The sequence below is a fragment of the Miniopterus natalensis genome, chromosome 9 (assembly GCF_054644295.1).
Source record: "Miniopterus natalensis isolate mMinNat1 chromosome 9, mMinNat1.hap1, whole genome shotgun sequence".
Classification (NCBI taxonomy): domain Eukaryota; kingdom Metazoa; phylum Chordata; class Mammalia; order Chiroptera; family Miniopteridae; genus Miniopterus; species Miniopterus natalensis.
The window spans coordinates 4,805,151-4,874,645 of record NC_142089.1 but is presented as its reverse complement, the minus strand read 5'-3'; the positions used below and the strand labels follow the sequence as shown (position 1 = coordinate 4,874,645).

At 56.6% G+C, this 69,495-nt stretch overlaps 1 protein-coding gene across 1 annotated transcript; it reads left to right on the top strand.

Moving 5' to 3' along the window:
• The first annotated feature begins 16,086 nt into the window (after window positions 1-16,086).
• Window positions 16,087-57,041, top strand: DISP3 (dispatched RND transporter family member 3). Its single transcript, XM_087820110.1, has 21 exons — window positions 16,087-16,216; window positions 34,345-35,431; window positions 36,402-36,621; window positions 39,617-39,753; window positions 40,617-40,751; window positions 41,284-41,444; window positions 42,722-42,861; window positions 44,208-44,356; window positions 44,587-44,748; window positions 45,596-45,757; window positions 47,474-47,587; window positions 48,294-48,430; window positions 49,517-49,701; window positions 50,548-50,678; window positions 50,753-50,925; window positions 51,360-51,486; window positions 51,990-52,135; window positions 54,219-54,378; window positions 54,941-55,054; window positions 55,311-55,477; window positions 56,317-57,041. Exons 2-21 carry the CDS (start codon window positions 34,348-34,350, stop codon window positions 56,677-56,679), a joined length of 4,167 nt encoding a protein of 1,388 aa, XP_087676236.1. The 5' UTR covers window positions 16,087-16,216; window positions 34,345-34,347; the 3' UTR covers window positions 56,680-57,041.
• The last annotated feature ends 12,454 nt before the right edge of the window (window positions 57,042-69,495 follow it).

Sequence of the window (69,495 nt, the reverse complement as noted above, 5' to 3'; positions counted from 1 at the left end):
CCCACGGACAGCGCTGAAAGCCAGGCCTTTGCAGGGTAATGGATGGGCCGGAACCGCTCTTGGTGCCTCTGCCCCCTCCGGGCCCGGCAAACCTCTGAAGGGCCCAAGAAGCTGGCACACAGCGCGCTGTCCAGCTGAGGCGCAAAGATAAACCTCAGCAGAGCCCCGCGCCCTCGGTCCGGGGGCACATCAGGGGATTAACGGGTCCTCCTCTGTCCGCGGGCAGCGCTCCTGGCTGGCCCCGCTCCCGGCGCCTGCCCATCTCCCCCTTCCAGGCTTTGTTCCCTTCTTCCCTTTGTTCCCTGTTTGCAATCGGCGTGATTCACGCCAGCCCGCCGGCCCTGTCACTGCACCCAAGGCCGGCTGTATATCTCAGCGATGAGCCGAAGTGGCTGCAGCCAGGGCCTGACAGGAGGGGCCCTGTGGGCGAAAGCAGAGCTGATGTGGGGGCGCCAGGCAGGTAGCAGAGCGCCAGGTCTCTGTGAGGTGCCCCTGAGCACAGGGCACCAAGGGGGACTCAGGGAAGTGATCGTGGCCAGGCACACTGCGATTAACCCCGTCTACCCTGAGAGTGCAAGTAGCCCTCCTCCTGAGTTAGTTTCCCAGGCTGCCATAACAAGCCGGGGAACTGAAAAAAACACAGAAATTTATGGCATCTCAGTTCTGGACACCGGAAGTCCAACATCAAGAGATCAGCAGGGCCATGATCTCCCTGAAGTCTCAAGGGAAGGGCCCATCCTGGCCTCTTCCAGCTTCTGGTGGTGGCTGGCAATCCTTGGCACCCCTCGGCCGTGTCACTCCAGTCAGCCTCCGGCTTCACGTGGCCTCCTCCGCTCACGCGTCTGTCTCCACGTGGCCTTCTACTACCTGGGTCTGTCTCCTCTTCTTGTAAGGACACAGTCAGATTAGATTAAGGGCCACCCTACTCCGATGTGACCTCATTTTAACAAATTTCATTTGCTACGATCCCATTTCCAAATAAGGTCACAGTCATCGGTACTGGGAGTTAGGGCTTCAACATATCTTTTTGGGGCACAGATTCAACCCATAGCAGCTCCCGTGGCTCCCAGCAGACAGGTCCCTGCCCCCCCCACTTAAACTCTTCTCTCATCACTGCCCCTCACACGCCTGGCGTCCTGCCGTCCTGGGCCACACCTCCATGTGTGCTGTTCCTTCCCCCTGGATGCCTGACCCGTGCCTAGCCGCTCGCCTGCCATCACCCCCCCATCGCCCAGCTGGTGAATAAGCACCGCCCCTCACCCGCTGTCACCTCTCCCGGAAGCCCTCCCTGCCCTCTGCCTCTGGGCTCCCCTAGTGTCCGTGCTGACCGGTCCTGCAGCTCCTGGCCCACGGCTGGTCTTTACCCGTTTGCCGCCCCTCAAGCCCTCAGCTCATGGGCTCCCAGTGGGCAGGATGTGTGTCTCACCCCTGCACCCCTGGCACAGAGGTGCCCAGGAAATGAATTATTGAATGAAGGAGGCTATCAAGCAGCATCTATTGAGCACTTACCAGGTCCTAATGCCAGGCACTGTCCTAGGCCCTTTACTTATGTTAACCCATTTAATCCCTGCAGTGACCCTGCGAGGGAGGTACGCTGTTATCCCCATTTCACAGATGAACCAAGTGAGCTCAGAGCGGTTAAGCAACTGGTCCAAGGTCTAACGATTGGTAAACTGCAGAGGTAGAGATTTGAATCCGGCAGCGTGAACAAAGACCCCGCCCCTGCCTTGAAGGGCCATGCAGCTGAGCAGCAGCAGGGCTGGACTTCAGGGTCCCAGGAGAGGCCAAGGCCCAGAGGTGTGTCCCTGGCCTGGGGAGGCGCTGCTCTTGCACATTGCCGGGGCCTCTTCATCTTTTCCTGAGCCTGGGAACTCCCCGGGGGCAGGACTGCGAGTCCCCCTGCATCTCCGCCCCCCTCCCACCAGTTGTGACAGCACCGCCCACAGCGGGCAGAGCCTGGCTCTCCAGATGTGTGTCCTAACCAGCCGGGCCCCACACCCCCTCCATCACTCAGAGCTGCCATTCAGTGAGGCTCAGGGACAGGCCGCTGAGCTGTGCTCCCACTGGCCATGGGAAGGCGGAGCTTTGGGGTCAGACCAACTGCTGTTTTGATCTCTGAGCTGCCACTCATCAGCTGTGTGACCCTGGCCCAGTCGCTTGAGCTCTCTGGGCTCTTGCTTCCTCATGTGGATGGGGGGGGAGACAACAAGGAAAGCTGTGACAGACAAGTAGGGAGCAGGTCCAGAAAGCCAGCAAGCAGTTGATGGCAACCATTATGCTCAACACCGTCCTCCATGGAGTGATGGATGCAGCTTCCATTTCCTTTGCATTTAACTCACTTACTTAAATTTTAACAATTCTTTTAAAGAAATGAAGCAAAACACAGATAAACAGCCATTTAGAATCATGACTCCATAATGGAGGAATTCTCTTTGCGATGCAATCTGTTCAGTAATTGTTTATGAGGTGGGAGGGAGAACATTACTCGGTATGCAAGCTCCCGGGAGGGGGTGAAAGCCCGACTTCTCCAGGTTGGTCTCTCCCCAGAAATGTCAGCATGAGTCAGTTTGGGACTACAACATCCCAAGTCTTGGTGACCCCTGGGGGGCGGTCTCTGTGGGCAGGTGCTAGTGCGGAGCGTGGGGAGGGGCAGCCGGGTCAGGATCAAGGCTTCAGTTGACTGTTGTTAAAATGGCCAGTGGACTTCCTTTGGGGATGGCCAAGCCCAGGGGTTCAGCTTTGGGCTGGGTCATTAACCCAATGGCCTTGGAGACAGCTGAGCTTAGGGTTAAGCTCTGCTTCTGCAGGCTCTGCGGCTGCAGGCAAGTCCCTCGACCTCTCAGGACCTCAGCTTCCTCAGCTGTGAAATGGGTACAGGAGTGCTTACCTAGTAACTGGGTGGCGAGGACTGAGAGAGACAACTGGCTGCCCTGTGTGCGTTCAGCCCTTCCCACAGGCCAGAAATGAAGCTGAGCACAACCGTGCATTCTCTCTCAGTCCTCACCATATGCTAGACGTTAAAAAGTCCTGCTTGCAAAGGAAAAGTATTTATGTGACTCGGCGGAGGTGTTAGTGATGCTACAGTGGTAACCTTTCTGCAACATATAAACATATCAAATCAACACATTTTGCACCTTAAACTCACACAGTGGTATATGTCAGTGACATCTCAGTGAAGTCCTGCTACCCAGGCCACTGCCCAGACCAATTAACTCAGAATCTTTGGGGTAGATCCGAGGTATCGGTGTTTTCCATACCTCCCAGCGTGATTCTAATGTGCAGCCAACCTTGAGAGACAGTGGGGGACCTTGAGAGACAGTGGGGGACCTTGTGGAAAATGCAGATTCACATTCAGTAGGTCCCAGAAGGGACCGAGAGTCTGCCTTTCAAACAAATGCCCAGGTGGTGCCGATGCTACTGGTCCATGGACCACACATTGAGAAACAAGATCCAGATGAGAGAGAACCTGCTGGTGTGACCTCCAAGTCCGGTCACCCGTCACGATACTTTAAGCAGGCAGGTAAAGGCTCACCCCCAGGTTGCCAAGACCCTCCTCCCCGTTACCAGGGTTGGCAGGGGGCCTCCTGACTGCACTGTTTCCACCCTCTCTCCAGCCCTGGCGGGGGGGGGGGGGGGGGGGAGCGGGACCCACTCCAGAGCTCCTCGCCCAAGAGCAGCCCCTGCAGGCCCCAAGCGGCCTTGTCAAGCGGAGCCGAGCACGCCAGCCGCCAGCGCTCATTTCCTTCATCTCCATTCTGGTCTTTAGCAAACAGCGTCAGATATGATAGATTTTTCTGTTTGCAAACCCAGCCTGGAGGCTGGAAATTGACATCTCCCTCTCTCCTGTTGCATCCTTTCTATTCCACTGTCTTTTTGCCCACGATTCCTCCTTGCCAGCTGCCCACAAGGTTTTGCAGCCAATTCATGCACCAATTAAACACCTACTGTGTGCAAAGGGGATGGTGGTTTGTTTTATGACCTTGAGCAAGTCTTTCACTTACCCTGACTGAGCAGCTTGTGGTTTGGGACCTTCCTTTAGTCACCTTAGTGTCTTTGGGGCCTAGTACAGTACCTATCAAGCAGACAGCGCTCAACCAGTATTTGTTAAATAAATGCCGTTGAAGGGATGGAGTCGGGACCTCTCAGAGCCTTTGTTTCTTTGTCTGTAGAAGGCATATTTCATAAGAGTGTAATGGGGCTTATTATTATGGGGAGGCCTCCAGTTTACAGGTGGATAAACTGAGGACAAGATATACAAGTAGCAAGTCACTGGAGAAAGTCAAACTAGAACCCAAGTCTAGTACACTCAGGCACCCCCATTCAGGGCAAAAGAGCCATTTGCCTTCCAAGGAAGAGTGGCCAGAGCAGAGGCGAAGCTGGGTCCAGGAGCTGTGGACAGGCAGAAGGCCCTGTGCCTGGAGGGGAACAAAGCCAGTGGCAGCCCCAGCCCTGGCAGAGAGAAGTGACCCAGGAGCCAGGTCAGCGTTGGCACCTTTGAGGATTGTCTCAGCAGGTGGAGAAGCCAGGGGGAAGCACGAGCCTTCCTCTCCTTTTCTGAAATATCTGTTCAGAAAGGTCAGCCAGCAAAAGTGGGCACTGAGGCCAAGCTGGGAGTTGGCACATTGGGCCAGGCGCCTGTCTCAGAGGAGTCCAATCTGGGGCAGCTTCCTCTGTCAGCCAAGTGCAGCCCTTTTAAGGGGCATCTTCGCTGTCAACTTCTTCCTCTGAGCATCCCTTGTGCTTTCCAGACCCTTGTTTGCAGCAGCCTCTCCTAGCAACAGTGCTTGCACTGGCCCAGGCCAGCTCAGACCCCATCTCCTCCTCGGATGAAGATATGAGAAGGTGCCATGTAGAAACACAAACGTGAAGGGCTATAGGGTGGTGCTACTGCGGAGCCCAGGAAGCTGGGAATGTCTCTCATTGTACCCAGATCGCCCAGGCCAACCTACAGTCTGGCGTCTGGTCCCACAGGAGCTCCTGGTAGAGAACAAATGTGCAGGCTCCAGAGGGGGTGCGTGAAGGCACCTTGGTCCCTCCCCTTCTCTGCATCCATAGCTTTGGGCCCCTCCCCATGAGATTCAACAAATTTACAATTCTATACCTCCTTGGCTGTTGGTGGCCAACATTCTATGATTATAGGATTCCAGTTTTATTTAATCAATACTCTTAGTTGCAAGTGACAGAAAGCCCGTTCCACCTGGTCTCAAAGCTGAAAAGTCCAAAAGTAGAATAGGACTTCAGGCATAGCTTGATCCAGGGGCCCAAGTCAAGTCTCTCTGTGTCCTTCAGTTCATGGTGAGGTTGGCACACTTTATTCTTAGAATAGACGTGATGGCACGATGGCTGCTGGTAACTTCTCTGTCCTCTCAGTTTCAAGTCCTTCAGGACTAATAGAGTCTCTCCCTAGCTCCCTCTAACTCCTCACACCAGGCCCAGCAATTTGACAAAAAGTCCAGGACTGAATTCTTACTGGTCTGCCTCTGCCACGAGCCTATCCCTGAACCCAGGGGACAATGGGACACACTGATTGGCTCAGGCCTGAGTCACATGTACACTCCCCCCATCCAGATCACACGGCCTGAGGGGAACGGTGGTTCTCTATTGAAAACCAGTGGGCTGCTATCAAGAGAATGGCGTGCAGATTCAGGAAGCAAAAACAAAAACTGTCCCCACACTGAGGTTCTGGGGCTGCCTGGATGAGCGATTCTATGAGACCTGACTCAAGGTTCTGAGAAATCCCTAAAGCCCCCCTCTCGAGTTTGGGGCAATGGGTGGTGCTGAGAGGTGGGGGTGCATGTGAGTCTCCCCCACTCTTCACCCTTCCAGAGATAAACTATGTCCCTTCACTTCCCGTTTACGTTGAACTCTTGGGGATCGACTATTCCCTTTACATTTCCTCTCTGTTGTTATTTTGCAATGAACGTGGCTAAGTTTCTGTCTTTCGTTTTTATTGATTGCAGAGAGAGGAAGGGAGAGGGGGAGAGAGAGAAACATCAATGATGAGAGTCATTGATTGGCTGCCTCCTGCACAGCCTCCACTGGGGATCGAGCCCGCAACCTGGGCATGTGCCCTTGGCTGGAATCGAACCCAAGACCCTTCAGCGTGCAGGCTGATGTTCCCCGCTGAGCCAACAGGCCAGGGCAATGGGGCTCTGTTTCTGACGGGGACTGTGGGGAGTGAGCTGAAGGCTCTCCGGGTAGTGGCTGCCGGGAAGGGAGCTGGGTGCCCGTCTCACGGCTTTGGGGGGCAGTCGGCTATCGGTTTGAATCTGTAAGAGGGAAGGTGGGGCATAAACACAGCACCGAAGATTGAATTATTGATCCCCTGGAGTGGTGCTTTATATTCAAACCCTCGCCGTGGCTGCCTGGCGAGCCGAGGCTACTTGACTTTGGGCTTGGCCAGGCGACTTGCTCTGGCCAACAGGCTGGTAGCAGATGCACTGAGAGCAGAGGCTTGGGGTGTGCTGTGGGTCGTGTCTGCCCTCGAGGGCTCCTGCCGTAGCCAGAGGAAGAACCTGACCAGGCAGCCACGGCCCCTTGCATTGACTCATGGAGCAGACGCTCGGGGTGGCTGGGAGAGTGTGGGATCAGCCCTAAAACTGGGACTTCGGGGACCCCACAAAGCTAGGAGCTGGGAGCCCAGGTTTTAGAGGCCTCCCACGAAGGGCCATAGGATCATGGGGAAGTCACCCATTTAAGGAGCCTCAGCTGTCCCACTTCTAAAATGGGAAGAAGGAATGTCTGACCCTGACTTCTGACCTCAGTAGCCAGGCCCCGGAGCAGAAGGTTCCAGAACTCCAGGCTCTGCTGCTGCTCCTGACCTGCCCCTTCCCTGCCCCCAGCCCTTGCCTGGGAAGTCTTCATGCCCCCCCACGCTCCACGCACCTTCTTCACAGACAGACTCCATATAGGAACCAAGTCAGACTGTGAACAGAGGCAGGAATAGATGCGTGAAGCTGTCCTAGGAGCAGGGAGGAGGCAGAGTTGAGGACTCCTTGGGGGAGAGCGGGGGTGGGGTGGGGGTGGCTTTGTCATAGAGGCGAGGATTGGGCCTTAAGGATGAGTAATGTTTCAGCTGGTGCAGAAGAAAAGAGCGTTTCAGGCAGACGGAGTGACGTGGGAAAGGTGGGGACATGAGGGAGCCTGGTGGGTCTGAGCCAGGTCGGGACAGCTTTCCAGCTAAGGGCTGAGTCAGGGCCGCTGGGGGTGGGGCGGGGGCTGCCGTTTGATGAGGGTGGAGAAAGGCCCTCGAGGAGGAAAGGGCCTTGAGTGCCACATTCGGTGTCGGGGCTGCGTCCTGTGGGCTCTGGGGAAGGGTGGGGGCGTGGAGCACTTGGAGCAGCAGAGCCTCCTGCAAGAAGCTGCAGAGTCATCGGGGCTCCCCAGGTGTCCCGGGAGCTCTGCTGGCTTCCCCCAGCCCCTTGTAGCATCCCCAGGAGAGAGCAAGGCCTGGATTCAAGGCCGCTATGGGCTCCCCGACCTGGGAGCCCTGCAAAGTGAGCAGGTTTGGGAGCAGAAAGATGCAGGGACTCTGTTGGGGTTGAAGAGGAGTCTTTTTGAAATAGGTGACTGAGTGGGAAAGGGACAGCTTCCAGCTAAGACAAGAGGAAAGAAGAGGGTGGGGGGTGAGCTCATCTGGGTCACAGCATCGAGGGGACTGACTGAGCCTCAGGTGTGGTCACAAGCCCCATCCTCTTATGTCAGAGACATGTGGCTGCATCAGGGATCCCTTAGGCCTGACCGTCAGTCAGACCTGGGTTCAAATCTTGGCCCTGCCGTTTTCTAGCTGTGTGACCTTAGGCTGGTGACTTAACCTCTCTCAGTTACCTTTTTTGTGAAACAGGGACTATAATATCCACTTTCTGGCGATTTCGAGGAGATGAAATAATATCTGGCACTTACTAAGAACTTATCATTTGTAGACACTGACCTCAGTACGTCCTATGCACCCCCAACTCCTCAGCACATCCTTAGGAAGCGGGAACCACGATGAGCCCCCTTTACAGGTGAGGAACCTGAAGCACAGAAAGGTTATGTGAATTGTCAAAGTCACACAGCTAGTAAGTGGCAGAGCTGGGATTTGAACCCAGGTTGCCTGGCTCCAGGGCTTGCGCTCTGAACCCACATGCTCTATCTGAGATGATATAAACAACTCACACATAGGACACGTACAAAACGCTGGCTGCGCCCTTGTTATCTAATCCTGCCAAAAATATTCCTGGAAATGAGTTTCAGGGAGCCCTCCACAGGCTAGGGAGAAGGCTCTCTGAATTCCCTCGACTGGACCCGAAAAACAAGACGGAGCAGGACAGTGACACTGCCCGGTGGCTGCTGCATGCCGGTCACACCGCACATGACATCCTTACAACCCCCCCCCCCCCCAGTCTTGTCTCCATTTGAAAGGTGAGAAAACGGAGTCTCAGAGAGCTGAGGCAACCTGGCCATCGCCACCCGCTCAGTGAGCGCCGCCGCAGTAAATGGACTCGAGACTGTCTGACTCCAAACTCCATTCTGTGAACCAGCTGCCCTGCAGGCCCCTTGGCTGTTCCCGGATTAAAATTACAACGATCACAAGCTCCTCAGGGGTGTGCGGGAGTCCTTGCTCTTGGTCCAGCGATGCCCGGCCCACGGTGCCGTCTGGTTCCCTCCCCTGATTTAGCGAATGTGCCGAGCGCCTGCTGGCTCGGGCGGCCCGGGCACGGAGCAGAGGGTGAGAAGCTACGGAGAGCAGGGCCGCCCGGGCGAGATCGGCTTAGAGTTTTAAAGGAAAACTGAAAGGGAGAGAGCACCCACCCAGCAACCCACCCAGGGCCAGAGGAGACTCGATCGCGCCGCCTCGGGCCCTGTGGCCCGCGCGCGAGGAGGTGCTGCGGTCCCCAGGTCCCCGGCAGAGCGCAGGGACCGGGGAGCGTGGGCTCGGAGGTCCCCTGGGCCTTACAAGCCCTGGCCTCTGAGCCACATTTTCCTCATTTGTAAAAGGGAGGTGGTTACCCTCCAAGAGCTGTTGTGAAGATGAAAGAGAAGACTGCGTGTAAAACGTTTATACGGGGCCTGTCACACAGTAAGTGCTCAGTAAATGTTTACTGTGGTCATCACCAAGGGAAGGAATAAGTGTCAGGGAGGGAAGGCGGGGAGCTTGGCAATGTGGGGATGGACACAGGAAAGAACACGGGGGCGGGGGGGGGCGGGAGAGGAGGAGGGGCAGCGGGAGGAAGGTAAGGGGACGGGCCACCAGCCCAGCTCCCCGGCCTGGCCCAGGCTGCTCCGCCACGTGCTCGCTACTCCTGCATTCCTCCTGCGTCCCGCTGCCACATCTGCCAGGCAGAGCCCTGGATGCCAGGGAGAACAGCTGTCCCTAGACGTGCCCGGCTACAAGACGAGGACCCAGAGGTGTCGTGAAGGACACGGGGGCCTTGGAGGGGTGGCTGAAAGGGCAGTGCTGTTAGGAGGCAACCACACACTGCGATCACCTGCCCTGGGCCTCAGTCTCCCTATTGGTAAATGAGAAGCCGGGAGATGGCCTGGCATTTTGTGTCAGGTAATGCCAGTCCTGTGCTGTGTCCGCAGTCAGAGGCCCTGGCCCCTTCGTCTTGTCCCGGAAGGCACGGGTGTGACCCTGGCCCCTTGGGTCCTGGGGACTGTCCTGCCATTTTCCAGTGTGGCCTTTCTCAGTTTCATGGGCGAGTTTCATCAGACAAACCAATTCTCAAGCTCTGTCTTAGACCATTTCCCTTGGCAGGTTGGGGCTCAGAGAGGAAGTGACTTCCCTGCGGATGGATCAGGAAATTAGTCTAGTTGCGTTTTAGACATAACACGAGACCTGGACCACAGCAGGGGGCTCTGAGAGTGGGCACCCAACAGGGACCTAGTTCAGCAAGAAACAGTACAGAGGAGCAGATAAATGCGGTATTTTTACATCAGGCACAACTTGGTTCAAATTCTTCCCATCGCTGACTCTCTCTGTAGCCCTAACAGTTCCTTAACCTCGCGGACCTTGTGTTTTTCCATCTGTGAAATGGGAGTAATAGTGCAACAAAGCACTTGGGCTGCAGACTCAAACGGCCTGGGGTGGAGTCCTCAGTATGTACCTGCTGTGTGAGCTGAAGCAGCTCACTCGGAGCCCCGGTTTCCTCACCTGGGAAAAACGGTGAGAGGACATCTCCTGGGTGGCTGTGAGTGTAAATGAAGCGACACATATATGCAGGGACTGGCACTCAATAAATGCTAGCCATTAATCACTATTGATGCCGATGTTGTCAGCAGCATCCCTGGCTGCCTGAAAGCTATTCTAACTGCCTGGGGCACTGAGGATCTGTCAACCAGCCCTTCATTCAGCTCAGAGGCCCTCGCCACAGAGTCCCCTGGCACTGTATCCCCACCCTGCCCACACTGAATGTGCCGGAATAGGAGCTGGCACTGGGGCTGCCCATCAGAGCTGCACAGATTCCGAACTGGGAAAATGCCAGGAAAGCTCTTTCTTGCCGTCACTGCCGAGGCCCAGATGGAACCTGGTGGTCAGGGTTAAAGCTGGCCTGGCTCTGGCGCCAGTGGGCCAGCCAGACTGACTGGGGCAGGGCGAGGTGCCGGCCAACTTGTGCCAGGAAGCTGAGGCCAGAGGGACAGCGGGCAGGGCGGGCTGGGAAGATGGGTGGGACTCTGCGCTGAGTCATGGATGAGCTCACACAATGGCAGGTTCACCGGGAGCCTTGGGTGTCCCTGAGGAGGGGCTGGGGGTCAGGCCCTCTGCATGACCCCGCCCTCGAATGCTTGGGCAGCCCCATCGGGCACTCAGAGACCCCCCACCAGATGCAACTGTTATTCTTGAGCCTCGGCATTACTCACACTGAGCATCACACCACCTCCAAGGATTCAACTCAGGGGCCAACTCCACGCTTCTCATTCCTTTGGCCTCCCTCAGCCGCTTTGGACACCAAAACCCACCATTGTCCGTGGTCCTGAAACATCCACAGACCCGGCTGCATGGGGACGTCTACCCAGCCTCTCCTGGGAGCCCTGACCCAGGTGATGATCTTTATTCCCGATCTCTGTGGTTTCTTTTACTGATGCAGGACCAGCGAACTCGCAGCTTTAGGCTTAACTAGTTACGTAACTGGCTTCATGTTCTGTTGACCTTCTGTAGCATTTTCCTCTGCTGCCATCCATCCATCCCTTTGAAAACCTGGGAATCCCAGGCTCCCCGTGGCCTCCCGCCATCCTAAGCTCATTCCCTCTTCCCACACTCTCCTGGGAGATCACAGTTAGGTCTCTAGCCTCAGGTCCTCATTTGTCAGGTCAGAACAGAGGCCAGAGTGGGAAGGGCACCAAGACCACAGTGTAAGTTAGAGCCAACCTGGGGCCATCGTCTGGGTCTCCTGACTCCCCACCTACCTCATTCCCCATTGCCGCTCACTTCCCCTCCCCTGCCAAAGAAAAGGGGGCCCATGGGCAGCATGGAATCTCCCTCCAGGGCTCTTTGCATGGAGAACACACCAGCTCCCATTTATTTCCAGCTCCTCTGTGCCACTCACTGTGCTTCTGCATAGCATCTTCCTCCTCAGGGAGGTGTAGTCACTGTCCCCAGTTTACAGGCGAGGAAATGAGCTCAGAGACATGAAGGGATCTTCCCAAAGCCACAAAGCTTGTATGTGACTGAGCCAAGATCAAAACCAGAACTTCTGGGATATTTCTAACCTCTACCTTTTAAGCCAGTCCTAATAATAGACCCTCAGGGAGTCCGAGCTAAAGCCCCTACCCTGGAGGCTATGTCTCTCCCACACACTGGGACAGTCCTTGGCTGATGCCACGCTGTGCAGGTCTCTGACAGGGTCCTGCTCTTCCCTGCCAGCACTTTGGCCCTGCTATGTGCAAACACCCTTGAGTCCTAACCCCTTATTGACAGCCTCAGCAATCGTTGGTCTTCTCCAGATGTTGGGGTCAGAGCAAGGCCCCTAAAACACGAATGGGAGATGAAGGGGTCATCTCATTGGGGGAGGATTATGTGGCGGCGTGAATGTTGATGGAGCTGTAATTGGCTCCCTCTTGCAGAGCCAGGGCTTCTGCAGGCCCAGGCGCTGGGGCTAATTGTTGCAGGCAATTAATAACTTGGATTGTGTTCACTCTGGCGCAGGCTGCCTGCTTTCTCAGAGGAGGCAGGCAAGGCTGGGAAAGGAGAGCTGGGCCCGGCTGCTTGCAGGATTCTGGAGGAGGCAGGAGGGAAGGGCTGCCATCTGCTCAGCCTCCCCCAGGCCCTGCCTGCAGCACCCCATGCTGACCTGGCCCCATCACCTTTCCCTCTCTCTCATCTCCCAAATTACTGTCCCCTCTCCCCTTCCTCTTTGTCCCTAAACTCACACTTGCCTCCTGAACAGAGCACCAGGAAGAGCAGGGCTGGGAGGAGGAAAGATGGTGACTTGGGGAAGCTCAGGACTGAAACCTGGGAGGCCTGGGTCCAACTCCAGCTCTTCCACTAACTTGCTACATGACCTTGAGTCGGAGGTGCGCTCACCATGAACTTGGGCAAGTTTCCTGAGCTCTTTTGCATCTATTATATCCCATGAAGTGCAATCAACCCTGAAAGTCATGGAAACGGGGACTGATCATTCTATCATAATCTCTCTGTGTAGAACCATAACTATATAACTCTATCACTATATATGTGACTGTCACCTATAAATCCGTGCCCCACCTCAGCGGAAGCAATCGCTGCAGACACATTATAAACAGAGGTCATGATACTCCCATGTTGCAGTTGGGGAACCTGAGTCTCAGGGAAGTGAAATGACTTGCAGGAGGTCATACCATTGGTAGAAGACGCATAGAGAAGCCAAGCTCCGTTTTGTAAATCTGAAGCCCTTTGCAGCCCACCTCAGTTCACTGGCCTCACTCACTGGCCAAGAGCTTCAGAGTCAGTGTGTAGCTGATGGAAGGCAGGTGACTCATCTATGCGACTGCTCTGCTCCCTGATGCTGGGATGAGGAGAGACCGTCTTAATCGACTGTATTTTAAAAGAGAAACACCCAGCCTTCCCCATATGCTCTTCCCCTCAGCTGCTCAGCCATCTGGTGGGAGGACTTGATTTGTTTACTGCCCCCTTGCCGGGGCTGGGGCCAAGAAGGGAGAGGTGTTATGGACGCCGCTAGGCCATCTCCTCCCGGCAGGTAAGAAGGAGGCAGGGAAGGGGGAAGAGCAACTCGTAGTTATATAGAGCTTGGTCTATGCCATGCACTGTGCTAAAGGCTATTTTTGCACCGAGATGGTCTCATTTAATAAACTCTTTGTAACCACTACTGTGAGGCAGGTACTTTTACCTTCCCCATTTTATAGATGAGATCACTGGGGCTCAGCGAGGTGAAGTGACTTCCCCAAGGTCACACAGCTGGTAAGGGACGGAACAGATGTGTGGCTTTGCTGGGAGTGGTGGAAGCCATGCTGAGCTCAGAGGCTCTACTTCAGAGGCAGTCGGAGACAAAACAGAAATAGAAATAAAGGGATGGGAGCTAAGGACAAAGCAGCCCTTTGTAGCTCAAACCCCTTACAAAAGACGGCTTTTCAATTAGTCGTGAAGACAGAGTGCAGGGGAAGCCGCCTATCGGCACCAAAAGGCATTTAAATCAGGCTCAGGAAGAGCTTCCACCAGACAGCTCTGGAGTGGGAGCCAGGGGGGATATAGAATCTTATCTTCTGTGGCCTTTTAGTCGGCCGGGCCAATCATTTGGCCACTGGAGTCATCTTTATTTAACATCTGGAGGTAATGGAGGCTTCAGGGGCGTGCCCTCAGGTTGGGCAGGGACCTCTGAGCCCAGGATTCCCAGGCCCCCATAAACAGGCAGCCTGCAGGCAGAGCAGGACTTAAAGGGAAGGGAGTCGGACGATGAGGCCCCAGGAGGAGGATTCTCATGACTTGCCATCCCCGCGCCAGCTCCCGCTGCCACCGCCGGTTCTACTTTATGGCAGGCATATTTCAAAGGCCCAGTTCCATTTGCATTTTTAAAACCTTGCTGATGGCCTGGGAAAATTGCATTTTTCCAGTGTTCGTGGGCACCACACTCCTCACCTCCTCCCCCACTCACAGGGCCTCTGTCTCTACACCCTCCATTCCCAGAAGGTCCCCCCTCAAGGGCAGAGCAAGCCCAGCCCCTAATGGAGATCATCTGGAGGTCCCTGGAGGCCAGAGGGAGCTCCGGGGAGGGTGTCGTGAAGGTGGCCACAGCTGTAGCCAGCGGGGTGGCATGAAGCTGGGACCCCAATCCACTTAATATGGTTCCCAAAAGAGTGGGGGGGCAGCTGTGGGTGGAGGGGGGCACGGCACCATGGGCCACATCAATGGCACTCCCTGTGGGTTTGTCAGCCTTGGAGGAACAGTGCAGGAGCCTTGGAGAACTTTGAGGGGGCTCTTGGAGGCAGCCTTCAAACCAGCTGAAAAGAGTAAGCCATTCACCCAGCAAACAAAGCCCTCTGCTCTCAGCTGGGCTTGGGAACACACTCTGTCTCCTTACTGCTCCCTTTTCCTGTCCTGCCTCCCACCCCTCCCACGGCTGCACATTCCCCGCCTTCCCTCTGAGATGCCGAGGAGGGACTGGGAGTTTGTGGGGCGGCGCTGTTTCTCTGTACTCATGTCAGATTTGGCCTCTGGTCACGGGGCGGTGACACATACACTCTCCACCTCTCGTCTCTCTCTCTCCACCTTCACAGCTCAGGGTGGCACCCTTCATGCCCGGAGCTGCCCCCAACCCTGTTTTCCAGGCCATCACGAGCTGCTAGGAGTCCCCTGGCGGGGACTCCTCTGATGACCCTGAGCACACAGGGAGTGAGTGCTGGGGCAGGGACACTGGCTCAGGCCATTTGCTTCTGCACAGATGAGCTCTCAAGGCATCCAGGGTCATAAATGCCAATGTGTCCAGTTGGCAGCCAGCCAGTGGGTATGGCTCCTGGGGACTTCGCACCAGAAAGACAGAGCAGGAGCTCCACTGAGCACGTTGAGGTTAGAGATGCTCCCAGCTCGGGGTTTCTTTTTTAAAAGGAAGGGCTGGGGAAACTGACATGGGCTGAGCATCTGCCTGTAGGTATGGGCCTTGGAGGTTCATTTTAAGACTCACCCACGTTCTTGTTTCTCCCGTAAGCTGGGAACTTCCCGAAGGCAGATTGTGTTTCACCCATCCCTCTGTCTTCCCTGTTGCTCCCTCAGCACACACTCTGTATGACAAACTCCTGGCTCACCCCTCACACAACAGTGGCAATGGCCTCCCTTCTTTCTGGCTTCCCTCCTCAGTCCTTCAGCTGGGGGCTGGCAGCTGATCCTTTTTAGAGGCATCCCCCTTGGCTCTCCCTGGGTGACACCAGTGCCAATGCCCTCTGAGCCCTGATGGAGAGAAATGGGCCAGGCACTGGCTGTGGCTCCCCAGCTGCTTCTTTTGTGGTCCTCTGGCCAGGGGATCGAGAAGGATGCCGGGTCCTGGGGCTGGCATGGCTCTGGGTTCTGGTGCCAGAGAGGTGAATGGAGGAGGGAGGAAGGGACGGTGCCAGGAGCCTGGGCTTGGCAGCTCCCTCCGGAGGAGACCCAGGGATGCCCTCGAATGTCCAGGAGGCTGATGACCTGCCAAGGCTGCGTGGACTAGGCGGGAACCTAGGAAACTCGGGGGGGGGGGGGGGGGGGGGGGGGGGGGCAGGCCTGAGCCCTTTGCAGAGACGGGAACCGACCCCCAGGGGTCGCTGCGCCGCTCGCAGCCCCAGCCGGCCGGCGGCGGGAGCCCGGTTGTACCACCGGACGGCGCCCGCAGGGGGGGCGGTGGCCGCGGCGGCGCCTGGCGGCGGGCCCCGGGGACAGCGGTGCGGGCGGAGCACAGGCCCGCTCCCGCCGCTCGCGCGAGGTTCGGCGGTGCGGAGGCCGGAGGCGCGGGTGGCTGGGGGTGGGGCGCGGCTTCGGAGCCCGCCCTGGACACCCCCACACCCCGTGGTAGAAGCCGGGACCCAAACAAAGGCGGGCGGCGAATAAAAGGCGGCGGCGCGGAGCGCTCGGGGTAGCGCGCTGGGGACGACCCTCCGCGCCGCTGTGTGCGCGGGCCGTGCGCCCCGGAGCGGAGAGGGAACGCGGGCCTCCTGCGCTCCGAAGAGCTTCTCCCTGCGACTCCCGCGAGGGGACCAGTCCGCACGGCGGGGTGGCCGCAGTCCCCGGCCCCTCCGGCGCCCGCGGCTCTGCCCGCTCCTCGTGGCCGCCGAGGTGAGTGCGACGGCCGCTGGGCGCCGTCGGGGGCTGGGCTGGGGGCTGCACCGCTCGGGGGAGAGGGGCAAGTCTTGCGCGCCGCCCCTACCCCGGCCTGCGCGGGGGGGTGTGAAGTTCTCCCGCTCCCCAGCCAGCCCGGCTTGCGGGCCTCGGAACCCAGCGCCCCGGGAAAGCCTGCTGGTGGTGGGCAGAGCCCAGAGCTTGCCCCCCGCGGCCGGTCCCCAGCTCGGCTCCGACTCCCAGCGGGCCCCGGCAGCCCGGCTCTGCACGGGCCAGGTGGGTGTCCAGAAAGCGCCAGGCTTCCGACCTCCTGCCCCCTGCTCCCTGCTCCTCGCGGCGGGGGGATGACTGAGTCCATAAAAGTTGAGCATCAGCCCCAACCCGCCCCGTATCGGGGCTTTTGTCCGGGCTAGAGCGGAGGGAGGGCGCTTCTGCTGTCAGCGGGACCTTTCCCGGGTGCCGGGGCCCGGTTAACCGGGCCGCAGGTCCATGGGCGCGCGAGACCTCCTGGGCGGACCGGGCGGGGATGGAAGCCGCGCGCTGAGGGTGGAGGAGGGGTGGGCGGCCGGCAGTGGGCACCGAGGATCGGGAAGGTTTCTGGAGCGATCGGTGCCGAGTCCCGTGAGCCAGCCCCGCCTCTGGGGGAACTTTTCCCAACTCCCCAGGGGGCGGGGCGGGGGGGGGGGGCGCGCAGCTAGGCTAGGAAGGCGCCTCCTTGGAGGCTTCCTTTCCGGGCCCCCCTCTGCTGGGGAAGCCGACGCCAGCGCCCCGCAGCCCCTCCTGGGTCTGGGCGCAGATCCCCTCCCGTCCACCCCCGGGTCAGCACCGCGGACAGCGCCCGGGCGGCCTTGGGCGCTCAAACCCCACGAGCCCACATGCGCACCCATCTGTGTGGGGATCACGCACATCTACAGGCCACCCGCAAACAGCCCCACTCAGATTCATAGTCCACTCGCGCAAATACACATCCACCCACAGTCCACACGATCCACGCACGGAGGGGAAGATGCACAGCACGTGGACAAGCACAGATCTTCCCACAAGCACCAGCCACCCGGGCAGCATCTTCCGCTCCAGGTCCTGCTGCCTCCGGACACCTGAATAATCCTGAATCCAGAGCTCACTGCCGCGTGCTCACAGGGATACCCAGTCAGTCACAGAGCCCCCACCACACACACACACACAGACACGCACCACACACACCACACACACAGTCCTGCTCCTTCCGGGGAGGCAGAGCAGACCCGGACCCTGGCAGGAACCAGGGCGGTTGCCAAATGGAGGGAGGAGGCTCTGCCCAGTGGAAGCTGCAGGCAGAAACCCAGCCTTGCAGAGTCTTGGTTTTAGGCTCTGAGCCCCTCCTTCAGACCTTACTCCAGACAGATCTACAGCCAGGGCCTGTGCCCCCCTCTGCATCATTCTTCGCTTGCACTTCCTGTGTCTTTGTTTGCCTGCTCTGTTCTCCTCCCCCATGTTTATCTTTCACACACAACGCTCCCTCTCTTTTTTTGCCGATTCCAATTTCTCCTTGCCAGCCACCTCCACTCTCTCCCCAACTTGCCTTCAGTCTACTCCCATGTGGGTAGAGCTGACTCTTAGGGGGAGCTGACTCCATTCTCCTGGCAGATCCTGCACCCTTATTCCCCTCTTTGGAAGTCTGACACACGCCCCTTTGCACCCATGGCCTCAGCAGCCTCTGCCCCCTTTCCAGGAAAATTTCCAGGGCCAGATGTGCCAGAGTCCCCACAGTCTCTCCCAGGGGCCAGGACTCCACAGCAAGCAATTCCACACCCACTTCCTGGGGATCTGACCCTTTGACAATCTGACCCCCATGCCCTGGCTTGCCCTTTGACACCACTCCTGCTGTTGCCCTTAAAATCCAGAAACTAGGTTGAAGGAGGAAGAGTCCCAGCATGATGTGGTGGAAGGAGCTCTGGAGTGCAAGTCGGAGCTAGTCTCAGCTTGGCCACAGACCAGCCGAGCCTCAGGCTCCCTGTTTGTACAGGAACAGGGCAGGTTGAAGTGACCTTCAGGGTCTCTTGTTGGTCCTAATAGTGTGGGACATTGACTCTCTCATGAGTCTCTTGAGTGTGGGTGGATTGAATATTGGGGTTCTAAACCCAGAGGTTATGGTACCTTTCCCCTTCCTCATAGCACCCACGTCCTGTCCCCTAAACAAGGGATATTCGCATGATTTCCTTTATAGAACCAGAAATGGCAAGTAATTTTCTTGAGGTCACACAGCTGAAACCCAATCTCCATTGGGGCAGGCATTGATTCTACTGTCAGTGTATCCTCTGTATGAACTACTGTTTCTGCTGGTGGAAGCTTGGTGAATGAATGAATGAATGAATGAAGACTTAAACCTGGATCTCCTGAACCCCAGAGCCTTGGGATCATGGTTTAAGCCCTTTTCTCTATAGTTTAGACATACTTCCCTTGTTCCCCCATCTCCGTTCCACTCTTCTGGTCATTCAAAGGCAGATGAAGTTGTCTAAGGCCAACTCTGATTGTAAATACTCACAGAGAAGGGACTAGCTGAGAGCAGCTTTAGAGGCCGTGCCTGGTGGGTAGGGGCTTGGCAATCAGCCCCAAGACCTAAGACTCAAAAATAGACTGTCCATGGGCAGCTGGCCAGGATCTGAGGCTGGGAGAGAAGACAGTCATCCCTACCATTTGGCTAAGCAACCACTTTCCACGGCCCCATGAGCTGGGTACTGCAAAAATCAACCTTACAGATGAACAAACTGAGATGCTGAAAGAGGAGGTGTTTCCCTAGTGACAAACAGCCAGCCCACAGTCAGTCATAAAAATAGGCACCAAAAATAGTGGTGGTGGTGGCAATGGTGGTCCTTAATGGCATTGTTGGTGTTGATGATGATGGTAGTGTTGTTATGATTGGAAGTTCAATGGTTGGCCTCTTTGGTTCCCTTCCCCCTCTTTGAAATTGTCTCCCCATGTGAACCTCTTATACTCCTCCCCCCACCCAAATATGGAGAAGCTGAGGGCTGGGACAGTGAGACAGGGGTGCCTGGTGGTCGGTTAGTCCCGGCTGAGGAAGGGGGCTTGTCATTAGGATTCCTCCTCCTCCTGCCCACCCTCCCCAACCCGAGCGTATCTGCCTGAGGAGCAGTGTCAAAGTCTGTCAAAACACCCTTCCTAGCTGGGTTCCAAATGCAAAGCCCAGGGACAATAAATAAAGAGCGTGCTGGCCCGAAATAAACTTACAAATATGCATGTTTTCCCAAAGTCCCGTTTCACGGGCAGACAGTGCAGCTCATGCCCCGGCTTCCGACACAGACTGGAGGCATGGGCGCTCCTGGGACCAGCCCAGGGAGGGTGGCAGAGCCTCCCCCAGCGAGCTCACTCCGAGCTCACTCCCTGCTTGGCCTCCAGAAAGCCAGCCGGCCGTGCTCCCCATTCCTCACCAGCTGGAAGGTACAGGGCTGGGAGAACTTCCATTACTACGTGTCTGGGTGGTAGCTCTTCGGAAATGGGCACCAGACAAGGCTGATGGCCTTGGGTCCTCTGCCTTCTAATGGGAGCAGTAGGCTAGTAATATCAATACTGATAATAATAGCTCCGTCTGTTGAGTGCCTACTATGTGCCATGTGCTAGACATTTAGACGTCCTATCTCATTTAGCCTTACAACCACCTCATGGCATATGGACTGTTATCCCCATTTAATAGATGGAAAGATCAAGGCTCAGAGGAGCCCAGAGGTTTCCCAAGGCCACAGAGCTGGGAGAGGCCAAGTTGGGATCAGATTTTGATCTGCATAAAGTAAGAGCCCCTATTTTGCCCAGTACTCTGCATTATTTTATTTATTTTTACTTTTTAATCCTAATCCAAGGATCTATTTGTTTCAATTATTGATTTTAGAGAGAGAGGGAGAGGGAGAGAGAGAGAAACATCAGTCAGTTGCCTCTCGTACTCACCCCAACCAAGAATCGAACCTGCAACCCAGGTCCGTGCCCTGACTGGCTATCGAGCCCGAGGCCTTCTGGTGTCCGGGAGGGTGTGCCAGCCGGCTGAGCCACCGCCCGGGGCGCTGCATTATTTCTGGCATTCGTTCGTTTGCCCATTCATTCATTTCCATTCATTCAACAAATATTTTGTGTGTGAAGAAACCCGTTTACATGATAGTTTTCAAAGCATGTAAACTCCTCTGCCTCCTGGGTCAGGGGTGAAGGGCGGTACTGTCACCTGAGTTTAGCTCTGGCCATCGCTCGTTGGCGCAAGATGGGGACCTAAGACTTCTGAGCTAGGACGGGAACTGTGTGCATCTCGGGTCCTGTCCCCAGCCATGAGAGCTGGGAATCTTTGCCTGGGGGGATGGGCTCAGGCAGGAGTCACTGGGAGGCCTGGACTAGGAAAGATCCGTTAACCCCATAAGCAGCCAGGGCTGCACGAGGCCCCTGCAGTCGGGGAGGTTATTTCAGGGAGGGCAGGTGAGTTGCCCCGCATCACACAGCACGCTGGCGGAGCCTGACCTCAGAATCCCCGACTGGCACGCGGGGAGCCAGCCTGGCTGCCGGGGGTGTGAGAAGGGACCAGCGAAGGGGGCTGACCCGCGCAGGCAGTAAACCCGACTCTTCCGCTGGCTTCCACGGCCCAGGCCCTCTCCTCCGCATCCCCAGCATCGAGCCTGGCCCTGGTGGCCTGCCCCGGGTCCCCACCTATTCGTCATCATGAACAACACTAGCGAATACAGAGCATCTGCCATGTGCCAGCCTCTGTGCTAAGCGCTTTACGAATATGAATTGATGTGACCCCACAACAGCCCGGGGTGTTCTAATTCCACTTCACAATGGAAGGGCCTGAGGCCGGAGAGGTTGACTCACCGCCTGAGACCGCACACAGCCGGTGAAGAGGGAGCTGGGCCCCGGAACCCGCCCCCCCCAGCAGGTTTACTGCGGGGAGGGAGGTTTGGGAGCAAAGCCAGGGAAGGAAGAGCGGACCCACAGCAGCCGGCTGTTCATACCACACCCGGCCTCGTCCTGCTGGCCGGCCTTTGTGCCCGCAGAAGCCGTGTCTCCGCCAAATCCTGGAAGGAGGAAGCCCGGGCGGGGTCTGGGGCCAGCCCCTAGGGCCACAGGGTCTCCGTATTTCTCCCTGAACTCGGGAGACCGCACTAGGCATGCAGAACCCCGGGCATGCCCTTGGCCCTGGCATCCGCTTCCTCCCTCCAAGGGAACCCGAGTGGGGACCTGGAAGTTTGGATAGTGCCACTGGGTGGCAGATGACCGTCTTGCTGTCTTCAGTGAGCTCGACCATTGGAAAGGAGAAGGTGGTGGGGACAATGGGAAGGACTGACCTGGATTTAGATGCCAGGGGGAGTGAGGAAGGTCTCTGATGGGGGTGCTCTTGGGAACCAGGGAGCTATGCTCTGGGAGACGCGCCCAGAGGTTTAAAAAGCTTCTCCTTCACCCCCACCCCGGTGTCTGCCTGAGCAGCCCCACTGTGCGCCAGGCACTAGACACGCAGAAGTGGGAAAGCCTCTGTCGCTGCCCCGGCACAGCTCCCCCGTCTCCCATCCCCGCCCTGGGACCTCCGCCCCAGCAGGGGTGAGGGATAAGTGACGGCTCAGCCTGACCCCCGCCAGAAGTGGACGAGGGACCCATGTGTCCACTGGGACTCGGAGGACATGACCCAGGCAAGTGGTCACTCCCGGGTCAGGAGGAGAGTTTCCCAGGGGTGGTGCCTGCGGTCCACCTGGGTGTCCCCCCGGCCGATGCCTTGGTGGGAGAGGGGTGCAGTAGGGAAGACTCATCCCCGCCCAGCCATCTGCCCGAAGCATCCGCCGTGCGTACTGGCACCTGGACGACGCGTCCTTTGCCAAACCATGTTAATAAAGGGGACACGAGTGCCAGCTGGAAGCCACTCCCGCCGAGAAGGAGAAAGTGTGATCTGCTGGTCTCTGGCGAGGCGCGGAGCTGGGCCCGCTGTGGCAGGCATGTCCCCGCGGTGCCTGGGGCGGAGGGCTGTTTCCCTCCTGTGATGGCCTCTGCACTGTCCTGGGGGCCTCTCACATCTGAGCCGGAGGAGTTCTGCAGGGTGATCACCCGGAGGGAATGATGGTCGTCATAATGGCCAACAGATTTTGAATGTTTACTACCTGCCAGGCACTGGGCTTAGAGCTTCTGAGGTGTCATCACTCCGTCTCCGTGCCAGCCCTCAAAGAGAGGTGGCATCATTATATCACTTTAAGGATGAGAAATGAGAGGCGCAGGGAGACCGAGCCCTTGCTAGTGAGCAGTGGAGGTAGGACTCAAACCCCGGCAACCTGGCCCCGGTGCCGTAACGGCCACCGTAAGGCGGCTGAAGCTCACACTTTGACCTTTCTATTAACTTGATTTGGGTCTTTAAAGATGAGTGTGACGGAAACCAAAATACCATTTGGATCCTTCAGTCACCTGGGTAATTCGTACGCATGGACTGGAGCTGCGTCCCAGTTGGCTGGGTGACTCGGGTTGACCATTTGCTCCTTGGCTGTCAAGCAACCGAGCAGGTCAACGTTTTCAGATGTCCAGATGTGGACATCTGACAGACTGGCAGGCCTTTGCTGGCGGCGATCCAGATGTTTCCCCTTTTCATTCCTTGTAGACACAGCTGGGATTTGCATCGCTCTAGACATGCTGGTATGTGGGAAATTCCTAGTTGAAAGTATTGCTGGTTTTATTTTATTTTGTTTTATTTTTATATTGATTTTTAGAGAGGGGAAGGGGGTAGAGAGAGAAAGACAGAGAGAAACATCAATGTGAGAAAGAAACACCGACCGGGGATCGAATCCGCAACCCGGGTATGTGCCCTGACCAGCAATGGAACCCGCCACTTGTGGCGTAGGGGACCGCACTCCAAGTGTCGGAGCTATTTGCGGGTTTTACAGCGTCCTCTCAGGACTTCCCAGAGGCGGGATGTCGGCTTTGGCTCCTCTCTGCGATCCAGGCCTGAGAGGCATTAGGCTGAGGCAGAGGAAGGTCGGGCTTTGGGAAAGGCAGCAGGTAAAGGAGAAACCCCCTCCACCCCACCCCCCCCAGCCCGGGAAGCGGGGCCCAGACTGGCTGGCGAAGAGCCTGCACGGGCCCTGCAAGCGTCTGCCTGTCCGACCCCGTCCTCCAGAGGCCTGGAGCAGATGGCTCCCAGCCGCAGAGCAGGAGCTGGGCAGGGGCATTCTCGGGCCTTAATGAGCATGAGAACGGACCTGGGTGGGAAGGTTCCCAGAGCCTGGGGGGGGGGGGGGAGTTCAAGACCTTGCAAAGTTAAGGGAATGAAGACTTAACGGAAAGACCTTCCTGTTAAGGACTTTCTGTAGCAAGCACCACCCAGTGAAGGGTTTAAGACTGAGTGAATGAATGAATCGGAAAAGGTATGAACTGGTGATTGGGGCTCATGGACTTTGACAGCCAGGGCCTTGATTGGGTGGAGCCAACCAGACTCTACGTACTGACAAAGGGAAGGGTCCTGTTCTTGTCCCCTGGGACCCCCTTCAGCTCAGGGTCAGGGAGAAATAGTCTGCACCCCACCCCCATCCTGTTCTGCAGGACCTCTGGTCACCGGGCCTCTTCGGCTCCTGGCCATGGCAGCTTTGGAACCCAGGTGGCTGCAAAGCTGATGGAGGCTGCAGCCTCCACACCCTGAGAAATCTGCAACCCTCTTCACCTTCCCAGCTGCTCCCCTGGCCCTAAGTCACCCCATCTTCTCTCATGTCACATTCCTGTGTCTGACCCTTTGGAAACTCCAAATAACAGAACTTGGAGGTACCTGAAAGCTCATTGAATCCAACTCTCCCATTTGACAGAAAGGCAAACCGAGGCCCAGGGAGGAGAAAAGACTTGCCCAAGGTCACAAGCAAATGGGAGACAGAGCCCCACTATTGTGGAAGGATTAAGGAGGTACCCACTGGATGTAGGATAATGCTGCACCTTTGAGCAGGGTGGGGGTGGGACAGGAGGGGCCTGGGATTCTTGGGCCCAGGTAGCTTCCTTGGGTCTCTCCTGACCTCTGGGGCCAAGGACAGCAGTTCTCAGTTTCTGGGGTCCTGAATCTCCCAAGCATTTTATGGGAAAGGCAGCTGAGTTGAGAGGTGGTACTTGGGGATCTGCTCTCCATCCCAGGCCTTCTGTTTTGGCTGCTCAGCTCCAACCCTCAACCCGTGTCCCCGTAGGCAGCTGCACCATCATGAAGGGTGGGCTGAGGCTGAGGGCCCGTGTCAGACACCCCACCCTGGCAGGGCCTCTGTGCTGGCCCCCAGTGCCGAGGGGTACTGAACGCACCTCCTGGAGACCCCTTCCCCCTCTTCCCACTCTGTACGCCTGAGCGTCAATCAACAGCGTAGCCAGGACGCCCTTCCCCAGAGCCACGGGCCTGTGTGGGCACCGAAGGTGCGTCTCTACCTGGCCCCCCAAATGGTGAAGTTGGGTGTCAGCTCCTGATGCTTCTTCTTGGCCCCCTTTCCTGGAGCCTGCCACACAGCCAGGGCTGTGCCTAGACTATGGCCAGAATGACTCCGGGGCAGACGCTGTGTGTGCGTGTGTGTGTGTGTGTGTGTGTGTGTGTGTGTGTGTGTGTGTGTGCGTGTGTGTGTGTGTGTGTGTGTGTGTGCGCGCACCAGCAAGGTTTGGGAGAGCTGGCTCTAGAACTCTGGGAGTTTTCAAACATGTAAGAGTCTAATAAAATCTAATATAGTGAGAAGAGTACTGAGCTGCTCAGAAACCAGGTTTAAATAAATCCCTTCTCTTACCTTCAGTTTTCTTCTTTGCAAATTGGAAATAATTCCTAAGGCTGGAAACCCTGTAGGAAAATGACCTGCAGGCTGTGAGATGCTACACAATGCAGCAGCATCCGGTCCCCAGGATGAGGGGATCAAGGACAGGAAGAGAAGTGCCTCTGCCTTGGGGACACGAGGCCTGAGCAGCCTCTGGCATCTCCTTGTCATGCTCCTTTCATCTGGGGCTGGTCTCCTGGACCCTTCACAACCCAGGCAGCAGGGGCTGGGGGAGCCCTGAGTTCTCAGAGGGGGAGATTTTCCCTAAGGCTTCTCACCTTCTTTCCAAGCAGTGAGGCTGGGGTTACAGTCCCTTTCCAGGGCACCCCCCACCCCAAGCCAGTTGTGGTGGCCCCCTGCGGGGCTTGGTCACTTTTCATTAAGTGCCTTCATTTTTTTAAATATGTCTTTATTGATTTCAGAGAGAGGAAGGGAGAGGGAGGGAGAGTTGAAACATCAATGATGAGAGTCATTGCTCAGCTGCCTCCTGCAAGCCCCCGACTGGGGACGGAGCCCGCAACCCGGGCATGTGCCCCGACCGGGAATCGAACCCAGATTGCTTGGATCCTAGGTCGATGCTCAACCTCTGAGCGCCCCCGGCCAGGCCATTCAGTGCCTTCTTATCTGTTAGCTCCCAATTGACCTCAAGCTTCTCTTTGGTGGTGCCGGACCCAGGAGAGTCTTGCAGCATCCCTGGCCCCATAGATGGGGTCTGGGTATGCGGTGGGGAAGAGAAAGGTCATGGTCTCCCAAGCTTTTCCCAAGCTAAGGCCTGGCAGGCGGCCACCTGCTGTGTCCCAGCGAAGCTGACGGTATCCAGCACATGCTAAGCCAGTGGTTCCTGACACTTGGGACAGCCATACAGCAGGACCCACCCTGTCCCCCTCCCCCAAGTTATACAATAGCTTCTGATTAGAGATGAGGAGGAGCCCACTTTAGAGAGCATCTCTCCCCAGATGGGGGACAACCCATCCAGAGATGTTAAGTGACTTGCTCTGGGTCACACAGCAGGCTGGTGGCAGGGCAGGTCCCTACTCTCAACCTCAGGGGGCCACTGGGCTGCCCCGGACACCCATCCCCTGCTTCCGCCTTCCCTGGCTCCTGAGCCTGAGCTTCCAGGAAGAGCTGGCCGGGCTGGATGCAGAGATGCCGGGGGAATTGTTTTACATATTTGTTAATCGGGTCTCAGAGAGAGAGAAGGGCCCCGAGCTCATCAGCCAGGAAGGAATCCAATTTGGCTTTTATGGCCGTGGTTATTGGTCTTATTTTGCTGGAATCTTTTTATTTTTTATTAACGCAGCAATCTGGGGGCTGGGGAGCTGGTGGTTGGCTGCTGGGACCAGTGGGTCCTCTGGGCTCACACAGACTCCGGTCAGCGGCCAGGACTTGGGGCTGGGGGTCGGGGAGAGGTGGTGGGAGGGGGCGGCCTGGACAGGGCGGCCAAGGCGCACAGTGGCAGTTTTCAGGAACCTCCTGACCCTTCAGACGAGGAGTGTCTGAGGGGCTGGCAGTATTTCACTAGTTCTGTAAGCGTTGCTGGCTTTATTAAGCTTTTATTGCCTTTTCCTCAGAGATACAAGCCTGCTTGGTGGGCGCCAGGAGCCAGGCCTGATGGGTCTGGGCTGTGAGGCCTGAGTTGTGTAGGCAGAAAGGGGTGGGGAGGGAGGGCAGGAGTGGGTCACACAGCAGGCTGGTGGGGTTCCTCTTGCCAGTGGCTAAAGGGATGGGCTCTGACTCCCACATGCAGAGGCTCAGGTCCCAGCTCCACCGCTACGAGCGGCCTAGTGGAGCTGAATCTGGACAAGAGGTGACATTAAGTAAAGTGCTCAGTGCTGGGTGGGCACACAGAATGCTCAGTGGGTGGATAGCACCCCGCCCAAGCCCCTTGCATGGGGCCTGGCAGGTAGTAAGCAATTGGCCGCCTATTTTCTTTCACTGCCTGGCCCCTCCCGGGGGAGCTGGTTGGCAGATCTGGGTGGCCTGTTGTGTGTCCCCTCCCCAAACCCCGGAACATAAAGTCCTGTTCCTGGCCCAAATGTCATCATTTCTCTGCACTGGCCCCCTTCGCTGGGGGAAGAGGCTCCTTAAGGCGTGAGCCCTGGACATAGATCCAGGAGGCTGAGTCCATGCCAGTGCCAGGTGCAGCCAGTGTGAGCCCCACTGGGGGGAAGGTCACGGGCCGGACCACCTGCTGGAGGAGACTAGGAAGGGGGAGAACGGTCCTGACCACCTGCAACAGGTCACCCGGGGAGATGGTGTAAATACAGACCCCTGCCCCCTCCCCAAGTCTGACTGGCCAGATCTGCCGTCCGGCGCAGGCATTTGTATTTTCACTAGTGCACCAGTGACTGGTCGCCGTTCCAGCCCGAGGGCCCACGCGGGACAGGATGAGAGGCAGCTCTGGCTGAGTGTAGACCTGCTGTGAGCCGGGGCCAGGGTCGGGCCTCTCCCCGGCTGCTGTGACTCAGCAGGTGGGGCACCACCGTCCCCGATTTACAGATGAGGAAACTGAGGCTTGCCCAAGGCACCCAGCTGGTGGCAGAGCCTGGGTGTGAACCCAGGTCAGTCTGACTGCAAAATCCATGTTAGCTCCCTCCTCCCCGCCCGGTGCAGGCCCTGGTGCTCTCAGAACCTGGTGTCCTCCAGTGCTGGGGGCCAGTTCTGTTCCCCTGAGCCCACTAGCCAGAGAACACATGGGACAGGGGACAGTCACAGTGGCTGTTGTGACCATTAACGTTGGTTCCTCTGGTGCCGGCTGGTTCCCGGGAGATATATTGACGGGAGCAGAGCTTGTTTGCCTGATATATATGGTGCTGCTGGGCTTACGAGTCAGTGCCCACAGCTTCCTCACCAGCTGTCAGCCCGGGGCGGCCAGCTGTCCTTCAGAGGCTCCATGCCCGCAGCCTGCTGTCCTTTGAGAAATGAGGGTCCTGGGAGGACCACCACAGAGCCCCTGCCCAACTCCTCCCCTCTCCACCCCCACCCTGGCTCCCAATCAATAAGCCCAGGTCTTCTTTAGTGGGGAGGAGCGTCCCTCTGAATTTCCTGCCCTCTGCTTGCAAATTTAGCCCATGGGGATGGTGTATTCCTTGGGGGACAGCAGGTCTGAAAGCAGAAATGCCGAGACCTGAGTGATTTCTGGTCCTATGGGGATGGGGTGGGCTTGCTGAAGGGCAGTGGGCTTCTTCAGTGAGTACTGACATCTCAGGTCTCGGGGAGCTCAAGGGCTCCTGGGAATGGTGTAAACAGCATGGGCTTTGGGTCGGTAGGCCTGAGGTTCAAACACTAGTTCCATCCCTATTAGCTGTGTGACCCCAAGGGAGTCACTTAACCTCTCTGATCGCTTTTCCTCTGTAAAATGGGGAAGCTCGTGATGCTCCCTTGCAGGGCTCATGTGAGCACGAGAGGGTGAGTAGAGTACATGCACATGGTGGACGCACAGCTCATTATGTTATGACTCTGGGACCCCAGAGTTTCTGCATCGAGCTAGTTGAGCTCCTGGCTTCCCCCCACCTGTGTGGTTTTGCCCCAGTTTGACCTCGATGTCTTCAACCCTTCTGCAGCCTCCTGGCCTGAGCTGGAGTGCCCAGGCCTCCAAGAAGAACTTGGGGTTCTGGGTGGCAGGCACTTAGCCGGGGCATCTGAGTGGTGGCAGACCCTAGGAAGATGGGGACTTAGGACAGAGCCCTCCTCTCCCCCACCCTTCCTCTCCCCTCAGGTGAGCTGAATTCATCGAAGGGGCAGGAAGCAGACAAGGACACGGTGTCCCTACACCAGCGTTCAGGGGTAAATGGAGCCGTTCAACTCAGAATATCTCCTTTTGAACTTCTGCGCAATTTCTCAGCCCAAGGGTAGAGGAACCAAAGACCCCAAGATGTTTTCCCAGGAGCGGAGCTGAGCCAGGGAGGCAAACAGGAGGAAGAAGCTGATGAGCTCCTAATTGCCATTAAATGACATATACATATCGTATTTTAAGTCGAATCTGCATGGCTGATGTGATTTTGCGGATCACCTTTTAGTAGTCTGGCTGGAGTGGGAATAAAGAAGGAAGGGATCCGTCACCACTGGCGGGAGGGTTGTAAACTGGGCTGCGGGCCGGCTGTGCGGGGGCCGCGGCCCCAGGGGCTGCTCTGGGAAGTGCGAGGCGGGGGGGAAGCTGGGGGCGTCTGAGGCCACACGTGGCCTCCCACCGAAGCCCCGTCGTGTCCAGATGGGCAAGTCATCTGGCTTGTGGCTTGAAGAATGTCCCCTTCCTTAGCCCTCAACGACAGCTTCCCTCGGGGTGGCGAACGCACAATAGTGTACAGATGATGTTACAGACTTGTACGCCTGAAACCTGTATCACTTTATTAACCAGTGTCGCCCCAATACATTCAGTAAAAATTTTTTTTTAATAAATTTAAAAAATCATTCCCCTATTTTGGACCTTTGGGTCCACATGTCATCTTGTGTCCAGCAAGTCTGGTTGTTCCCTGGGGCTAAATTTATTTTTAAAATAAATTTAAAAAATCGTCCCCCTATTTTGGACCTTTGGGTCCACATGTCATCTTGTATCATCTTTGGGTCCAGCAAGTCTGGTGGTTCCCTGGGGCTAAAAGCTCCTCCCAAAATCTGGTGACGGAGCCAACCGAACACTCCTTCGAGCCCAGAGCCCTGGCTCTGCCGCTGAAATATGACCTTGGGTAAGTCCCTTCTCCTTGCGGGGCCTCAGTTTCCCCATCTGTAATGAAGGACTTGGGCTGGATGTGCTGATGTGTCTCTGGGCCCCGTGGGCTGGGATCTGCCTCCTGCCCATTTTAAAGACCCCTCCCTCCGTCACGGGAACAGGCGATTCCATGCTCGCCCACCCACTGGCACTCGCCAACTGCTGTCTCCCGGGGCCCCTCTGCTTCCCAACCAGGATCTCCCTGCTGCCACCTGAGCCAACAGGGCTTGCTTTCGCTCCTTGGAGGACAGGACCCTCCTCCCACGCCTGCCATGGGAGCTCCTTGAAGAGTCAGTCTGTTAGCAAAACCTCTTCCACACACATGCACACACATTCTATTTTTAAATAGCATTTATTTCTGGTTCTAAAAGTAAGACTGTACCTGATTATTGCAGAAAAAGTGGAAATAGGCAAGTATAAAAGAAAATTAAAATCGCCCATTATCCTCCCAGAGATAATCCCTTTAATGGTTTTTAAAAAAAATCCATATCTATGTGGATTTATTTTTTTCTGTGGTAAAGTTGGGATCATGCTGCAGATGTGACTTTTGAGTTGCCCCAAGCCCGGCCCTTGAACCTGGGCCAGGTTCTTCGTTCCGAGGCTCCCCGGGGTCTGCTGTTGCCTTTTAGGCAGCTGCCCCACTTGCTTTTCCTAAGAGGAGGGGACCTGGTTCTGCAGATGAGGGTCCACCTAGGTGCGTGCCCCTGGCAGCCCAGAGTTTAATTTTGACCACCTCTGAGTGTGAGTGACAGGCAGAGGGACAGACAGCGAGAGAGCACACGTGCCGGTCACTGAGCAGGGGCCCACGCCAAGAGCCCACCCAATGGGAGAGCATGAGGCACGATTGATTGTAGCCCCTTGTGATCAGTCCTACTTCAGGCTCCTTTCTGAGCCATGACAGGTACTGAAGGAGCTACCCTTAGCTCCTTTCCATGCAGCAGCTGGAGCTCCATGCTAAGCTAATCAATTCCTGTCATTTGAGAAAGGAAAACAAACTCGAGATTTGCAGCCCATCCAGGGGAGGGGCCTGGGGAGGTGGTTGTCAGCTGAGGCATCAGCGTCAGACTCTGCCCACCGGCGGGGCCTTCCTCGGCTTGGTGGGGTCTCTCAGATGATAGCCACCCTCCTTGGTCTGCAGACTGGGGCCTCTTGGAGATTCTGGGGGCGCCACAGCTGGAGGGACCTGGGCCTTTACCCTGAAGAGGAGACAGCGTCCCAAGAGGGGACGGGACATGCCTAGGGACACAGACAGTTGGTGGCTGAGCCAGGTCTGGAGACATGTCGCTTGACCAGCAGTGTGGTGCCATTGCCCACATGGCAGCTTTTCTTTTCAGGGGTGGAAGGAGAAGGTGGGCGTTCAGGTGGCGGGGGGGGGGGGGGATGAGAGACGAAGAACCCAAGCCCACTCCCTGCTTGTCCATTTCATGCTCTTCGGGGTCCTTCCCCCTCAGGCAGGAGAAACCATACCCTGCCACATGCTTTCATGGTTTGGTGTCTGACTCCTCTGTCCGTGGCAAAGCGCTTTCTATCTCATACATAACCCGGATTCTTCAGAGATTCTGTTTCCTTCCTTCATTCAACAAATACCTGCTAAGCACTGACGCCTCCAGGATTACTTTAGGCCATGGGAACCCAGCAGGGAACGTGACAGCCAAGTCCCTGCTCCCTTGGAGTTCACGTCCACCCAGCTGTGGGGCTGTCACACTGGATGGCAGAATGGCTGTGCCCAATTTTCTGGTCACTTGAATCCAGCAAATGCTGCTCCCAGGGCATAGGGTCACATGTCAGACAGTTACTACTGCTACGTAACCAACCATCCTAACACTTAGTGATGTATGACAACCACTGAATCATACTTATGGACTCTGTGGGTCAGGACAGAACACAGGAGCAGGTGGCTTAGCTCTACCCCACGGTGTCTGGGCCTCGGCTGGGAAGACTTGAAGCCTGAGGATTACCCTATGACCGGGGGCTGGAATCAGCTGGAGGAATCTTTACGCACATGTCCAGGGGTTGAGGCTGGCTGTCAGCTGGGTTATCAGCAGGAGCTTCTACATGTGGTCTCTCTGCTAGCTTGGGCTTCCTCACAGCATGGTGGCTGGGTTTCCAGGATGAGTGTCCCAGGAGAGCCAGGTGGAAGGTGCATCTCCCGTTATTACCTAGCCTCAATAGTCCCAGAGCACCACTTCGGCTGTGGCTCACCCAGGTTCAAGGGGAAGGAATGCAGGAGTTACTTCTTGATGGGAGAAATCTCAAAGTCACATTATGGGGAAAGCATGCGGAAAGGGAGATACTGTTGAGGCCACCTTTAGCAAATACAATGTGCCATGTGGGTTTTGAGTTCATGGCCTTTAGGGAGAAGCAGACTAGTAGCTATCATTTCTAAAGCACCTACCAGGCACTGTGGTCAGCCTCTGTGTACATTACCCTTCCAACACCAATGTGGTGACTACCATTAGCCCAGTTTTTCAGATGGGAAGATTGAGGCTCAGAAAGCTTAAAACTGCCTGCCCCAAGTCACAGAGCTGTGTTTTGCACCCTTCTGTCTGCCTCCAAAGCCATAGCTCTTAACACTGACTGTTCCACTGCCTTTCCCTCTCCATCCCTAATAATCTTTACCCGCCAGCTAGGGGGAAGGGGGTGTTAAGATCTGAGAAGGCTTCTCGGCAGAGGTGACACTTGAGTAAGGCCTTTAAAGATGCTTTAGATTTGGACACCTGGGAAAGGGAGAGGCATTCCTAGTGGAGTAGCAGTGGGATAGAGGGGCCCCCAAGTCACCCAAGGAGAGCTGCTATGACAGACACAGAATCCTGATCCTGGCCTTTGACCCCCTAACACACTAACACATTGTAAACTTACACCCTGAAAGGCAGGCTGAGAGAGGCTGAGGTGGATGGACTTGGTCTCCAGAAAAGGTGCCAAAGTGGCCGCTGCCCCCTCCACCGTGTCACCATAGGCTTCCTTTGAAGGCTGGGAATGGGGCCCAGGCTCCCACAGGCCCCTACGTCCCACCTCCGACCTCCATGTGCAGACTTGGTTTTGCTCTTTCGAGATGGAGTGAGTCAGAGCCACCTCTGGCTCACACTCAGGAGTTTCTGCTAATACAAATCAGGCCTCTGCAGTTCGTACCTCTTCATCAGGCTTGCTCTGGGGCACCGGAAAGGGGAAGTTTAATTATTTCATTGATGGGAATCGTGCATATTACAGGAGCAGTTCCCACCCCTTCCAGGCTTCTCTCCCTTTCAAATCTGCTGTGCCCTCTTCCTCTCCCACCCACCGTCACACCCCTTGCTCACTCTGCTCATCTGTTTCCCTATTTGGGTGTCTGTCTTCCCCCACCCAGTCCCCCTCTCCTCTCTGTCCCTGATCTCTCGCCTGTCCTGTCTCTTTGTCTCTGTTTCCCTCCTTCCCCTCACCCTCTCTTCTTCACTTTCCCTGGGCTACCGGCAGCCACCCCCCCCCCCCCTTCCCGAACTGACTGTCTAATTGAAATGAAGCATTCCGGAGAATGTTAATAGGAAAGACAGCATTAATTAGCCAGCTCTGGCATAATTAGCTTCCTTCTCTCACTGCCTGACATCTAACTCAATAATGAGTCTCTCTCCATTCAGAGGGCAGGCAGGACAAGGGGGACAGTCCATGCCCAGGGATGCCAGGAGGCCTCCTGCCTTCAGGCCACCCTGCTGGAGTCCTCAAGCTGCCCAACCCTGCCCTCTCCTGCCAGGCCCTCCTGCTGCTTGTTCCCAAGGCTTGGGGAGACAGATGCCTGGCCCCTGCCCGTGCCCAAAGGTTTGACGTTGCTGGAGCTGCATGTTAAGTGGTCTGAGCCTGACAAACAGTGGCTGCAGCTGCAGCGTCCCACAGAAGGGGTGGGGAGGTATTGAGAGTTCTTGAGGAGAGCCATGACCCGCATCTAGCCCTGGCACAGCTGCATGGGCAATGGCTGGGCACATTACACTCCCCGAAGGGCAGCAAAAAAATCTGTTTATGTGACATAAAATAACTAATGTACTACACAGACACAGACTGCAGAATGCTCCCACCCTGGCCCCTCCTCCCTACAATCGTGTGAGGCAGGAACGGCCACCTCTCATTTACAAAGACTCTGAGCTCCAGAGAGGTTCACTGCCTTGCCAATGTTCACACTACCAGGACCCCAACAGGGCCCGTCTTGTTCCAAAGAGCATGTTCTTTCCCTTCTACATTGATACTTCTAGAAGGTACTTTATAGTTGCTCATCAACAATAATTGCAGCGGAGTCACACACCTCACGTTGGCCGTGAGTTCTAAAATCAGAGAACGCAGCAAAAACTGGGGGAATCGTGCAGAGTCAGAATTTCCCGCGACTCTCCCTCCCACAGGGAGGAACATCTCTTCTGTTGGCAGTGGGGCTGGGGCTCTCCTTTTTCTGTGGCCTTGAAAGCCACGATCTAGTTGGGGAGGGGGGGCAGCGATGCACAAATAGGATTTTTCTTTTTGCTTTGTGCACATGTGGTTGAGTTCGGCTGAGTTTAAATGCCTGCGGGAAGCAATTCCATTGTAGTATTTGTACTTGGGTATGACTGGGCGGGTGAGTGCCCAGGGCTGGGCGACTGCAGCCCTGGCCTGGTCCCCCCTCTCTGCAGCCTGCTGACTCTCTCCCTCTTCTGTAGGCGATGGACTCGGAGGATGACCCCTTGTTGCAGGATGTGTGGCTCGAGGAAGAGGAGGACGAGGACGCAACGGGTGAGGCCTGCAGGAGCGCGCAGCAGCCCGGGCCCCAGGCCGGGGCGGGCGGGCAGTGCTGCTGGCGGCGCTGGGCCCTGCCCCCGCGGCCCCCCGCCTCGGGCTTCTGGAGTACCTTGGGCTGGGCCTTCACCAATCCGTGCTGCGCGGGGCTGGTGCTCTTCCTGGGCTGCAGCATCCCCATGGCCCTGTCGGCCTTCATGTTCCTCTGCTACCCGCCGCTGGACATCGACATCTCCTACAACGCCTTTGAGATCCGGAACCACGAGGCCTCCCAGCGATTCGACGCCCTGGCGCTGGCGCTTAAGTCCCAGTTTGGGTCCTGGGGGCGCAACCGGCGCGACTTGGCCGACTTCACCTCGGAGACGCTGCAGCGCCTCATCTCGGAGCAGCTGCAGCAGCTGCATCTCGGCAACCGCTCGCGAAGGGCCGCCCGGGGCCCACGCGCCGTCCCTGCCGCGCCACCCCGGTGTAGCCCCGGCGAGTGGTGGGACCCCGCCCCCGCCCGGAAGCCAGCAGCCAATCGGAGCAGGCGTCTTCGACGTGATTCCACCCTGGCAGCTATGGCAGCCAATCAGAGTGAAGTTCCGATGACTCAGGGGCTGGACAAGAGTGGGCGGAGCCGAGTGAGGACCCCGCCCGCCGTGGCCAATCAGAGCCGCGCCCGCCGGGGCGCCTCGCGCTGGGACTACCCGCGCTCGTACGTGAGCACCAACACGCAGGCGCACGCGCACTGGCGGATCGAGCTCATCTTCCTGGCACGTGGCGACGCCGAGCGCAACATTTTCACGAGTGAGCGTCTGGTCACGATCCACGAGATCGAGCGCAAAATCATGGACCATCCGGGCTTCAGGGAGTTCTGCTGGAAGCCCCACGAAGTGCTCAAGGACCTGCCGCTCGGCTCCTACTCCTACTGCTCCCCGCCCAGCTCGCTCATGACCTACTTCTTCCCCACCGAGAGGGGCGGCAAGATCTACTACGACGGCATGGGCCAGGACCTGGCGGACATCCGCGGTGAGCGGGCGGCTGCGGGCGGGGTGGAGCCTGAAGGAGACGGGGGGGGGGGGGGGGGGGGGGGGTGTCAGGGGGCCCTGAAGGAGGTGGGGGGGGAGGGTGGGGGAGGGGAGGGTGGGGGAGGGTAGGGGTGAGGAGGGGAGGGGAGGGGAGGGGGTGGGGGGGCCAGGGGGCTCCTGAAGGAGGCAGGACCGCCTTTGGGGGGTTGATTGGGGGGTTGACTCTTGGCTCAGGACTTCAGAGGCTGGGAGGAGGGCGGGGAGGGACTTGGCTGGGAGGCGGAGTCAGGCTGGAGCGGAGCCCCCGGGAGGCCCGAGGGCCACGCGGGGAAGGGTTGGCAGCAGGGCTGGGTGTGAGATGAGATCCCAGGCTGGACGGGAAGGAGGTTTGGGCGCTCACCTGGATTGGCAGTTAACGCTGTGACGAATGAGAGAAAGCGTGGGGCGTGAGGTTGGTTAAAGGGGAGGCTGGTTGTGCTTAGAGAGAACAGGCGGGTAGTCAAGAGGAAGTTTAGGGGAGTGGCTTGGGTTGAAGGAACACCAAGGTGGGAGTAGTTGGAGGTGAATTAGGGATAGGACTTGAAGGATGGAGCAAAGCAAGAGAATGGTTGTAGGGGTGCGGCTTAGGTGTGTCTTTTAAGGGGGGCATGGGCAGGGTTCTAGGCAGACAAAGGCAGGACTGCAGAGACTGAGCCTTGGAATTAGCTGGGATTCAAACAGCAATAAAAATGTCAATTTAGTGGGAGCAGCCTGGCGGGCAGGGCTGGGACTTCTCTAAACCGTCCCTCTGTCCCATTAGGAACAGTTAGCTTGAGGGGCAGTTCCCCAGTTCCTTAGAAGGGGTGAGGTGCTGAGAAGAGTAGGATGACCCTGAAGGAGGGCTGGTGGGAGATGACCCACTGAGCTCCTTTACAGCTGCAACCCTCCCTCCCCCCCCCCCCCCCCCCCCCCCCCCCGCCCTGCACCTACAGGTTCCCTAGAGCTGGCCATGACTCACCCTGAGTTCTACTGGTACGTGGACGAGGGCCTCTCTGCAGAAAACCTCAAGAGCTCCCTCCTGCGCAGTGAGATCCTGTTTGGAGCTCCCCTGCCCAACTACTACTCTGTGGATGACCGCTGGGAGGAGCAGCGGGCCAAGTTTCAGAGCTTCGTGGTCACCTACGTGGCCATGCTGGCCAAGCAGTCTACTAGGTAGGGGGTCCAGCCACACCAGTATGTACCTGCCCATGTGTATACCAGTAAAGGGCCATATTAGAGTAGGGAATTGGTTTCCAAGTCCTTCTTTCTCATAAGCCCCAGATCTTCCCTGCAGCCTTTTTCCTAGGAAGTCTTTCTTCCCGAATCAGGGCAGAGCCAGATCTATCCTTGCCATCTCTCTGCCAGGTCAAAGGCTCCTTTTCTTGATCACCCCTAGTGGCTAGTGAACAAACAGTGGAGGAGGTAGGAAATACTAAAACTCTTGCCCTGGAGGCCTTGAGTATTGATTTTCTCCTGCAGTGGTGCTTGAGGGCTTTCTGGAAAGAGTATTAGCCGGGGATTGAGGAGTTCCTCCCTTCCTCTATATCCAGGGAGATAGTTGACAAGTCACTTCACTTCTCTGGGCCTCAGTCTTCCTCCTCGTAAAATGGGAATAATGAGTTCTGCTACCCTTCTGGAGTCAGGAGAAAATGAGCTAAGAGATTGGACGGTGGGCACTTTGGGTAGTGGGGGCTTTGGTTGTCCTCCAAGCCTTCGGGTTTGTGTCTGAGAATACAACTAGGCCCCTCCCCACCAGCAAAGTGCATTAGGTCATTCATCTGTCAGTCCTGTGGGGTAGTAACTCCAGTGACTTGAAGTCCCTTCCCCTGCCCTGCCAAGTTAGCCAGGGGCACGTTCTTTCCATTACTCATGCTTTACACTGAGCAACTACTGTAATAATCAACTAACATTTATTGAGTGCTTGCTCTGTGCCACACACTGTTCTAAACCTTTTAGAACCCAATGAGGTAGGTGCTATTATGATTATATCTGTTTTACAGTTGAGGAAAGTGAAGCACACCACAGTTAAGTAAGTTGTCCAAAATTACAAAGCCCATAAGAGGTGGAATGAGGTTAAAATCCAGGCTTTCTAATGCAGAGCCCCCACCCTTGTGTTTTCTATGCCAGTTGTTGCATTAGGAGCTCCTCCCAGCCCTGCTGCTTTGCCGGGAAACTCCTGTTTATCCACTAAGATCCAGCCTGGGAAGCTTTTCCCTGAGGCTGGATTAAATGCCCTTCTACCCCCTGCCACAGTCCCCTTCCTTCTCCCTAAGGGAGGCAGGGAAGAGCATACGCAGGCTTTGGAGCCAGATCTGTCTGTGGTCAGGTCTCAGTTACTCCATTTAGCTGTGGGAGTTTCAGTGAGTTATTTCACCTCTCTGAGCTACAGTGTCATCATAGCTTTGTCCATCTGTATTTCAGTTGTTTAATTCCTTGTCACTCAAGGTTCAGTCCTCAAATCAACAGTACCCGCAGCACCTGCGGGCTTGTTAGAACTACAGAATCTCAGAATCTCCAGGCCTTTCCTAGACCTACAGGATTTCCAGGTAACTTGTTTGCACATTAAAGTTTGAGGAAGGTCTGGTTTAATTATGTCTCAATAGAGTATGAGTTTGTTGAGGGCTGGGATTGTTCCTGGCTCATTTCTATAGGCCTAGCCCCTTGCGGTGTCAGGAACACCTTAGTAGGGATTTGTCTGGGGGAGGGAAGGAGGAAGAAAGAAACCCCTGGGAAAGGTACTTGCCTGAGCTGGGAAGCTGGGAAGGGCTGGCCTTACAAGGATCTTCAGGGTTTCAGATGCCAACGATTACCTCTGCCTGATATGTTCATCTGCTGAGGCAAAACCTCTGCTCTGGGTAAAAAGCCTCTCTTCCCCTTCTTATCCCCACAGAGCTACATAGGAGTGGTGACAACCAGGACCCTTGTAGACTTGACTTAGTACCTTCTTTTGGATTAATAAAATCGTTTTTATTATTCTATTATTGGTTACTGAAGAGATGGCAACGTGCACCTTGAATTATTACAGAATAATACAAATTGTCACTTTTACTACTTCTCTGATAATACTAGGATCTTAGAATACAGTTCACTGCATTTATAACCCTTCAGCCTTGTGCATTTTTGTGCATGCATTTTAATTCTATATACATTTTAAACCTCATAAGACATTACAGTATTATTTTATTGAGTCAGTATTCATTTATATTTACTCACATATTTACCTTTTCTGTTGCTCTTCATTACTTTCTACAATTTTATGTTTCCCTCTGGGATCATTTCCCTTGTTTCTGGAGAACTCTCTAGTATTTTTTTTTTTTAGTGCAGGTTTGCTGGTGATAAATCCTCTTTTGTTTGCCTAGAAAACATCTTTGTTTTACTATTATTTTTGAAGCATATTTCTGCTGGTTTAGAATTATAAATTGGCAGTTATTTTCTTTTTAATACTTTAAAGATGTTGATCCATTGTGTTCTGACTTCCATCTCTTCTGTGGAAAAGTCAGCTGTCAATCTTTTTGTTGCCCCTTTGAATGACTGTCTTTTTTTCTGTGGCTGCCTTTTTTTTTTTTTTAAATCTTTATTGATTTCAGAGAAAGGAAGGGAGAGAGAGATAGGAACATCAGTGATGAGAGAGTCCTTGATTGAGCCCACAACCTGGGCATGTGCCCTGATCGGGAATCGAACCATGATCTCCTGGATCCTAGGTCGATGCTCAACTGCTGAGCCACTCCCAGCTGGGCGGTGGCTGCTTTTAAGATTTCTCTTTGTCTTTGGTATCACTAGTCTTACTATGATTTATGTCAGTGTGGTTTCCTTTGTTCTGTTTGGAGTACACAGAACTTCTTGAAGCCATGGGTTGATAACTTTCATCAGTTTTAGGAATTTCCTGGCTATTGTCTCTTCAAATATTGCCTCTACCTCACTCTCTATCCCTTTTCCTTTAAGGAGTCTAATTACATGAATGTTAGCTCTTTTTACTGAGTTTCATGTGTCAAATGCTCTTCTCTAGGTTTTACTTTTCTATTTCTTTTTTTTAATGTTTTGGTTTAGATACTCCAGTTCACTAATCTGTCTTCTGTTGTATCTAATCTGCCATTTATACCACTCCTTCAAGTGTTGACAGCCATCTCTAATCCACTCTTTCTCTCTCCATGTTCCTCCCTTCCCCCAGCAAAGTTCAGGTTCTTTATGGGGGAACAGACCTCTTTGATTATGAGGTGCGCAGAACCTTCAACAACGACATGCTCCTGGCCTTTATCAGCAGCAGCTGCATCGCCGCCCTCGTTTACATTCTCACCTCCTGCTCAGGTAGGGCTTCTCTGAAGGTCTTGTCTCCTCCCAATGTGCTCCTGTCTGGACAAAGCCTTCCTTCTCAAGAATGTCAGAAATAGTCTTCTGTCCACCATGTCAGAGCTGGCAGGGAAGGGTGCTCAGAAATACTTTCCAACCCCAGGCAGGTAGGCTGAGGTCCAGAGGGAGGTGGGTCTTACCTGAGGGCCCCCAAACCCAGAATCTCACACGGTTTAGCCTTTTGCCCTTTGACCATCTTTCACTTGCTGGTAACCTTGTTTTGGGGGGTCTGGAGTACTGGACCCTCGTTATGGATTATTATGTAACCTGTTTTACGATGTCAAGTCAACCACATTTTTGTCCCCCAGTTTACTTTTCCAATGTCAGCTTCCCATGTACCCTAGTTACTTCTAACTATGTTTACAGTAGGAAATCTCTGTTACCTAAATGAAAATGGAAAAGACATTCATTCATGTAACAAATATGAATGGGAACCAACTAAGTGCCTGATGCTCTAAGGTTCTAGGGATCCAGTGATAAATATCATAGACACACTTCCTACCCCCATGGAACCTTTGTCTACTGGGGTGACAGGTGCTAAAAAAAATACAGTGTTTGTAATTTTCTACTGGCCCTTGAGATAAGTTCTGCAAAGATGAGGGCCCATGAACAAACTGCCTTACTCAGAGATGGCTTCCTCTGCCATTCAGGATTCTGGCTTAGCTCTTTCTCTGGGTATGGAGAACTGTGCTGGGCATGGATAGGGTGATGAAGGGTACTCTGCACTGGGGGCAGCTGTGATGCAGGACCAGCCAGGGTCAGGGACACTAAAAGGAAAAGACATTCACTCACTGTATTCCCTGCCTCCTTGCCCCTCCCAGTGTTCCTCTCCTTCTTTGGGATTGCCAGCATTGGCCTCAGCTGTCTGGTGGCACTCTTCCTGTACCACGTGGTCTTTGGTGTTCAGTACTTGGGCATCCTCAATGGTGTGGCTGCCTTCGTGATAGTGGGCATTGGTGAGTTGCCTCCATCGTCATAGCAATGGGCTTCCCACTTGAGAACTTTGCCCAAGAAAGGGCCTTCTCCATGGATGCAAGCCTGCATTCCATGTAGTTTCCATAAAGTCCCTCTCAGACCTTGGAGCCTCAGAGTGTGGTGGGGGGTAGAATATGATTGGTGGGCAGATCCCTGGCACATGGTGGGTGGAACCCCCAAGGGGTGGAAGGAGCAGGTGAGTATGCTGGGTAGAGGTTAAGAATGGTAGGAAAACTCTGGGAAAGGTGGAAAGGAGGCAGAGATTTGGAAGAAGGAGCCTAGTTTGGGGGATGGAGCGCAGCCAAAGAGCATGGAGGGCAGGGCTTGGATTCCTGGTAGGGGGAGCCAGAGTTGGTTGGGTCTTTCCAAACTCCAAGCTGAGACGCAGGGTTCCCCTGGAGCCTGACCTCTCAGGGGTCCTCTCAGGGTTGGTCTAGACCCAGGCTGGGTCTGATCCTGGAGACAGCAGTGATCTTGAGCCTGCCCCCACTGGCCCGGGACTCCCTCCTGTAGGTGTGGACGACGTCTTTGTGTTCATCAACACCTACCGCCAGGCCACCCACCTGGAAGACCCACAGCTTCGGATGATCCACACCATCCAGACGGCCGGCAAGGCCACCTTCTTCACCTCCCTGACCACGGCTGCCGCCTACGCAGCCAATGTCTTCTCCCAGGTGGGAGACTGCCCTCTGGCCCTGTCCTGCCTCCCGTTTCTGCCATACATAGCCGGCCCTGGCCCCTGCTCTTCCCACCACCCCTCCCCTTGTGGCCACACAGCCTTTGCCTCAGGCCCTTGCCATGTCTGTAGAGTCCATTTTTGTTGCTTATCACCATCACCAGAACGTAACAAATGGGAAAATTATAATAATGTAAATAATATTTATTGTTGATGCTCATTAATACTAATCCAGCATCTGCCCTGAAGGGCATTCGGCAGTTTCCAAAGTTCTTTTGCATTTAGTCTTCGTAATATACTTACGACAAAGGTATCATTACATCCCTATTTTCCTAATATATAAACTAAGGCCCAGAGAGCCAAAGTGACCTCCCCAAGGTCACACAGTTAAGGGGTGAGCCTGACCAAGTCTCCTGATGGCTGAGCTCTCGCCACCCACTGGCTTCATGCTGCATTGTCGTCACTCACACTGGCTATCCGCTTGCTGGCCCCATGCTCCTTCAGGCTTCTGAGTTCGGGCCAGGTTGTTGGTGCTGATAGAACCTGAAAGGCAGTGAGCCGGCCTGAGTCTGAGAGATTTTTATCACCTGGGGTGAGTCTGCCACCTAGAAACCACTAGATGCTTTGGGTTTTCTAGAGAACTCAAAGGCCTTTCTAGAGAACCACATCCAGGAAACAGGCAGAGCTGAGTTCAAATCCTACCTCTCCTGTTTACTGACTGTGTGACCTTAGGCAGGTTGCTTAACCTCTCTGAGACCCACTTTCCTCGTGTGGATTATGCGGGGACTGGAATGAGATCATTGTGAAAGTTTCACAGACAGGGAAGGCTTGTCAGCGTGTTGCCTGCGGTTTTCTGCGCAGGTCCCTGCGACATTCTGGAGCACACCCTTTGCTCTGAGGCCCCAGGCTCCCTCTTCCCGTCATGTGGCAGCTTTCCCTCCCTTCCCGCTCTGACGCGCGGCCTGGTCTCCTGGGGTGTGTCTGACCCCAGTCATTCACGTGGGCAGTTCCCGAGCACTTGCTCTGTGCCAGGCACTGTTCTGGGCAGGGGGCTGCAGTACGGACAAGAACCCCCTCTTCCTCTCCTTCGTGTGCCCTGGCGCCAGCCCTTGCCTCCTGCTGTCCTCCTGGGCCTCCCCCTGCCCCAGGGAGCGGTCTGGGTCCTGGTTGCCTTTGGCTGCAGAGTCGGCAGGCTCCCTGGGCTCCGGGCCTGGCCAGCCCCGCATCCCCGCGCCTCTCTGGCTACCTCTGCCTCTCTCCTCCCTCCGTCGCCAGATCCCGGCCGTCCACGACTTCGGCCTCTTCATGTCCCTCATCGTGTCCTGCTGCTGGCTGGCTGTGCTCTTCACCATGCCCGCCGCCCTGGGCATCTGGAGCCTTTACATGGCACCGCTAGAGGGCGCCTGCCGGGCCAGGTGAGCGGGGCAGGCGTGGGGGGTGCTGTCCTCTCCCCGAATGTCCCTAACGGGGCCTTTTGATTCGTGATTGAGCACCTTTTGTACGCCCGAGGGGACAAGGGAAGAAGAGACCCTTGTCTGGAGCTTGCCATTCGCGGCCACCTGCTGTGGAGAAACAACATTTAGACACATGAGCCACGTGCAGGGCCAGGCAGGTCGGTCCAGAGGTGCTGCTGGAAGTTGAGGGGTCAGGATGTCTTGGGCTGGGTGGTCGGGAAGGGACGGGAGGAAGGGAGGGAGAGAGGGGAGGCAGGGAACGGAGCCTGGCCGGGGTGGCTGCCTGGGCTGGGGGTACTGAGGAACGGTGGAGGGTCTCCGGCCTCGGGGCAGGGCACACGAAGGCAGGCATGTCGGGGGTCTGTGGCAGTGTCCTCCTGACCGTGTGAGCCAAGGAGCGGTAGGAGGGAGACGGGAGCCCAGCGGGGATCTCAGCCTTGGCCCGAGACCGACCCCTCAGCTCTTCCACTCACCCCCCCGCTCATGGGCGGTGGTGCGGGCTGGGCACTGGGCAAGGGCACTGTGGGCGCTCGGGTCTGACTATTTCTATGACAGTTTTATAACACAGAGGCAAAATGCCTTGGGGAAAGGTGCCTTTTTCTAACCTCTCTAGAGATACAACTGTGCCCCACCCCATCCCCATCCCCAATTCTGTGGGTGCAGTGGACACAGTGGAGTCTCCCCAGTCCTGGGCTCCAGCCTCAGCCTCTTCGCTCAGCAGCTGTGGCGCCTTGGGCATGTTACTCACCCTCTCTGCGTCCGTTATTTTATTTTCTGTGAAAGGAGTGTAATTCCTGTGCAGGATTCCCGTGAGGATTAAGAGAAAGAGCCCACCTGGGGCCTGTAGCCTGCTGCCTGGCACGTGGCACTCACTGTTTGCCGCGTGCACTGTTGCTCCTAGGGCGAGCCTTGTCCCCCCACATTCCCTCCATGAGGCCTCGGCCACACCACCCACGCTCAGCCCAGCCCGCTTCCTCTCCCGGTGTCAGAGCCCCAGGTCACGGGCCAGCAGAGGCATGACTCCCTGCCCTGGTCACCGTGATACGTGGGGGCCTGCGTGGTGGTGTTGCTTTCCCTGGGTAATGGCTGCTGTCACCATTTGTCCCTCAGAGGAGTAGTGGCTCCTGAGGGTTCTGGGGGAGATGGCCCTGGAGGGAAGGCACAGGTATCTGGAGTCTGTGGTGAATGTCCTGCGCAAGCTGCCAGCGGTGTGAGGCCTGGGCTCGGGCGTTAGCCGGGACTGGCCCCACCCTCTCCAGGCACCCAGGACCATCGGGGCTCACCTCTTCCCCCCACTCTCTCCATAGCTGCCACCAGAAGTGTGGCCGCAAGAGCTCCCTGCACTTCCCTGGGGATGTGTTCGCCACCCCCGAGCAGGCTGGGGACAGCCCCGCCCAGGGCCCCATGCCCTACCTGGACGATGACATCCCCCTGCTCAATGTGGAGGAAGAGCCAGGTAAGAGGTGGTGCAGCCGACCCTGGAGAGACCGGGGCTGCTCTGCCAGGGGAGCAGGTCCTGACAAGATGGTCTGAGGATGGGCTGGGCGTGAGGCAGGGGGCTGGACGAGCTGGGCTGGGGGGATCCGCGTCAAGCATTTGGGCTTCCGCAGAGATGGTGGAGACCGGGGCAGGCTTTGACTCAGGTCTAGGCCAGGTCTCTCACAGGCCACTGCTCTGCCCTGGCAGTGTCTCTGGAGCTAGGAGACGTGTCTCTGGTGTCTGTGCCCCCAGAGGGCCTGCAGCCTGCCCCTGACAGGGGCAGCCGGGGGCAGCTCATTGCTCAGCTTCAGGAGCTGCTGCACCACTGGGTCCTGTGGTCCGCCGTCAAGAGCCGCTGGGTGATTGTGGGTAAGTGGGCTCCCCACCCTCCTTCCCCTCTGTCTTGCAGCTTCTACTCAGTGTCAGAGTGGGGGGGCAGACTCCCCCAAAGAATGTGTAGGCACTGGGAGCCCACCCCATCCTGCAAATGAGCTAGAGGTCAGAGACCTGGGTTAGCATCTCACACTCTGAGCCTAACCTTCCTGTGTGGAATGAAGCTAGTCCTCCACAGCTCTTGTTTATTGAGCACCTACTATGTGCCAGTCACCGTGCTGGGCAGAACAGCAGAGCACTTAATGCTTGGGCCCTGGAATTCGACCAGCCTGGCTGAGTTGGACTCCTAATTGTGCCATGTGCGGGCTGTGTGGCCTTGGCTGTGTCCGTCAGTCTGAGCTGCAGGTTCCTGTCCTGTGACTGAGTATAAGAACAGGATCTCTCTCATCAGGCAGTTGGAAGGAATGGCATAGTGCATAAAAAGAACTTAGCCCAGTGCATGGCATGCATGAGTGCTCAATAAACTGTGAGCACCGTTATTATTACATTATTATTACTATTATTACCATTAGCAACAGTATTTAGGGTTGTGTACAAACTGGACGAGCCAGCTCTTTATAAACTAAGATGGTGGCTGGTTCTCACCCAGGACTGTGAGCTTGTAGCTTACAGTCTGACTCCCAAGTGACATGTGACAACCAACCCCTACCCCTGGGGGACTGATCCCTAGCAAGCTTCACCCACGGCTGGCATGCTGGGGTCTGCCCACTCCCGTGGAAGCCCCTGCCCCCTGCTCCCCCATAAAGGGAGCAGCTCTTTGCCAAGGCTCTGGAGGCATCTCTGGGGCCCCAGCCGCACCTAAGGCGGTGTCTTTGCCTCACAGGGCTCTTCGTCTCCCTCCTCATCCTGTCCCTGGTGTTTGCCAGCCGGCTGCGCCCCGCCAGCCGGGCCCCCCTGCTCTTCCGGCCCGATACCAACATCCAGGTGCTGCTGGACCTCAAGTACAACTTGAGCGCTGAGGGCATCTCCTGTATCACCTGTTCAGGTGAGGGTTTCCATCCGAGGGTCCCCTGCGAGTCCCTGCTCTCTTTGGAGTCCAGATCTCAAAGACTGTTGGCCTGAAAGATGTTAGACCCACGCTCAGTGTTTCCACATTTCATTAAACAAGTATTGGGTGTCAGCTGCCTGGTGCTGGGGAGACTGTAGTGGGTAGGACCGGCTTCCCAAGTTCAGGGAGTTCATTCCACTGCTGGGGGCCAGCCATTGTAATAGTAGATCTGAGCTGTGATGGAGGAAGAGCAGGGTGCTGGGGAGCTCAGCATCATGGAAGGCTTCCTGGAAGAGGCAATGTCTAAGCTGAGACTCAAACAATGGGAAGAAGTTAGCTAGGCTTGGGAGGGAGAGAAGGAAAGCAGTTAGCCTGGCTGGCAGGGAGAGATGGTAGGGGCTGGGACCAGCATGCTGATGGTGGCAGTGGGGTCAAGAGATACTCGGGGTGAAATCCATAGGATTTAGTGACAGTGCGTGTCGGGGACAAGCAAGGAAGTGAGATAAAGATGTCTCCTTGCCTTACAGGTAGCCTGGGCCAGGCCCTCATTTTACAGAGGGGAGCCTGAGGTCAGGGTTTGGGCAGGGGAAGTCGACCCAAGGTCACACAGCTTTGTCTGGGCAGCTAGAGGCCGAATGAGAAGATGCTTGGGCGAATGCGTCCAGCTCCTGGGAGGAGATCCGCTGCCTGCTGTAATTGCCTTCATCTAATTGGGGCGGTGTTCAGATTAACTTGGCCTTCCCCTTGGTAATGGCATTAGCCAAATGCATGGTAATTGACTGCAGCTCAGAGAGGTGCCCGAAGAGCCCCTCCTAAATTGGAGGCTGCCCGAGCCACATCCCCAGCTCCTCTCCTGCCCGCCTGGGCATACAAATTAAGCTCCATTATCATGGCTGCTACAAAGGCTCCTGCTGTCCCTCAGGCCCCAGGGCCAGGAGCCACATCCGCTCCCATTTCACAGATGAACAAACCACAGGATGACCCCAGAGGTCCTGGAAACATCTGGAGATGGACCAGGGCCCCGGTCAAAGTCCAGCCCCCACCCTCTCTTCTCTCTGGGCTGCCTCTTAAAGGGTCCCCTTCAGATTGTAGCAAGTGAGCTTCGCCTTTAGGGGCAGACAAGACTGGGCCCTAGCGGGGCTCTGCCCCTCACCTTCTCTGCAGGTCCTCTGCTTTCTTCCCTGTCCAGTGGGGTTAATAACAGCAACCTCCTGGGGTTGGTGTGAGGATTACATTTTTGAAGGTGTGAAATTTCTCTCATTAAAAAACAAAACTCATCTTCAATGCTCGGGCGACATAGGAGCGTCTCCCATCGTCTGCCAGCTGGAAGCGTTCCATTTCTAATTGCACCTGATAAGCGCCCTAATTGTACATCTATCACGAGCTGAGTGCATGAGAAGCAGCGTCCCCTGTGGTCCTCAGCCACCCTCTGGAGGCTCGGTGTCTTCCCATGTGACAGAGGAAGGGAGTGAGGCCTGGCGGGTAGGAGGAGGGAAAGCGTCAGGTGTCTGGCTGGCAGGTGCCTTTCTCTTGCCTTAAGATTCCTGTAAATTCAATATTTGATGGGTTTTTGCAGTTCCATTTGATTTCTCTGAGACCCCTTACACTCCCTCTCCCCAAGCCAAGGGCCCTGGGCTCTGCGTCCCTGGGGTTGTCACCGATCCCAGCCATGCTGCCCTGCTGTCCCTGACCCAGCTGGGGCTGGGGGGGTAGGTCTGTTCCAGGAGAAGCCCCACAGCCTGCAGAACAACATCCGCACGTCCCTCGAGAAGAAGAAGCGGGGCTCCGGGGTCCTGTGGGCCAGCCGGCCGGAGGCCACCCCGCAGGGTCAGTGGGGTGTGGGGTCTGCCTGGGGTAGGGGCGTCGGGAGACCCTGCCTGGTGCTAGGGTGTGGGGGCCCTGTGAGGAGAGCAGATTAAAGTCTCTCGTGAGATAAGAGCCTATGTGCTTGGGTCACTGGAGGGGTTGGATCGCGGGTGAACTCAGGGTAAACCGGGCCCTCCACCACTGTCCCACTGGCTATCTCCAGCCAGACTGTGGGCTCCCCTCCTGCCACCACTCCAGCCAAGCCTGCGGTGCCCCATGGACCTGCCCTGTGCGCCAGATCCATCCCGAGGTGGGGAGGGCAGGGGCGTCCTAACACCAGGGTCTCCATCAGAGCTGGGGTGCTGGGACGTGTAGGAATTAGGCCCCCCATGGGGCAGTTCTGTATGAACATGGTCACCCCATCTGTGCCCACCATTGTCATTACCAGCCCCACTGTTCATACTACCTGTATCACTGGCGTCATTGCCACTCCCCTGGTCTGTGCTAACACATCTTCACCAACTTACCACCCCTGCACCCATGCCACCACCCTAAGCCGGTGACCACTACCTTGTGCCCCCCATCCATGCAGCCACCCCATCTTGTGACCACCAACACCAAGGTCAGGGCTCAGCTCTTCAGTCAGCAGAGGGTGGGCTGCTCCAGGGTCAGGGGAAGCCAGTGGAGGTAACTGTCCACCCCCTTCCATCCCTCGTTTGTCCCCTAGACTCCCCAGGCACCGTGTATGTGTCCAAGGTGAAGAGTAAAGGCCACCCAGCGGTCTACAGGTTCTCCCTCAATGCCAGCCTGCCTGCTCCTTGGCAGATCGTGTCCCCTGGGGACGGGGAGGTGCCCTCCTTCCAGGTAAGCCTGGACTGTCATGACATGAACGGCCGCTACCAGGGGAGGGCGCCCTTAATGTCCCACTGGTGGGCACTGGCCACGTAGGCAGGGGGAGGCCAGGTCTGTGAGGCCAGAGCTGCTGTAGGCAGATGAGGATCCTCTCCCGCCAGTAGCCAGGTCTGTGGTAGGGACCTGCAGAGTGGCGAGAGCATGGGCTTCCGAGTCAGTCAGTCCTGGGTTCGAGTCTTGGCTCTGCCATTTATACTCTATGTGTGTCTTTGGGCAGATTACTTAGTCTCTCTGAGCCTCAGTTTCCTCATCTGTGAAATGGGGATATGAAAAGTAGCAGCCAGAGTTGTTGGAGGTACATGAGGTAAGGCCTGTGTGTTATGTAACATCTGAAGCATAGTAAGTGCTCAGTAAACAGTAGCCATTAGTTAGATTGTTCTCAGCAGCTGCTCCAGTACCCCAAGAGAAGAGCCTCCAAAGGCCAACCCAGGCCTCCAGGGTGACACTTAACACATGTCAGCACATTTGTCCATTTGAAAGATGTGTCTGAGGCATTTCCTGACTCTGAGCCTTTGCATTGCTGTTCCCACTGCCTGGAAAGCTTTCCTTCCAGCTTAGTGCATGCTGACTCCTCACTCAGGTCTCAGCATAAATGTCACCTCCCCATAGAGCCCTGTTCTGGCCATCCTTCCTGTCCCCCTCTTCCCCTACCCATTTATCCTGTGTCTTATCTTCATGATTGCTTAATTCCTGGCCCTTAAAAGAACCCAAAGCCATCGTAATTGGCAGCCCATGAGGGCAGGGACCAAGCCCACCTTGCTCATTGCTGTATCCTGAGAGCCCAGCTCAGGGCTTGGCACGGAATAGATGCTCAGCTAAAGGAAAGACTGAGGCCCAGAGAGGGAAGGAAGCACTTGCCCGATCTTCCAGCTCGAACCCAGGCCTCCTGTGCCTCCTCCCAAAGCTCTGACCTCCACTCGGGGAGCTGGGACTGGGCGGGACACACAGAGGAGGGAGGGGACGGGAGCCCGAGGCCGGGCCCAGGCTGAGGCAGCCTCCCGGAGTCATGTGTCTTGTCTCTGTCGCTCCACTGCTTAGGTGTATAGAGCGCCTTTTGGTAACTTCACCAAGAAGCTGACCGCTTGTATGTCTACAGTAGGGCAGCTCCAGGCGGCGAGCCCCTCCCGCAAGTGGATGGTGACGACCTTGGCCTGCGACACCAAGCGGGGCTGGAAGTTTGACTTCAGCTTCTATGTGGCCGCCAAGGAGCAGCAGCACACCCGGTAAAAGAGCCTTGCAATAAGCACGCTTCCACCAGCCTGGCCCCCTTCCCTCCCTCCCTCTCTCTCTGTCCCTCGATGCCAGCAGGTGCCTTTAAGGAACCCGTGTCCATTTCCACACATCATTCAGATATTTCTCTGCCCAGGACGGGGTGGGGAACACCAGCAAAGATGACAGCGGTGATCTGCTCCCCCATCTGCTTCTTTCCCTCTCGATGGGTCACAATGGCCAAGCACTTCCCATCTCAGGGCAGAGGGGTGAGGCGTGGCAGCCGGGGGATGACCAGGATGGGCTTGCTGGGCCCTTCCAGCCCATGCTCCTGGGCTTGGATGTGGGGGCCCCTCTGCCCGCCCTCCCCTGCACGTACACGATAGCAAGGGTCAGGCTTCCTGGGTGAGCTTAGAACATTCTAAGAAGAACCTGAGCTACATCAGGTCCAGTGGTGAGCAAGCTGACCATAAAACCGTTTCTTCAAAATAGGATCTTGAGTCTCCATAAATGTTGAGGTTGAGGTGAGGAGGAATCAGAGCTTCTGAGCAGGGACCTGCAAGGCTGGCCCCGGGGGGGCCCCCGTGTGAACTCCTGCACCCCCTAGAGGGCAGTTTGGAAACTGCTGACCTCTAACCCTCATGCCACAGGTGGGGAGACACTCACGGAGGGGAAGGGCCTTGGGCAGACCCCTCCACTGGGCTTTGGCAGGGTCTAGACTAGAACTGGCCGCCAACTGGAGACCAAGTCCCTGAGTCCGTCCCCTGCACTCTTGCAGCTCCTGCACGTGACCGCACTTGCCTCGCCTCCCCGGGCCCCTGGCCTCCCAGCCTCAGTCCCGGCCTCGCTTGCCTCCACAGGAAACTGTTCTTCGCTCAGTACCACAAGCCACCCTTCCACGGGCGTGTGTGCGCAGCACCCCCTGGCTGCCTGCTCAGCTCCAGCCCCGACGGGCCCACCAAAGGCTTCTTCTATGCGCCCAGTGAGAAAGGTACGTGCGGGGAGACCGCAGTGGGGCCCGGGGGGCTGGGCCTGTGCCCAACACAACTGTGACTCCGCCTGCAGGGCCCAGGACCCGCCTCTCGGCCACCTTTGGCTTCAACCCCTGCGTGAACACAGGCTGTGGGAAGCCGGCGGTGCGACCGCTGGTGGACACGGGGGCCATGGTCTTTGTGGTCTTTGGCATTGTTGGCATCAACCGCACGCGGCAGGTGGACAACCATGTCATCGGAGACCCGGTACGTGGACCGGGTGCCAAAGGGCCCGCTGCCCGGGCTTGCACACAGTGGGAGCGGGCGTGCAGGGCAGGCTGAGCGCCGCCCGACTGCACCGCTGCTCGAGCAGCCGTCCAGCTGTGAGCCAGGACCAGACGGGGAGTAGCTTGGGAGCCGGGGGAGTCGGAGGAGGTCTGTTCAGTCCACACCGAGAGTCCGCAGGGGTGCAGAGGAGGGCAGGGAGGCTGGGAGGGGACCAGGCCTCCTCCCAGGGAGCACGGGGAGGGTCTGGCTGTGCGGAGGCAGAAGAGAAAGCAGGAGGCCGGGGAGGGCGTTGGGAGTGAAAGCAAGGAGGTGAGGCCGAGGGGGCCCGTGACGGTGACGGTGGCAGCGGGCACCCAGGACTGCTTTCCCGACTCACTGAGCGGCCTGCGCCGGCTTGTGTCTCCTTGGGAAAGGGCAGCGTCGTCTACGACAGCAGCTTTGATCTCTTCAAGGAAATTGGGCACTTGTGTCGCCTCTGCAAAGCCATCGCCGGGAACCTGGAGCTGGTGAAGCCGGGCGGGGCCCAGTGCCTGCCCTCAGGTGTGCGGGGAGCCAGTTCCTCGGAGGGAGGAGGGACTGGGGGCCGGGGGCATCTGCACATACGTATCTGTGCTTGAGTGTCCGCGCTGGGGTCGGGGTGTGCGAACATTTGTGTGTCTTCCAGAAGAAAGCGGGCTCGTGCGTGAAGTACCGTGTGTGGCCACGTGTGCAGTGTGTGTAGCAATATGTGTGGTGTGGGTGGCCACACCTGCAGGAGTAGCTTTTCTAAAACTGGGAGCAGGGGCTGGCCCACAAGTGACCAGGTCCCTCCCCGAGAGGGCACAAGCCTGTCATTCTCCACCTGGGGGCAGGTGGATGTTATAGGTTCCAATGACATTGCCAGTGGTTACACACACGTTAAACCTGCAGGTTAGAGGGAAGGCGTGTGCCCCTCCTGCACACACACCCAGATGGGGGAGCACATGTGCACGGTGGGAGGGGTGGGTTGGGGAGGGGAGGGTGCTCTCTCAGGTAACCCCCCACCTCTCTCCTCCTCCCCGCAGGCTACAGCATCTCCTCCTTCCTACAGATGTTGCACCCTGAGTGCAAGGAGCTGCCCGAACCCAACCTGCTCCCGGGGCAACTGTCACATGGGGCCGTGGGCGTCAAGGAGGGACGCGTGCAGTGGATCTCCATGGCCTTTGAGTCGGTGAGGTCCTGGTGGCCTCACGCGTGTCACCTCTGATCCCTGACCCTTGTCCCAGATCAGAGAGGTTGCCCTTCAGAGCGGGATACGGGCCTGGAGGTGAAATGGCTCGTGCTGGTTAGTGAGCAGCGGCGTGGAGGCCAAGGCAGGGACTGTGGAGCTCCGCCTTTCTCCCGCTGGCTGCGGCCAGCTCCCACCGCCCCCCCTCCCCACCTGCCCTGGGTCAGTGTTGTGTTGCTGCCTCTGGGCTGTAGGGACAGGTGGGGGTGGGGGTGGTGAAAGAGCAGGATACTCCCCTCTGCCACTGTGGGGGGCCAGTTTTGGGCCGCAGACCTCAATGCTGGGCCTTCCCCAGCGGGGCTCGGAAGCCAGGGGACTGGCCATCCCATAGCTCTCTGCTTCCTTTCTCACCCCTACGCTCCCTGGGCCCCGCCTAAGGAGCACACATGTGCACTCACACACGCACACACGTGCACAGACACGCACACCCCTGCCCTGGACATCTGCAGGCCTCGGCCCTGGCACTTCACTGGGTGAGGCTTGCCGAGCCCGGGCCCTGTCCTGCTCTGATCCCCATGTGCTCTGTGTCCTTAAGCAAATAACTCATCTCCTCTGGCCTCAAGTTTCTCCTTCAAAGAACAGGGTTACAGCTCCCCACCCTCCCTCTGATGTCACTGAGAAGCAGCGGGTGTCACGTGAGGGCGCTGAGGAGTGAGAATGGCAGTGGCGAGAGCGCCCGTGGACAACAATCCGTGTTCTCTGGCCCAGCCCGGATTTTCTCCCCACCACGTGTGCCACTCACTGCACAGACAGCCACCCCCCCCCCCCAGCCAGCAAGCAGGGCCAGAGACCCCCAGCCCTCCATGAGCCCCAGGCTAATCGGACCCCAGTTCAAAGCCCAGAAAGTCTTTTTTAATCGTGGTAAAATATACGTGATAAAATTGACCCTCTTGACCATTGTGAACGTGTAGTTCAGTGGTAGTAAGTACATTCACACTGCTGTACCACCACCACCACCATCTGCCTCTTAGCTTTTCACCTTATAAAACAGAAACTGTCCCCCTTAAACATGAACGCCCCACCCCCTCCCCGGCCCCTGGCAGCTTCCATTCTCCTTTCTGTCTCTGAATTTGAATCCCCTGGGTGCTCATGTGGGTGGAATCGCACAGTTGCGGTCTTTTGTGTCTGGCTCATCTCAGCATAATGTCCCCCAGGTTGATCCATGCTGCAGCGTGTGTCGGAATGTCTCTCTTTTTAAGGCTGAAACCACAGTTTCAGAGAGGAGAGACTCCCCGCTCAGGCTTCTCTATGACAGGATGGCACTTCCGAGCCCACCCCCACCCAGTACTCACTCACACGTGCGCACAGACCACCAGAACTTGTTTATACTCGGAGAGCAGAACTCGCCAGTGAGATAACACAGGTGAAAGCCCCAGAGCAGGATGAGTTCCCATGTCTTCACCATCCCCCGGATGACTCCTCAGAGCTGGACACTGTGAACCAGACAGGTCACTCTCTGTCTCCCTGGACTCAGAGTCCAGCCAAGAGACTGACAGGTTGCTGGGCAGTGACAAGAACTATGATTCACAGGCCAGAGTTTGGGTCCCCTCCTGCCTGGGGGCATCTGGCCATTCTCTGATCCTGAATTTGGCCACTTAAAAAGTAATAGGTTTATCTTAGTAGGTTTCTTGCAGAGCCCAGAAGATGCCCATCTTGGGGTGTCACGGAGGGCTTCCTGGAGGAGACGGAACCATTGTGAGCCTTGAAGGAGGATGCGTGGAGCTGGCTTTCAGGCAGAGGGTGGGACACAAGAGCATAGGGCTCTGGAAGCTGAAGGTGGCTCAGCTGGAATAGGCAGGGACTTTGGTTGCCCTGGGACCTGCTGCCACTGTAAGAATCACACGTGTCCCCAGAAGCTGACAGGCTGTCATCTTGAATTGGCTCACCCCTCACTCCCCACACATGACACACTCCGTTCACTGGTGGCCAAGGAATGGCTGCACCCACCCCAGAGAACAGCCATGGCCTGGGAAGGGTGACGGGGCCACAGGCACCCGCCCACCTCACTGGCTCATGTCCCCCACAGACCACGTACAAGGGCAAGTCCTCCTTCCAGACCTACTCCGACTACCTGCGCTGGGAGAGCTTCCTGCAGCAGCAGCTGCAGACCGTCCCCGCGGGCTCGGCGCTGCGCCGCGGCTTCCAGACCTGCGAGCACTGGAAGCAGATCTTCATGGAGATCATAGGTGAGGGCCGCCCCCCTCCCCGGGCTCCCGGCGGTGAGGCAGATGGTGGCAGCGGGACCAGGAGGCGACGGGGCAGGGAGGGCATCCGGGCCTCCCTTGTCACCTTCTCGAGCCTGGTCCAGCGCCCTGGAGAAACAGAAATGACCCAGTGGCTGGAAACACCAATCTGCAGCCAGAGTTTGGGTCCCTCCTGCTCAGGGCATCTGGCCGCATTCTCCGATCCTGAATTTGGCCACTTAAAAAGGAATAGCAGTGACCATTATGACGGCCTGGTCTGGTGTCATTCTGAGTTCTTGGTGCCAGGCCTTGTGCTGAGCCCCTGACCTGTGTTATCTCTTTAAACTCCAAAGAGGCCTGTGGAATAGGTACTGTTGTTACCCCATTTTAGAGATGAAGAAAGGGAGGCTCAGAGAGGTCAAGCGGCTTTCCCAGAGTGACACCGCTAGCTGTGGCTACTGTGCCCTTGGTTTAACCGCAATGACCTGTGAACTGTAGGGGTGAGGGAGGGTGTGGGCACCGCCCCCGCACAGCCCAGCTGAGGACCCCTTCTGTCACCTTGCAGGGGTGCAGAGCGCCCTGTACGGCCTGGCCCTCTCCTTGCTCATCTGCGTGGCCGCGGTAGCCGTGTTCACCACCCACGTGCTGCTCCTGCTGCCAGTGCTCCTGAGCATCTTGGGTATGTGGGCGGGGCTGGGGACCGGCAGGGGTCCTGCTGGTGGCTGCCCATCAGCAGCTTTCTCACTGGCTATAAACCAATGACATGTTGCTGTACCTCGGTCCCCCCAGCTCTCTCTGGCCCTGTCCCTCCTGCCACCAGAGGTGGGGGCGCCTCTAGACTTTACCCCCTTCCCCAGGGGCCTTCCGAGTTCACCCAGAACCTCTCCGGGACTGTGGTTTGACCAGCTGCCTCCCTGCTGTGCCCTGCCCCGCAGGCATCGTCTGCCTCGTGGTGACCATCATGTACTGGAGTGGCTGGGAGATGGGCGCCGTGGAAGCCATCTCCCTGTCCATCCTGGTCGGCTCCTCCGTGGATTACTGCGTGCATCTGGTGGAGGGCTACCTGCTGGCTGGAGAGAACCTGCCCCGCCACCAGGCCGAGGTGAGCACCCTGCCTGCCTCCCCCCCGCCATGAACCTTGCCCTGCCTCAGCGCAGCCAAGGGACACAAAGACAGCTGGACATCCCCGTGCCTGACCTTCAACCAGCGTGTGTTCTAGAAGCTGTGGTTTCCAGGGCCGATCTCCCAGGAGACTTCAGTTCAGCTCCCCGAAAGCTGTGCTGCGGGCCCTGGGTGTGTCCACTCCCAGCCTCCTTAAGTGAGCATGCGGGTGTGGACCAGGCGACATCCAAGGCCCTCTCCTGCTTCTGCGCTTCGAGTCTGAGTCTCATTCTGCAGCCTGGGGAGCAGGCAGGGCCCTTCACTCATGACCAGAGGCCACCAGCTGGCCATCTGTGGCCTAGTGAGAACATGCCCTTGACTCAATGCCAAAAACAGCCCTGGGTCTCATAAAGTTTTTGTTTTTTCCTAGTTTGGAATTGTATAGGTGTGAAAACATTCACAAATATGTAGGTTAAATTATTGATACATCTCGCTGCTTATGGTAAAAGAAGGAAATCAGTTCCAATTAGGGCTCCCTTTTATGAGGACCTACTGTGCAGATTATCAGCCTCCTGGTTGTCATAGCAACATTTAACGTGCCCCCACTGTGCTCTGCGAGCTGCTGTTGGGGAACCGTTTCACCTTCACCCCAACCCTGTGGAGTAGGTGCTGTAATTATCTCATAGGAGGCAGAACCGGGGGCTTGCAGCGGCAGGGCTGGCATCGGGCAGGGGGTGCGTGTTTACCCAGCATCCAAGCCCCCATCCCAGGCCCCAGGGAGGGAGGGACCGGGTGTCATGTCAGGTCCACGCCCCAGCTTCCCCTCTCACCCGCCCCCAGGACGCCCACTCGCAGCGCCAGTGGCGGACCCTGGAGGCTGTGCGGCACGTGGGGGTGGCCATCGTCTCCAGCGCCCTCACCACGGTCATCGCCACGGTGCCCCTCTTCTTCTGCATCATCGCCCCGTTTGCCAAATTCGGCAAGATCGTCGCCCTCAACACGGGCGTGTCCATCCTGTACACGCTCACGGTCAGCACGGCCCTGCTGGGCATCATGGCCCCCGGCTCCTTCACCCGGACCAGGACTTCCTTCCTCAAGGCCCTGGGCGCCGTGCTGCTGGCGGGGGCGCTGGGGCTGGGCGCCTGCCTCGTGCTCCTGCGCAGCGGCTATAAGATCCCTCTGCCCACCGGGACCTCCCTATAGCCCTGGCACCGGGCCCTGACTTGCTCACTTTGGTCCAGCTGGTGGGAGACCAGACGCTTGTTCTGGGATCCCAGAGGCCCTTTGTTCCCAGCTTGGCTCCAGCTAGTTTTGTTCCCAGGCCTGGGCTGGAAGGCGGCCCTCGGCCCGTGGGAGCAGACAGCCACCTGTGTGGCCCACACTGCCTTCATCACGGTGCCCAGCCAGAGCTGGGTGGTGAAGCCGGCGGCCACCCCCACCCTGCCAGGCTGCTGGCAGCTGCACTGGCTTCCCCCTGATAGCAGAAAAGACCAGCCCCCCTCCCATGCCCTCTCACCAAGGAGGTCAGGTTTTGTTTGCAGTGGTCTCCCTCGCACGCTGCCTCAGTGCTCACAGCTTTCTGACGTGGGTGTTACAGAGCCCCCATTCTACAGATGTGAAAACTGAGGCACCAGGAGGCAAAGTGACTGACCTGTAGCTGGGTCAGCGGCAGAGCCAGAGCTACTTCCTGAGCCCCACGCCTCCCTCGGGGACTTTGCAGGAAGAGCAAGCACAGTGGGTTCAAGGGCAGGGACCTCACACCCCCTGCCCCTCCTCCCCCCCTTCAGCTTTACCATGGCCAGTGCTGGGTGGTCGCCTGGTCCTCCCAGGCCTTTCGGTCCTGGCCAGAGAGGACAGAGGGACTAGCCTGGGTTCTGCATGTCCTACCCTCGGCCCCAGCCTCAAGGAGCCCTTCTCCAACCCTCGGGGCTTTGGGGCCCCAGCACAACCTTCCTTACAGAGCCACCATCTCCCCTGCCTGACTCGGGGGGTGGAACTTGGGGGGGAGGCAGCCCCGGGAGGCCAGCTGGCCTCGCCTGCTGCCTGCTCACAGCAGATGGTTTCGATTAAAGTGAAATGAAACTGCAGACGCCGCCGTTAACACGGGAACTTTAAGCACTGCTCTCTCACGTTCTTAAAGCTGAAATCACTCGCGTTCGGGTGCTGCCCGGAACCTGGCATGAGGAGTGGGGCTGGCCTGGGAGGAGATGGGGGTGGGGAGGAGGGTGCCCGGCCCGCCGGGGCCTAGGGCCATTGAGTGCTCTGCTGGCCCAGGGCAAGGCTGGGGGCCTTTGGGGCTCAGTAAGGCCCTCTTCAAGGGGCTCATCTGGCACCCCAGTTGGGACATTTTTACGTGCCGTTGGTGTGCCTGGCATTGTGCTGGGCACTGACCTTTTTCCTTGGGCCAGACATTTCCCCTGGGCTTTGGGAAGCTGGATACAGACTGAGCTGGGACCGAGCCCCAAGGGTGGGAAGGATGTCATCAAGGTGGGCTCCAGGCCAGCTCACCTGGTCACCTGTGCGTATGAAGGGCCTGAGGATGCGAGATGCGGCCAACACCATGCTCCTGCCGAGGGCATGCCTGGCACCAAGGAGCTGCTTGGTATTTGCTGAGGGAACGTCAGACCTGTAGACCCACCGTCTGCGGTGAGACAGACACCAAACCAGCAATTGATGGTGCAAGTTAACACACAGATGTTACTGTGCCGGGGTTTGTGGGAGCGGCTGGGATGCCATGACAAAGTGCCACAAGCTGGGTGGCTTATAACAACAGGGGTTTATTCTCGCAGTTCCGAGCGCTAGAAGTCCCGAGTGAAGGTGCTGGCAGGGCTGGTTCCTCCGGAGGCTCAGAGGGAGGGTGTGTTCCATGCCCACCTCCTGGGTTCTGGTGATACCCCGCACCTTGGCGCGCCTTGGTATGCGGACACTTCTCGGCCTCCGCCTTCACGGGCCCATCTTTTCTGTCCCATTCCTGTCGCTGCCCCTCTCATAAGGTCACCAATCATGCTAGATTAGGGCCCACCCTCGTGACCTCATCTTAACTCCATCATCCAAAGACCCTATTTCCAGATTAGCTCACATTTGCTGGTACCAGGGTTCAATTTATATTTTGGGGCTGAACATGGGTCAGCTCATTTGTTAACCACAGAGTAGGTGCTGTCATAGCCATTTCCCGCATGGGGAAACCAAGGCTCCAAGAAACTGGCTCGCCCGGGTCGCGCTGGTGGTAGTGGTGGAGCCAGACTGACCCGAGCCCGCCTTCCCAAGACGGACAGCCTCCCAGGGAATTGTAACTAAGGCTGGTGCCAGCCGCAGGAATAATCAAGGTTGGTGGTTAAATCAGGAGCTCTTTCTTAGAAAATTTGGAGTGAAACCCTTGAATTTGTACAATACTTCACACTTAAGCATTTTCCCGTCAACCTTGCACGAACCTGAGCCCTCGGAGGCCCAGGGGCAGAGCTGTGCTCGGGACCACACAGCCCTCAGGGGCTGGGCAGGGATTCAGGGGGACCCACCCAGGGCTCCCACAGTCCCCTCACATGGGGGGAGGGCATGACTCTGGGGTTGCCAACCCCCCTTTTCCCATCCCTTCCCATGACTACTGTGAGAGGAACAGGGAGCTTTATGTGGGAGGGGCAGGAAAAGGGAGAGGCTGGCCAGTGGACAAGACATTCCAGAAGGTGCTGAGAAAAAGGGCTGCCATTTCCAGGTCCTTGTCCCGAGACCTTCCCAATAACCTAGTTTTAATGTGGAGGCAAAGCCATTTGCGTATCACTCGCGTGCCGTCCAAATAGCGCCCCTTTGTAAAGAACCTCAGCCCTGGCCTGGCTTGAAGAGGCGGCTGCTCTTCCCTCCCCTCGGCCTCTCTCTCTCCAGAGCGCTGTGGGGTGGTTAAGGCCGGCAGGTCGAGGGCGGAGGAGGCCAGGCCCTGGTGTCACTGTCACCTCCCCGCCAGGTCATAACCCTCCTGGAAGCTGGATGTCCATGTTACAGGTGAGCACCCTGGGGCCCCAAGAGGGGACAGCACACCACCGGGCAGCTTCGGGCCAGGGCCCCTGCCCCACTCCGCCCCCTACGAGGCTCACCCTTTGCAGATGGCATTCTCAACTTCAGAACTTTCTCTCCTCGTCAAAACCAGCCTGTCCTGGTCCCTTAGGCTCTGTGTGGTGATGGCTGTGTCCAGCCCCCGGCAGGTAATTCTCCCCTCCCAGGGGCAGGGGCCCGGCAAGGCTGGGGGACAGATTCGGGTGACTCTTTGGGAACTCCAGGGAACTTCAGGCACACAGCTGGCTGCCTACTTGCCTACAAATAAATGCCCCTTCATCTCGTTTGAGACTACTGACACGTCAGGGTCCAGAGGCACTAACTCCCACGAGGAGGACCTTGACCTTCCGTTGCTGCCGATGCGCAGCTTGTGGTCTTAATGAGCTTTTGCTGATTTACATTAATGAGATACTCTTCAGTAGCTCGGGCTCAGCAGTTAGCCTGGGGTCTGCTGGGGCGTGCAGGCATCCGGGGGCCGAGGAGGGGCCGAGGGACCCCTGTCGCCTGCAAAGATTCCCTGAGCCCCTGCTTCTCACTCTCCTTCCCTTGGAGGCCAGGAGATATCAACGAGGGAGGGCCCCCTTTTTTGGAGTGCCTCCCATGTCCCAGGCCCACCCGCGCATTCTCAGAATCCTCACAGCACTCCTCAGAAGGGAGGGGCTTTGTCCTATTTCGCTGCTAAGGAACCTGAAGCCCAGAGGCATGAAGTAACTGGCCTGAGGTCACGCAGTTTGTGAGTGACAGCTGGGCTCGCCACCCAGGGCTGCTGGCTGAGTGTGTGCTCTCCCCCTACGGCCTCCCAGCATACAGCGAGATGTGACTGGCACAAGCAGCTGCCGCAGGCCAGCTGGGCAGCCAGGGTTCTCCCACCCCCCTGCATGCTCCTGAGAGGAAGGAGCGCCAGCCCTAGAGTTGGGAGTCCAGCATCCAAGTCTTAGCTCCAGTCCTGCCTGGGTGACCTTAATCAAGCCACCAGACATTGATTTAATCCCCTGGGAAATGGGACAGGAGGGAAAATGGCCCAGAATTCTTACTCTTACTGCTGTGCTGCCAGGATTGATTCTAAAATCAAGCCACCCCCAGTGCCCACCACCAGTGGCCATCCTCCTGTGAGTGTCTCCTATTCTCAACACTGTTCACATCCTAGAAGCAGGAGAGTGTCCATTGGAGCTATTGTCTACTCAGTTGTTTAGTCTACAACTATTTATTGATCACCTACTATGTGCCAGGCACTGCTTCAGTCCGCTGTGATACAAGGGAATGCAAAAACAGCCCCAGACCCTGACCTCAGGGACCTGATAGTCAAGGTGGGGGAAATAATTTTAATAAAAGAATTCCTCAAATATATAACCACACACCAGAGGGCTGTGAGGGAGACATGTGAGGGGTGAAGGCGCAAAGCCCTGTGGCCCGGCTGGCAGAGGGGTCCCTGGGGAAATGGCTTCTGTGCTGAGATTTAAAGGATCAGGACAGTTTCCTCACCTCTGAGGAATGGACCCCATCAGATGCAGGCCTTCTTGAGCCAAAAAACCAAAGGCTGGTGTTAAGGCATAAAAGAAGGGACTAATATGTTACAGGGGACAAGGCTGGAGCCTTCTTGGGGCAGCGGACAGGGAAAGGGACACCTCGATCGGCCAGGAGAGAACATCTGACCATCTCAGGAGCTGGCACTCCTGCTTCCAGGACTGAGTCACACGCCCACCCCACAAAGTAAATTGAGAGTAATGAGCTAAGCTTGTGGAGTGACCCTCTGCACACGCGAAAGACTCTCAGCCCAGCCTCCGTCACTCTGTCACTGCGGAGAAAGTTACGCAGCAAGAACGGAGCCCCCTTTTCCTCTTGGGGCCTCCAGAGGGGTGCAGAGTGGCCGTCGCACCCGCTCCAGCAGGCTAAACACCGGTGCTTGGGCACGCAAGGCTCGGTGGGGTCCTGTGAAATGCCAGCCACTCCAAACGGACTGAAAATATCAGCCCAGCAGCGGCGGGGAGGGGAGGGGGCGCCAAACACCACTGTCCACACACAGCCTGGGGGCTGAGGCTGGCATGGGGCCTGCCGCCTTTGCCCAGCCCTGCCCGTTCAGCCGGTCTGCATCTGCCCGAAGGACTAGCCTGCAGTCTGCGATAAAACCAAGACGCAGCAGCTGGTGGAGTGCGCCTCCTGGCCACAGGGGGGCGCTCAGGCTCCCACACCGCGCCTTCGGGGGAGGGGGGCTCAAAGGGAGCCTCTAGTTCCCATCATTTTGGGTTTCTCTGCCTCCGTGGTCACTGCCCCTTGATTTTCGAGGATCCTTCCCCAACCCAGACTTTGTGGTGCACATGAAGCTGAGGCCACCCTACCATGCCCCGCCCCTCCGCCAGGTGAGCAACCATGTGACCTAGTCCTGGCCAATCAGTGCATGCCATCTCCCTGGACCATGCCCCGCCCCTCCACCAGGTGAGCAACCATGTGACCTAGTCCTGGCCAATCAGCGCACGCCGTCTTCCTGGCCATAATGATTGGATGAGGGATGAGCAGCTGACCCAAATCGTCCAGTGAGTGCCTTGAGCGTCTTCCTGCGGGCTTGCTGGCGGTGCTGGGAAAGGCGCTTTCTCTTTTGACTGATATTTCCAGGCTGTGGGAGGAAATCCTGGAGCCTGCCTAGGAATGAAGCCAGCAGAGGAAAGCAGAGCCAAGGCTGAACGACAGATTTCTGATGATATCCCTTAGGCCCCTGGATCTAGCCGTGCCTGAAGCCAACATACCCCTAGGTTTTTCCTTAAGCCACTTTGAGTAAGGTTCTTTCATTTTATTTTATCTTTTAAAATATATCTTTATTGACTTCAGAGAGAGGAAGGGAGGGGGAGAGGGAGAGAGAGAAATAGCAATGATGAGTCATTGACCAGCTGTCTTCTGCACGCCCCCGACTGGGGATTGAGCCCGCAACCCGGGAATCGAACCTCGATCTCATGGATCCTAGACCGATGCTCAACCGCTGAGCCACGCCCGGCTGGGCCTCTTTCATTTTAAATCAAGAGTCCCATCTAAACAGTCCCCCACTCATCCGCTTCACACCCCCTCTCAAAAGGCTTCGTTGAATCCTATCATTTACAGGTTAAACCCCCCAACTCTCACATGATGTTAAGGGTCCATTGTGACCAGGCCCCAACCCCCTCTAGGCTCATCTCCTTCTAGGTCCTCTAGTGCTGGGCTCTTCACCCTCCCCAGACAGTCCCCACCTCCCTTCTGGGCTATGCACACGTCCCCTCTCCTTTCCCTTTAACACCTGTCAAACTCTGACCTGTCTCTCAAGGCTCAGCTCAGATGCCACCTCCTCCATGAAGCCTTCCCCTTCTCTCCCAGGGCTCTTTTCGGGAACACCAAGTTGTGTCCATCTCCACCTTCCTGGCTGACAATGTCCTTTCCTTGAGAAGGGACAAGGTTGTGCCCACCCCCCGTGACTGCCCAAGGAAGCTGGGCTCTATCTGAGGCTTTGGGGCTACAACAAAGGTGTTTTTATTTTATAGCAGGAGACCAGTTTATGCCTATGCAATTAGTAAAGATCTAAACGTGGCGAGGCCGCGGGGAACAGGCTCCGCACGCGCGGGTGGGAGGATGGACGGGTTGAGCCGCTGGGAGGGGAACTTGGCAGCCACCTCAAATCACAGTCCAGAGCCTTTTGATCCAGCAGCCCCGCCTGAGAATTCATCCTGCGGATCACCGTAGCCTTGGCCGAGCGTGGACATCGTTCTCCGAAGCTTTATCCGGAGCCCCGCAACCTCCATCATGGTGAAAGGAGCTGCAGCTGGCCCACCCGACAGCAGGACAGCCTGCAGCTGGGGAAGCCCGAGGACGCATTCCCCGTGCCCGTCAGCGAAAACACCGGGGCCATTTCAACTGCGGAGGAAACGTTGCAAAGCAGTGTGTACAGTATGCGAGCTTTTGTGTTTAAAAAATGGGCAGGTGGGGAAATAGATGCTCCTTTTTGCTCATATGTGCATAAAGAAATTCTGGAAGGAAACAAAGAAAATTAAAACAGTCATTACCTGAAGGGTTGGGGAGGAGGGGGTGGCAGACAGCAGCGGGAGGAAGGCTTTCGTTATCAACCTTTTCGTATTTGAATTTTTGACCTCAGGAGTTTGTTACCTGGATGAGTTTTTGTTTTGTTTTCTACATCTTTATTGATTTCAGAGAGAGGAAAGGAGAGGGAGAGAGAAACATAAATGATGAGAGTCATTGATCGGCTGCCTCCTGCACGCCCCCAACTGGGGATCGAGCCCACAACCCCGGCTTGTGCCCTGACCGGGAATCGAACCGCGATCTCCTGGATCCTAGGTCGATGCTCAACCGCTGAGCCGCCCAGCTGGGCCTGGGTGAGTTTTTTAAGCCAGGTAGAGATGTGGCTCTCAGTGGCTCCTGAGAAAGCGCGCTGGCTGTTGGGGGAGGGTGGAGTGAGGCGGAGGGAGGGGGCGCATCTCCACCCCAAAACCTGAACCCTGAACCCGCCACTGCCAGGAGCTGGTGGGGCCAGCGGCAGCCTCCTGCTGCCTTCTGAGCAGAGGCGGGGACCCTCGCACACTCTGTAGCCCGCATGCCCATCAGGAGCGCGGTGTGGCCCGGGCCTGCCCCTCCCCGCCGTGGCTGAGCGGAGGGGAAGCTGGGAAGGGGCAGCAGAGGGCAATGGAAGAGCCTGGAGCCTGCTTGCTCACCCACTGAACAGAATAGTATCTGTCGTCCAGGGTTGTATTTAAATGAGGTAATACATGTCCGGGGCTGGGCCCTGGCGATGCCCGCCAAGCCACCATCACTGCCATCATCATCGTTCTGAAGCAGGCTCCTCCCGGCGCAAAGCGCCAGGACACGCAGGCACTGTTCCCTCCTCAGCTGGTTTCCCTCCGACCGTGGGTGGAATAGGTTTTCTTTGCCCCTTAGGATGTGGGCAAGAGTGAAGCGAACTAAGTCCTGGGAAGAAAGTGCCCCAGGGAACCCACTGGTTCCAGGAGCCTGAGAGACACGCAGAACAGACATGACCCAAGCCCAGCTGGTCCCAATAGCACGGATCACCTGACTCCCAGCTGACATCAATATAATGATTCTCTTAAGCCACTGAGCTTGGGGAGGTTTGTTCTATAGCATTATCGCAGCAAGAGCTGGTTAAAGCCGCCTTTATTTCTTCCAGAGGAAAGTTGAAGGTCCCTCATCCAGCCTTCAAGGCCCTTTGGCACCTCACTGACAATGTCCCCATTTTTATTTCACGAGGCTGCCTCCTCTCCTTTGTACCTTGGGCCTCAGGCCTCAGCCAAACCAAACTTCTTTCAGTTCCTGATAGGCCCCGAGCTTTGGTTCAGCTCCAGACCTTCGCACAGGCTGTGCTCCCCGCCCAGAACACTCCGCCTCTCCCCACGGCACCTTCGTGGCCCCTCCTTAGCCTGCAGCACCCAGCTTCCTCCAGGAAGCCTTCAGGGATGCCCCACGCCTGGGTTAGTTGTCCCAGGATGTGAGTCCACTCCCTGTGCCCGGGTGTGTGATGACCTCTTGTCTGTGTCTCCCCGCCAGGGCCTGCGCCGTGAAGACAAAGCCTGGGCACCCCGGTTCCTGGCATATAGTGTGTTCACTGTAAGTATCTATTGACCGAACCAATTCCCTGTCCCTTCAAGCCTCCGTCTGCCTGCCTGTAAAATGGGCAGCGCCTCATCAGAACTGGGGCTCAGCGACACCCCGGCCTTGCTTCACTGCAGGGAGAGGGCTTAGAGACACCTTCCCCCTCCAGCAGCCCTGCATCCCCCCCCTTGCCTCCAGCCTGCTCCCCACTGCTGCTCAGAGGGACTGGGGGAGGCCCGTTATCAGCAGGTCAAGGGAGCCTTTGTTCTGCTCAAGCCCGCCCCAGGGAGATGCCGCTTGTATTTATCTGGCTTGCTGGGGAGAGAAGGGCTTCTGACCAGGCTGTGCCCTGTCACCTGCCGCCTGCTGGAGCACCTCAGGGCAGAGCTGCTTTGCGGGGGCTGGAACAAGCAGAATTGTGCAGGGCAGGCAGGGGAGGGAAGGAAGCCGAGCTGTAACTGAGCCCCCCCCCCCCCTCCGCCTCTCTCCACCTATGAAATGACTTAATCCTCACACTCTCCCTGGAAGGAGGGTGTGTCCCATTTTGCAGAGGTGAAGATGACTTGCCCTTTTTCCCCCAGTGGTGGGATTGGAACCCAGGCTGGCTGAGTCCAAGGTCAGGCTCCGCTGCTTCATTGCTCATTCCAGACCCGGAGCACCTCAGTGGCACAAGTAGTACCAAAGGGGACAGAGTCCATCAATGACACTGATAATAAAAAGACTCCCTAGGACGTGTACAGCACTATGCAGTTCACAAGAGGCTGTCCCATTTAGAATCTCCCCAATCCCTCACACCTTTGTAAGTCAGGCTATTGCCAGCCCACTTTATGGAGGAGAAAACTGAGGCTCAGGAAGGTGCCGTGTCTTCTCCCAGAGTCTCTCAGCAAATGGTGAAACTGAGGCGAGACTCCTCCCAGCTTGTCCCCTGGAGCACTGGATTCCAGAAGCCCCACCCAGAGGCTCTGGGACCCTGGGCCCAGGGAGACTTTGGCATACCCGATATGCTGGGACACATCCTTTCCCCACAGTGTGGTAATCAGACCAGAAGGCTGCCTGGGTCCCACCTACACGGTACCACCACTGAGCCTCAATATTACCAATCACTTATTGCTGCCAATCAAGCCATCCCAAAATCAAGTGGCTCAAAACAACCATTGACTTAGCTCATGATTCTGAGCTAATTAAACTAAGCTGGGCTCATCTGGCGGGATCTTCTGATCCTAGAGGCTCCCTCATGTATCTGCAGTCAGCTGTAGGTTAGCAGGGTAGTTTTGCTCCAGGGGCTAGGCTGGGGGCACGGGGCCATATGTCACTTGCCAGGCTTGTTCACAAGGCAGAGTCAGGATTTCTGGAGAATGAGAGGGAGTGCACAAGGCCTCCTTTTATAGGTTAAACTGTGTCCCCCCAATTTATACATCGAAGCCCTAACCCAGTAGCTCAGATTGTGGCCTTATTTGGAAATAGGGCCTTTAAAGAGGTGATTATGTTAAAATGAGGCTGTTAGGATGGGGTCCTGCTCTAATCTGACTGGTGTCCATATAAGCAGAGGAGATTAGGGCACACACACAGGGACACCAGAGATGTGTACACACAGAGGGACGACCACATGAAAAGGCCATCTACAAGCCAGGGATAGAGGCCTCAGAGGAAGCCAACCTGCCAGCACTTTGATCTTGGACTTCCAGCCTCCCGAACTGTGAGAAAATAAATCTGTGTTGTTTAAGCCACTCTGTGGTGCCTTGTTATGGCAACCCTAGAAAACTAATGCAACTGGTGTCCTGAGAGAAGGGGGAACCTTGGACACGGACACGCACAGAGGGCAGACCCCATGAAGACACAGAGGAAGCACTCCGTGAAGACGGAGGATCGGAGCAACGCATCCTCAAGCCAGTGGGTGCCAGAGGTGGTCGGCAAGCCACCAGAAGCTGGGGAGAGGCTAGGAAGGCCCCTCCGCTGCCTCCGAGGGAGGGTCTCCGAGGGAGTGAGGAACGGCGGGCACCTTGATCTTGGGCTTCTGGCCTGACAGCCCTAGGGAGTGATGCCTCCCGAAGCCTTGGATCAAAACCAGCACCTCAGCACCTCTACTGCATTCGACTGTCAAAGCCAGTCTGGGTCGACCTGAGTCAAGTGGTGGAAAAGGCTATATTCCCCTGGACGGGATGCAAAGTCATGTTGCGAAACGGTGGGGGTACAGGGCGAATAATTAGGGCCATTTTCGCAAACCATCGACCTTGCTTAATTACTCCATCTGTTGAATGGGGCCATTGATCGTGTCCAATTCAGTACTCGGGGAGGAGTCAACAAGGCGATATTGATAAAGCACTTAGCACAGCTCCGGACAGAGTAAGGGCTCCATCCGTGCAAGCCATGGGCCATCGGATGGGCATATCTGAGAGCACTGTCCTTGGTCACTGAGCCCCGGTGCCTGGCATGGAATAGAAGTTCAGGAAGAGTCTAAGGATTCCAGCTGGTTTGCTGTAGAGCCCCGCCTGCCTGCAAGGGCTCGCCCAGTGCCCTTCGTGGAGGCGCCCAGTCCGCAGTGAAACAGCTGCCCCTGGGGCCAGCAGCCTCATTCTTACGGCAGCTGCTGCAGAGAATATAAAGGCCACGCAAAGGCCAGGCTCACTCCCCACGGCAGCTGCTTCCCGAGCACATGCTCCCGTCTCCTGGTCCAGACCGAGACGGTGACCCACAGAGGCGAGGGCATGGCCTCCTCCCACTCTGAGCGGGCAGAGCTGGCTCGGAGGCAGGTCATCCCCCCCGGGGGACTCCGCTCCATCTTCCTCCCTAAACTGCCCTGCCCCACAGACACGCAAGCTCTTCACAGTGTCCCTTTCCTGCCCTCGCTTTTTTGAGCCCCGAAGACTTTTGAGTAACTGAGGGTTTCAAGCCGTCAGGCTGGGGGAACAGAGGTCACAGGGCCACGTGTCGCTCACCAGGCTTGTTCACAGAGCAGTGTCAGGGCTCCTGGGAAATGCGTGGGAGTGCGCATGACCTCCTGCTCTGGGCTCAGTCCCAGAAGACCGGATTCTCAAGCTTTGTTTTAGGGAGAGAGGGAAAGGGAGGGTGGAGGGGAGAGGAAGGACACACACACCTGCCAACCCAAAAATGCAATTTATAAAATGAAATCTGGTGTGACATTCAACTAAATTAACAATCTATAGATAACTCACAATGCTCATATCATTAAACAAATGCGCTTTAAATTGATTTCAAATTAGCGTCCTAATGATTTCCCCCAGGTCCAGCCTCTGCCAGCCCCCAGCGCGGCGTTTTTAATAAGAGATAGGTGTGCAACAGCAGCCTCTTTATTCCGTAATTGAAGCCATAATTGAACTCGAGGTCATATCCAAGGGCCCTATTGATCTACGTAGAGAGGAAAGTGCTGACAGCGACCATCTTTAGGCCACGGGGAGGGGTGGCCAGCGGAGACTCCTGCAGGGGCAGGTTGGGAGATCGCTTCCTGGCGGACCTGCAGGGAGCCCTGATGGCTGATGGGAAGCTAAGTAACCTTGAGACAGGCAGAGCTCTCCATGCCAGTCCTGCAGGGACCCTCTAAAGCTATGTCAAGGATCTCTGTGTCCCTCCAGGATTCCCAGGGCCCCAGGGTGAACACTTCCCCCTCTCTTACCTCACTATGACTACCTGCCCCCCAACTCTTCAGGCCAAGGGAACCCAAGCCAAGGTACATCACAAATGTGTTCTACCCTCCCTCCCTCCCTCCCTCCCTCCTCACCCTAAGTTTCGAGTCCTTGAACCCTCAGCCCAGCCCAGACTCAGAAGGGCAGGTGGGAGGTCTTTGGTTCTTATTGGCATAGCTCTGATTGCTTTCACTTTGTGAAGGACAAGCCATCACCCTCTCTATTACTATCCCTAAAGGGACTATAAGAACCTTTAGCTTCATCTCAGAGACCACTGGAGCTTCGTTTTATTCTACACCAGCCATTTGTGCTGTTCTGAATCTGGAGACCTTTTCTCCAAAGTGCATGTATACCAGATAAGTAAATGTGGGGGGGGGGAGAGGGAGAAAGAGAGGCCCCAGGGGAAAGGAGTGAGGATGATGACAGAGACCTCGTGTTTAAAAGGAAGACAGACAGACAGACAGTTCACAGAGGAGTAAAGGTATAGCGGGAAATCTCACAATACCAAGGTCAGAGGGAACAGCCGGGGGGTGGTGAGGCCAACTGTGGGCACTGGGTCCCCTGATAAATGTGTCCGTGTTTAGGACAATCTGTAAAATACTCCCTGTATGCCCCTGAGATCGTCGAGCTGCCTATAATACAGTCAAATTTGAACCCTAAAATTGTCTCAAGGTAATAGCAATAGCTATATATCCCAAAATATCATAAAGTCTGGAGAAAAGGCGGGGGAGAAGAAAAACTTGCTCTTTTCCCCACT

Excerpts from the sequence above, each read along its gene's own strand:
- DISP3 (XM_087820110.1), top strand. The coding sequence starts at position 34,348 with ATGGACTCGGAGGATGACCCCTTGTTGCAGGATGTGTGGCTCGAGGAA. Across the intron at positions 41,445-42,721 it reads CAGCCAATGTCTTCTCCCAG|ATCCCGGCCGTCCACGACTT; the intron begins GTGGGAGACTGC and ends CTCCGTCGCCAG. Across the intron at positions 51,487-51,989 it reads GGCCCAGTGCCTGCCCTCAG|GCTACAGCATCTCCTCCTTC; the intron begins GTGTGCGGGGAG and ends TCCTCCCCGCAG.